This window comes from Ctenopharyngodon idella, chromosome 20, assembly GCF_019924925.1.
Source record: "Ctenopharyngodon idella isolate HZGC_01 chromosome 20, HZGC01, whole genome shotgun sequence".
Classification (NCBI taxonomy): domain Eukaryota; kingdom Metazoa; phylum Chordata; class Actinopteri; order Cypriniformes; family Xenocyprididae; genus Ctenopharyngodon; species Ctenopharyngodon idella.
Genome location: NC_067239.1, coordinates 2,364,130 through 2,429,258, shown reverse-complemented (window position 1 = coordinate 2,429,258; position 65,129 = coordinate 2,364,130). Strand labels below are relative to the sequence as shown.

The following is a 65,129-nucleotide window of genomic DNA, read 5'->3' as shown; positions in this document are numbered from 1 at the left end:
GCTGAGGGAGAGTAGGCAGATGCATGAAGTGCTAATTGGTCGAATGAATAGAGAATGTCAGAAAGCAGGCCTGAAGTGAATTTATATACGAGATGGCAAAATTACTGAAAGGTCAGTCTATTACACTCCTCCACACACGCAGAGTTCAGAGCTCTTCATTCAAAGACACACAGCAGTCGGATAAAAGAGTGGAGAGGAGGAGCGCTACATTTCAATTACTCAAGAAAAGTCTGCAAGCCGGTTTCTCTGTCCCAAACCTGAACCTCTTGAACTCTCTCTGGAAATTGCATTTCAGATTGTGTTTGGCGTGAGACTAGAGAAACCAGCCTGGTGTTTTTAATGAGAAATAAATGTCAGGAATACAGTGGCCCCAAAAAGTATTTGAATACTTAAAATTGTGGAATTGTCTTTGAACTTTGTAACAAAATATCAAACAAATGGCATTTATTAAGAAAGATAAATCACAAGCACATTTTCAAACAAAAATAAATAAAATGTTTTCGGGTTAAAATTTGCTGTGTTGTTATTTTTATTTGATTAAAAATCATATTGGCACCAGTCGCTTAAATGTCATGGCAAAAACTGGCTCAGGAAAGTGAAAATATTGTTGATGTATTTTTATAACGCAACAATATTCATATATTTTTGAGTGTGACTTGAGTGTACAAACACTTTTTGCTGATCATAACTAAAAATCTTTTATCTTTTGGTGCAGGAATACATGATCATTGCGCTGAACTGACACTGACTCTTTCTGTTTAAAAATTAACATGCACAGAGGTATATGTGTCAAAATGGATACCTTTCCTTGTCAAGTTACAGAGCCACTGGAAAAATCTGCCTGCCAAGAGGCTGAGGTCTGGGTTTTACTGAGACGATCACCCAGAGCCTCTATATGAACAGCAGCATCTCCTTTCACTCGCTCGTGACATCATCATTTCCACCATCAGGGCTGAGCCAATAGGAATGCGAGGTGCTGTGACCTCTGACATTTAACTTCTCTCCCTGTTTTCCATCATGCTGTGTAATCTGACACAGAAATGCCAGCACATAAGATAGCAGACTAATAGTTAAGTGAGTGTGTGAACTCCAGAGGTCTTGACTTTTTACATCACATATACAATCACTGGTTTAAATAGCCCAGAAAAATGCATCACTCACAGTTCATTTTCACATAGATGACTGCTATATCTTAGTGGTACGTTTTTATTATTATTTAAAAATGTATAAATGATATCCTGGTCTGGTTAGCTTGAAGTTATAATAACCATTATGGTAACAGTTGTGTATTTGAATGTAGTTCAATTCAAATTAAAAAGGTGCAGTTGTATACTCATAAGCCAGTTCAGAGGCTGCATCCTTCGAAGGCCGATTGCGTCACAGCGGCACAATGAAGGCTGTCCTGATTCAAAGGAGTCCTTCTTTTCCCGGACAATGAAGGATACAACAGATGGATCCTTCGCGGCCTAGTCTACCCCAGAATTAATTTCTCCCTAGTGAGGAGAGGATTTTTTTGAGGGCAATGACAGATTACGCTTTTAAAATGCTGGGTTAAAAACAGACCAAGTTGGGTTTAAAATGGACAAACCCAGCATTTGGGTTAAATGTTTGACCAACGTGCTGAGCAGTTTTATTTGACCCAACTATTGTTTAAAAATGACCATATGGCTGGATTAAAATGAACCCAAAATAGGTTGGAAATTAAACATATTAATAAATATTAATTTTGGGTTCATTTTAAGCAAGAAATACAGTAATCTTTAAACAATAGTTGGGTTAAATAAAACTGCCCAGCACGTTGGTCAAACATTTAACCCAACCGCTGGGTCAAAACAACCTAATCACTGGGTTTTTCCATTTTTAACCCAACTTGGGTTATTTTTAACCCAGCATTTTTTATAGTGTAAGTTTTTGGTTTCAACTTGCTAATGATACAACTGTAAAAAATAAAATAAAAAACTTTACAGGGGTTGAAATGTTGACTTATATCTTAATAAGAAGCGATTTTATACACTCTAAAAAATGCTGGGTTAAAAACTATGGACAAACCCAGCGATTGGTTTGTTTTAACCCAGCGGTTGGGTTAAATGTTTGACCCAACCTGCTGGGTAGTTTTATTTAACCCAACTATTGTTTAAAAATTACTGTATTTCTTGCTTAAAATGAACCAAAATATGTTGGAAATTGACATTTATTAATAGGTTTAATGAATAAAACATTTATTAAATTATTAATTATTAATTTTTTGATTATTATTGTTGCCTCTAGTAATTATTATGTGTCTGATTTTTAATTTCCAACCTATTTTGGGTTCATTTTAAGCCAGATGTATAGTCATTTTTAAACAATAGTTGGATTAAATAAAACTAACCAGCATGTTGGTCAAACATTTAACCCAACCGCTGGGTTAAAACAACCCAATCATTGGGTTTGTCCATTTTCAACCCAACTTGTGTTGTTTTTAACCCACCATTTTTTAGAGTATATAGTTTATACTCTTTATTATATACAGAAATGGACCACGGGTAACATATTTAGACAGGTTGTGAACCCTGTTTTGTTTTCAAACAGTTGAATATAACTTTCAAAAAAGTCCAGCACAAACGTTACTGCCGCTCATCAACGACAGCTGTCACAGTTGCTAGGCGACAAGAACAATCCTCCGTAGGCTAGATTGTCCCATTTAACAACGCTCAGCCCGACCTTCGCTGCCTTTGAAGTCTGCATCCTTTGAAGGATGCAGCCTCTGAATTGGGACACAGCAATACTGTCACTTGACTGAGAAGATAATGCAACACAAAGAGTTTAAATATGCCATGAGAACCTTCTGGCTTGGATTTAGGTTATAAGGTGTTACAGCTCTGATTAAGGTCAGTTGACCCAATTCTCATCCTTTTTTTTTTTAAAGCCCTGATGCGCAATATGTCCGGTTTCTAAGGTGTCACATGACAAGGCATGGCAGGAAACAATTATGCAGACAATAGCCTGCACCATATTAATTACTCACTACTCCTAATGTGTGCGCACTAACTAGGATGGGTTAATGCAGAGGAAAAATTCACTTTCATAATCTCTACTTGGTTAACATGCAGAGGTGTAAAAAGTGCTGAAAATTTACACTTAAGTGAAAGTATAGATACTATGTAAAAAAGAAAAGAAGAAACATCATTTTGACTGTATTCTATCTAGAGACAGAGAAGATTTGATGCACTAAATTTGTAAAACAACCAGTTTAATCGCAATTTTCTCAATGTTGTGATTATATAATCCAATGTTACCTGAAATTCTTAAGCATTAAGATCATGCAGTTCATTTTATAGTTGTTAGACTTCTGAATAAATGCATTACAATATTGCGTTACTCCCTAAAAAAACTAATTGCACTTAGTTACTTTTTATGGAAAGTAATGCACTACAGCAGCGAAGACATTGGTTAATAAAGTGACATTAAATACATAAAATATATTTGTGTAATTTAACCAACCTGATCTCAAGGCAATTCATATGTATTTTACGAGGTGGCTAATTTGTACAACCTCTCTTGTACAAATTTGTACGTTTTTTGCTAATTCATATGTATTTTACGAGTTGCCAAATTCGTATGAATTCGTACGAATGACTTACCCCTAATCCCACCCCTCTGTGCGAATTCATACAAATTAGCCACCTCATAAAATACGTACAAATTGGTCATGAGATAGTGTTGAATTGATCATATTTAATCATTGCAGGTTTCAAAAAACAACGTCTCCGTGTAAACTACAAAAACGTTACTTTGTGAAAAAGGTGACGTTATGCGCATCCGCATTATATATGTTCAGTCTATAAGCGTGTAGTGTTTCTTTCCGATCGCCATCTACTGGCCTGGCAGCATAATACAGCACTTTTAGTTTAGATCACGCAGATCCGTGTGAACGGGATCGTTTTGGCAACGTTGCTGTCTGTACGTGAAAAACGCAAACAAAAATTTTTTTCCGTTTTTAGTACATCGTTGTCATGTAAACACACCCTGAAACGGTAAAACATGAAACCAAGAAGTGAACAAAAACACAACTAAACAAGACAAAACCCTGACAACTAGTTACTTGAAAAAAGTAATCTGATTACTTTTTGTAATGTGTTACCCACAACACTGGATCATGTTTGTCCATCTTCAGTGATGCATTGCTTTAGGACGGTGTTATTATAAAAAATGTGAACAGAAATGCTTCAGAAATGTAATTAAGAATAAAAATAAAAAAATCAATTTATAAAATACAATCATGAAAAATAAAATATTATCTACAAAATTGAACTATTTCTACTTGATCTAGAGCCCTTGTTTTTTATTTGTGTATTAATGTTGAACAAAAACAATTAGCTTGCATGATCAACAATATTAACAATTCACACTCTTGTTAATTGAAAATGCATAGCTGATAATAAATGAATTTGAATTTCAGAAGATATATGTGAAAAGGTGACATTTTACTTTTAAAAGACTTACATGATTTGTAGAGGAGAGATTCAAAATTTCATAATCCATTATTATATTAAATTATAATTCCTTATAGCCTACATTGCAGTAAGACCATATCCAACATCAGAGGCAAATGTTTAATAGTACTATGTGCATCTTAAAACCATCGTGAAGAGACAGATGTGTGTCTCTCGCGCACACACACACGAAACACACACTCACACTCACATGCAGTCGTGCTCTTGTGACTCGGGTGAGTGCGCGTGAAATTACAGTCGCTATCTCAGTCGCGCGCTCTGAGGTAACAGTTGCAGCGCTTCAGTCCGGGAGAATCTGACTTGAGTGAGTCTATCACACACATCCACTGGAAAGAGCAACAGTCACGAGCTTTACACGGAGAGACAACACTTCTGAAGGCTACAGGTAAAGCACTTTACACAATGCCGTTCACAATGCGCGCATGAGCTTAAACTCAGAAACTGAGGAACACTCAAGGATCATCAGAATTCAGTGGTCCAGGATCACGGCATGATATGCGAGATATTTTCATGTTTTGAGAAAGATGCATTGATCAAATAGGTCTATTGACTTCAATTAGCCTATATTGAACGCAAGTCTCTGGGGTTAGACACCGACGCAAGAATTTAAAGAACGAAACGAAAACTTACTTGATGCTTGTAACTCATGTCAGTGCTATTCTGTGACCAATATTGTCTTTTAATGAAAAATAAGTGTCAAATGTAGGCTACTATCCTTATTTCTATTACCATTACGCATTCAGATTTAGCCTCTTATTAGTATTACCAGCAACTGCTATTATATACATTCTGATTTTGAAGGTATACACTCTTTCCAAAACTGTGTTTTCCCAGCGATGGCATAAAAAACATTTTATGTTCCCCGAATAACCTCAGGGAGTAGTTCTTAAAAGAACCATTTTTTTTCACTGTGTGAAGAACTTGTTAATCTAAGAATCTTTTTCACTTTAAAGAACAAGGTTCCATGGAACTATATCAATAAAGAACCTTTATTTTTAAGAATGTAGCTATTTCATCATGGCGTTCTAAATTCGAACGCTCGGTATTCTTCATTCCATTCCATTTACAGCGTTACGTAAATTACTTCAGAAACGTGACCTGGCACTGATTACTCGTTACATGAGTAACTCGTTTCTGATTACTCGATCCATGAAAGAAGTATCATGATCTTTTAAAATTACACTTTTTGTAGGCTAGTCTTATCTCATTATTTGTTGGATAAATTGGTCTAACTACAACGGATTCCGGTCTGAATGCTTATTGGCCAATACCTGTCCAGGGGTGCGTTTCCCAAAAGCATCGTTAGCCAACTAACATCGCAAGTTCTGTCGTTACTAACATCGAACAACAACGAAACCATCGTTCTAACGAATATTCGCAAACTGCATCGCAAACTTGTGTGGTTGCAACGACAGCAGTAGTTAAAGCATAGTTTCTTGTTTTTATGACATGTAGACTTAATAAATCCTTATCTTGAGCAAAATAAGCAAGCAGACATTAAGTACTATATATATCTTTTATTTCGAATATATGCAAATGTCATTTACATATTTTAGTTTGCCAGCAGATTTTAAGCACTGTTCGGGAAACAGTCGTGACTAGCTAGTTGATTTGTTCAACGATGCATCGTACTATGGTAGTGAAGCAGCGAGTTATGTCGTTGGATCGTTATTTTGTTGCATAGAAACGTTACGCGAGGGACTATATTCTAGCGAAGAAATGGTATTTTGGAAACTTGAAATGGCAATTTCAGTCATAAACGGTCAATACAAATACAATCAAATTTTTTGTTATTAATATTTTTATTAATTTTAAAAGGAACTTGGGCCTTGCTATATTGTGTGGAAGCTTGATTTTCCACTGCGGAATAAAAAATTAAATGGTAATTGCGACTTTTTATAATTGTGAGAAATAAAGTCAGAATTGTGAGATAAATGTCGCAGTTACCCTTTTTATTCTGACATGGAAACAAGCTTCCATAAATTGTGAATAACAAAGTGCCTTAAGCCGTAACTATAGTCTCAGTATGGCAAGATCTCTCGTACCTTAATAGTTAATTATTTGTACTTGCAAGAATAAGCTTGTACTACTTTGATAAAAATACAAACATGACTAAGTGAATAGTTCATACTTTGGTGTTCCACAGAAGAAATAAAGCAATATGGGTTTGGAATAGCATGAGGGCGAGTAAATGATGTCAGAATTTGCATTTTTGGGTGAAAATAAATGTGTAAAACTCACATTATGCAGTTTTGATGGACAGATAATGTCTTATTAATGTTTGATCACATCTACTGGCAAATGTCAAGCCATTTTTAACACTTTATTGATCTATTTTTCCAATTTTAGCATGAAATGGTGTGTTTTTGTTTCTTGATATGACGTGTTTTGCAATCAAGCTCTGGCTTTTGCTGTTGTGTTGCGCTCAACAGTCAATCATTTTAAAGCTAGTGTGTTATTTTACATGTTTAATTCATGTGTTTTGTGATTACAAGAGTTTTGCCATTGATCCAAGCCGACTGCAACTCCGGTCAGTTCAGTACCGGTCATTTGCCTAGATTTGAGTAAGATTTTCCATGTCACCAGGAAGGGGGGTGAGGTCTGCCGTTGCACCCAGTCATGTTAAATTATTCAGATGCCATCTCTATTTTTCACAGAAACAGAGCGATGTGCAGCGAGACACCTTTAATATGCAGAAAAGTCAGAAATAGTAGTGTTTGTAACCACCATCACTCAGGAGTTTATTGAGCATTGGGGGGTTTCTTTAAAACAGTGCAATGACACACAATAACACCTGCACTGTTTTTCAGGGTTGCCCGTCCGAAAATATTTTGACGATCATATGAAGTCTTTGTGCGGCCGCCTACAAAGCCAGTCTTCTACAGCGCTTTGTCTCACTATAAATGGCACCAAGCACAATCACAGCCCTTTGATCCCTCACTCAAGTCCCTTTTGTCTTTGCCGCTCACTTTCACCAATGAAAAAGCCTGTATGCTAACAAGGGTCTGGGGAGAGAGCTGTGTTTGTGCTGGTCACCATCAACATAATAGCGAGCATGAATAATCAGTCCGTTTTCAACCAACATTAAAGGCAGAGAACATAAACAGCTTCATTTCTTTATCTGTCTGCCATCCAGCATCTGCGTGGTGCTAATTAATCTGAATGGTGCTTTTAGTTAAAAAAAAAAGTATATTATTTTTCATGGTCACTCTTTGAACTGCTGTGATTTTTGATAGCAGTGTGTAAGATTGTCACTCGAGGGTCTGTTTTATCAGGCATATAGGTGCCGTTCTTTGGTCCAAACTGTTTATTTCTTCATCGTTTCATTTTCACTGTCCTTTAATCATTTTTCTTTTATAGTACTGCTACTTTCTTTCATCTGTTCACCCTCACTTTTTCTTTGATTCAGTTGAGCCAGCCAGTTCCCAAATGGAATCAAGGGTAAACTACAATGATAATGACAGTATAATATCCTCTCTAGTCTCTACCGAGACCTTTTCGTATCTCAGATGAAACAAAACTATCTTTAAAGTGTCTGATCTGTAGTATTGGACTCTCTCATTTCATCTGTCACCTGTGTGGCTTTAGAGCTTGATTACATCAAAGCAGAAGAAGCATCATCGTGGTCTCTTCACAGCCTTATCTCAGATCAGCTAAGCCTGGATACTGGTTTTATCCATGCAAATGATGAGGTGATAGTATGTGTGTCATCTGATTAAAAAAGCAGGTTTGTTTAGAGACGGTGCATGTGCAATATAGTGAACGAGCAGCATTGTATGCATGCGCACATTTGATGCAGTTTAATAATAATAAAATATTACAGTGTAATAAGTAAAAGTAGAATAAATTGCGCAAACTCTATAAGACTAAACGAACTAAACCCCATTCTTTAGCAAACAAATGCCATGTGCTGATGGTGCAAATGCACGTTTTCATGGTAAAGGTCCATGTTAGTCACCCAGCCTTAGTCATTCACACAGGACGGTGTACATATGTGCCATGCGGAGGGCTGAGGACCACCAGCTGCTCCACGTCGCATCAGACCATCAGATCATAGATTATGCAAGCCAACTACTCATGTTTAAATATGACCAGTCTGTGCTGTGTATTTTTTAAGCAGTATCTCACGAGCAAGAGTACTGTCATAATGTTGCTCAATAAACAAGAAGTTAAAACTCAGTATCTCACATTTTAGATGCATATTTAGATGCTTTACCGAAAAAATTATTCCAAACGAAGCCATAACAGAGTCGTTGCATGTCTTTGAGCAACACACAGTTATGTTTCACTCCTGAATAAATCGAGTGAATGATTCAATGACTCGTTCATAAAGACAGCCAGATGTTTTGTTCCTGATTGAATCAGTGCTTTTGAATGAGTCCTTTGAGTGAATAATCAATTACTTAGCCTACTCATAAATACAGTCACTTGTCGCCCACATTCCCACCACAGTCTGTTTGGAACTAGTGTTGCTATTCGTTTGATACACGCTCCGAACCACTGATTCAAAACAAAAGATTTGTAAAGCTTCGAAGCTTCATGAAGCAGTGTTTTGAAATCGCCCATCACTGGATATTGTTGAATAAAGTCAAATCAGTTTAAAGAGGAGTATTAAACTTAACCCCCTGGTGCTGGTGGGTCGTTTTTGACCAATTTTTTTTTTTTTTTTACATTTTTTGTTTGTTTTTTTTGTTTCTAGTAAAAAAAATTTACTTCATCGGAATGGTACAAATTGGTAAAGTTTTGGCACTTGCTGTGTGAACACACACAAACACACAAAAAAATAAATCATGGACATGATTAAAAAAGGTTAAATGGTCCTGAAATAAACAGTCACACTTGTAGTGTTTGTGGTCAATAATGAGCACATTGGAAATTAATGGGAGACAAATTTAATTTATAGGAAACCTTTGGTACTGCGCACAAATGAATTCTGCATCAAATATCAACCTCAAATTTGGGACATAGCTTGTTTACATCTTCATTAACATGACTTTACTCAAGTCCAAGATATTATTTAATATGTCTGAACCAACTTGACTACTTTAGGGTACATTAAACAAAAGTCATTTTTATACCTGCCAATATAAACTTTACAGAGAAAGTTTTGAAAAGTGATGTTTGTGGTGTTCACCTCAAGAATAAAAAATGTATTGGTTCTTTAAAGGCACAGTATGTAATTTTCGCCACTAGAGGTCGCTCATTCAAAACAAAGGCGTCATTAACTCTGCCGGACTCATGTTCATGGATGAGCTAATGTATTAACGTTTTATTAACGTTAGCCGTGGGAGCAGAACGAGGTCACTGGAGCGAATGCTAATTAGAGAGTACTGTGCGACACACGCCGATCTCGAGTGGAGCTTTTATTATACTTAACAGCAGTCAGCCACTTCTGCTCTTTTCGATGCATATGTGGGGTAAAGCTGTGCTGTTTTACATGGTTAAAACAATCATACTAAATACATTAGATCGTGTTGAAAGTTTTTATTTTGTTACTCTGTGCCTTTACTATGAGAGACTTGTTGCACTCTGCAGTATTCTAGATCGATATTAGAACATCATATTAATAAAAACTGGCTGACTTGTGTTGCTAGTTTTGCTAAATGACATGCAGTTAATTTTAAAATATTGTATGATGAAGAAAGATCTCTCTGATTATGCAATGTTAGCCACTTGACAAAATAGTGTTGACTCTGAGGTACAAATATTGTACTCGTGATAAATCAAGAAAGTAAGCGATTCAAACAATAAAACTAACTGTTGAGCTATATAGTTTTCTGTCGATGAGTGTATCCAAACAGTTGCTCACCTGTCCTGGTTAAAATTGCTAATTAAACATTGTTGGAAACATTTGGGATAATGTAAGTACACAAGTCAACAAAATATAACATTGTTCTAGTGGTTTTTGGATATTTTAATCTAAAAATTTTACATATTGTACCTTAAACACAACACTTAAACAAAGCTGATTTTAATATGGGACAAAAATGTAATAATTTCTCACAACTGGATGCACAGCACCATTCAAATTCAATCTCCTACATGAGTTTTGTATTTAAAATGAATCTGAGAACAGCTTTGATATTATTTCTACCCACTGAATGTATCTTTGCTCTAGATTTTAGCTGATGAGTGTGAAAGTAATTTCCTTCGAAAATGGTGGAAGAGCTGATTTGAATAACAAACTATGTACAGACTTGCTCTGCATAAAATCATGGTAGGTGCGCATGGATTGGCTGGATGGTTTTGGCAGGATCTTTTCATAGATGAGAAAATAAGCCAGCTGTGGTTATTGCAGGTGGCTCATCTGAATCAGTCTCTCCCTCATTCACAGGCAAATGAGTGGACCGAGCGACGCTGTGACTGTGAGATTGTAAATGTACTTCCTCCTGACTTGTTGTAGGTTTCAGTGTGTCGCCGGGCAGTATGACGGAGGTGATGAACAGCTGTGACTCTGCGGTGGGAGACTACAGTGCATCTGAGGAACAGAACATCTCTTTTCAGGTGGGCTTGAACTCCTCTGGATCAACTGGCTGCTGTGTGAACATGATGGGTATTGTAGTTCTAGAGCAGTGGCTCTCAAACTGGGGTACGTGAGGTGACAGAAGGGGTACGCAAACAAAATGCTAAGTTTTGCTGTTCATTTAATTCTTCCCCATCTTAAAATAACATTAAAACCAAGCATGCATTTCTAACAGGCAAAATGCCGTAAAAGGTCAAATACATGACATCCAATCAAATTACCTCATCTTTTGCAGTCAAAACTGACTGCATCCACATAACCAGCGTGCATATGATAGGTTGCATGCAGAGTATGCTGCCTTAGCAAATCATGCTACATTACTGCCGTTAGTGATAGATGCAATAGATTTTGTGAACAAGATGGGATATTTGCATTTAGTGCAATTAGACACTCCATTTATGTTCTCATTCATACAGCTCTTTAAATCTCTGATTCCTTGTTGTTGGCTTTGGTTAGTGATGTTTTTGTTTTTTAGCTTTAACTGGGGACTCTTCACCCAAAAATGAAAATTCTGTCATTTATTACTCACGCTCATGTCGTTCCACACCCGTAAGACCTTCGTTAATCTTCGGAACGCAAATTGAGATATTTTTGTTTAAATCCGATGGCTACGTGAGGCCTACATAGGGAGCAATGACATTTCCTCTCTCAAGATCCATAAAGGTACTAAAAACATATTTAAATCAGTTCATGTGAGTACAGTGGTTCAATATTAATATTATAAAGCGACGAGAATATTTTTGGTGCGCCAAAAAAAAACAAAATAACGACTTATATAGTGCTGAAATCACGTGACTTTGGCGCTCCGAACTGCGGATTCGACACGCTGATTCATTACGCTCCGAATCTTCCTGAAGCAGTGTTTTGAAATCGGCCATCACTATATAAGTCGTTATTTTGTTTTTTTGGCGCACCAAAAATATTCTCGTCGCTTTATAATATTAATATTGAACCACTGTACTCACATGAACTGAATTAATATATGAATTGTTATTAATTAAATGTGTCATAATGTATTAATTCCTTAATAACATATTTTATTAACTAATAGTGTAAGTTAATGTGTTATTTACCACAGTGGTTTGAAGCCATGTACTTCAACTTCCAGTTGTCTGCTTTAATTAATCATTAGCTAATGATTTGCAAATGTATCATTATGTTATGACTTTACTTGTTGAGGCTATTAACTGACTATTAACTGATTGTTAAATAATATGTCATTATGGTTTTGACATCTACACTAAGCCATGGATTTCAATTTCCAACCATTTACCACCGTGATTCCACTGTACCAGATGAACTGCTGCATCCAGAACCTTGTCGTTCATGGCACAGGAATATGTCAGGTTAAAGGAACACTCCACTTTTTTTGAAAATAGGCTCATTTTCCAACTCCCCTAGAGTTAAACAGTTGAGTTTTACCGTTTTCGAATCCATTCAGCCGATCTCCGGGTCTGGCGGTACCACTTTTAGCATAGCTTAGCATAGTTCATTGAATCTGATTAGACCGTTAGCATCTCGCTCAAAAATGACCAAAGAGTTTCGATATTTTTCCTATTTAAAACTTGACTCTTCTGTAGTTACATCGTGTACTAAGACAGATGGAAAATGAAAAGTTGTGGTTTTCTAGGCCGATATGACTAGGAACTATACTCTCATTCCGGCGTAATAATCAAGGAAATTTGCTGTCGTACCATGGCTGCAGCAGGCGCAATGAGAGTATAGTTCCTAGCCATATCGGCCTAGAAAATTGCAACTTTTCATTTTCCATCGGTCTTAGTACACGATGTAACTACAGAAGAGTCAAGTTTTAAATAGGAAAAATCTTGAAACTCTTTGGTCATTTTTTAAGGACATGCTAACGGTCTAATCAGATTCAATGAACTATGCTAAGCTATGCTAAAAGTGGTACCGCCAGACCCGGAGATCGGCTGAATGGATTCGAAAACGGTAAAACTCAACTGTTTAACTCTAGGGGAGTATGAAAATGAGCCTATTTTCAAAAAAAGTGGAGTTTTCCTTTAAGCTTGAGGTGTAGGATTCAAAGGCAGAACACTGAGAACATACGGCCGGGCACTGCTATTTCGTAACACTGTGTCAAGACCGGACAAAGAGAATAGAACCCATTATAATCAGTGATAGTGATGCTACACTGGATGCGGCACGACACAACACAACACAACAAAACGTCACTTCTGTTATGAAGGACAAATGGACTTGCAATGGTCTGTCATGTCCAGTGTAAACAGCTGTTGCGGCATGACTCGATAATGGTCGCATCCAGTTTAAACACAGTGCAACATCAATCTGTAGTTCAGATTCTGGTGTGCTGATATTAGTGTGCAGCCCAACTTACCCATCCTTCAAACACATTCTCTGTCATTACACTCACTGCATGCGCAACTGTCAAAATCCATTAATGACACATTACTTAACAATTAGTTAATAGTCATGAGCCTCAACAAGTAAAGTCATAACATAATGATACATTTGCAAATCATTAGCTAATGATTAACTAAAGCAGACAACTGAAAGTTGAAGTACATGGCTTCAAACCATTGTGGTAATTAACACATTAACTTACACTTTTAGTTAATAAAATATGTTATTAAGGAATTAATACATTATGACACATTTAATTAATAACAATTCATATATTACTTAATCTATTAATCATCTAGACTCTTTATTAGTTGCTGATGCAGTAATCATTAATTAATGGTTTAGTTCTTCATGAGTCATACATGAAAACATGATTATCTGCGCATTAGTTAAGCATGAATTATTGTATTGTAAAGTGTTACCAAATGTCCATTGGATGCTTACTTCAGAATCCTGCTAGAAATAGTAGATCATCTGGCAACTTTCAAACTATTTTACTACTACATTTTTCATCTATATAGATAGATTTCGGATGCAGCAATACTTTTGAAAGTGATTCTAAGGGGCCATTCAGACAGAATGCGTTTTGTGTTTAAAAAACAAGAAATGCAGGGAAGTGAAATGAAAAAAAATGCAAGGTCAGTCTAGAGATGTGTTTTTTAAAAGTCAAACTTCTTCTTACTTATTTTTTTAGAATGCTGTGTCATGCACGAGACACTGCAAAAGTCACATGGTTCATGTGCAACAGTTAAACATGGTCATCTAGCACATGCTTACATATAAAACTATTTAAAAGTGGAATGCAAAAACACGTTCCGGTGAACGGCATCATTCCTCTGTCCATTATTGTCATAGCTGTGGTGTGGACATTGCTATTCTTATAGAATTAGAACAATTACACTTCAAAGTTTCGCAGTGATGCCATAGAAATACATAGGGTTCCCCAAAGAATCTTTCAGTGAACAGTTATTTTTTTCCTAGTGTAAAGAACATTTTAATAATCTATTCTAGAGAACCTTTTTCCACTATAAATAACCTTTTGTGCAATGAAAGTAGGGCTGCATGATTAATCAAAATTAAACCTCACTTGATTTCGCAAAGCCTGCAATTTTTTTTTATGCGCAGCTTCTCAGTGAAGCACGGCTCTGTGATCAGTAGTAGTGGTTAAACGGATCGTTGTTGATCTGTGGTCCGTACGGACCAAGCCCCACGGTTCGGCACGCATGTGATTCACAGATCAGTTGCAAGTTTAACTGCAATACAGTGAAAGGTTATCATTTGCACGTGTTTCGTCTTGCTAGTTCACACATTAAATAGATATAAAACCATTCCAGCACTAGAAGAGGCAAAAGAGGATTTAATTCGGTATGGCACGCCACGCTGATATCGGTGCGCACAGACGCACATACATACAAGGCTCGCGCGCACACACAGAGAGAGAGAAAGGCGCGTTTCAGATAGCTCGCAAACTCCAAATTGATTTCTCTTTCGCGTCCTCAATGCACTTGGATGGACACATACACGCATTATGTCAGTCAAAATACCCCTCTCGGCAAGTATTCTCGTAAACACATTTGGTTATGTCTTAATTGAACGAGGTGAGAATTCGGATGTGTATCTATCGGATGTGTGCGTGCATGGGGTCATACTCTTAAAGTGACAGCAACCTATAAATACCTGCTGTTGTCTGTCATGTAAATCAAACAACAAAACACAGCTTTAACAAAGATTAATCTATATTAAATTTATACAGTGAACAGTGTCATTTTACATTTAATTATTACATTTCTGTACACGAAAATCAGACCTTATACTTTATTTGTAACTTTATGTTGTATTTATCTATGCTTGTAATTGGTGTACAGTATTTGTTCTTTTTACAATCTGTTCACTTGTCTTTAATAATGTATTAGTTAGGCTAGTAGTTTCGGCTGCGGTATCAGAGTAGTTAAAGTAGGCTGAGTAATAAATGCAAAGTTACCCCCCCCCACCCCCCGATTTTTTTTTTTGTGCTGATCCGAAAAATGATCCGATCCGTGACTTAATAACCGTGATAGGATCCGAACCGTGAGGCTCTGTGATCAGTAGTAAATGCTGCTCCATCTGTAAGCCAGAGGGCGCTCTCGCTTTTGTTGGTCAAGAGGCTCATAAATGCTTCTCATGTTTGGAAAGATGTTTGACACGTGTTGCTTTTTCAAATGCACGTTATAAGCGACTCAAACTCGCAGTGCTTTCAGATGGAGCAGCATTTACTACTGATCACAGAGCCGTGCTTCACTGACAAGCTGCGCATAAAATAATTCGCAGCCTTTGCCATTTCATAATCGCACTAAGCCAAATCGTTTCAATTGCGATTTATTGTGCAGCCCTAAAGGAAAGGTTCCATGGATGTTAAAGTCTCTTCATGTAAGGCTCTTCAATAAAGAACCTTTATTTTTAAGAGAGTTATAGTTATCGTCCTTGTTGTGGACTGGCCATTAAGCAGCATTTTACAAAAATAATTGAGCGTTAAATGCCACAATTGACCAATCAAAATCCAGAATTCCAGAGAGCCAGGTAAATAATAGGTATTACTTTAAGTCATGGTCAGGCAGACATACACACTGAGTGCTGTTACCTGATAGATGGCTGTGATGGGTCTCCATGGATCAATTTCGAGCTCCATCATTTCAGCCTGATTGGAGTCCCTTATATTTTGCTCACATCGCTACGAAAAGCCAATCGGATGCATGCTCGTTCATACAGCTTGATGCTGGATGAATTCAGATTCCTCTCAGGCACTCGAGAGAGGCTCAAAAGGTCACAGTCTTTTCAGGAAACGATCATCATTACCCGTTCTTTACCACAGGATGAGCAGTGCCATTATATGCTAGCTGAATGAACCCTGTCTGAATCTGTCATTCACTCTGTCATGTGAGCTCTTTTTGTGCTGTGGAAACCAACATGCCAATGCACAGTTGGTACAGATGCTTTTAGACTTGATACCCGACATGTTGCAAACACACAGACACACTCAAGATGCTCTTGTTCACACTTCACTGCATATACACAACATGAGTCACATCCTGCTCTCATGAACTCTAAACAAGGCTGCGCAATGGCAATAGAACTCATGCAAGGCATGAGGTGAATGCCAAATACCTCGTTAATACAAAACCCATCAAGGATTTTTTGATGAAATTGCTGGGGGGAAGATTTGTAAACACACTCATATTATAAAAACAGATTTCATTCTCCTCTGTAATTGCTGATAATAGGAATGCACTGAAAATCTCAAGTAGGCTTTAATGCTGAATGCTTCCAAGATTAAAACAAGACTGACCAGAGTTTCTAATGGTAGGGTACAACGGGGCTAAAGGTGCACCGGGGTAAAAGGCGCCTTCGATTTTATTCTCCTCTAAACCACTAGGTGGCACAAAAACTCGCCGCAGCACTTTCCTAAACATTCGCTTTTCAAGATGCATGTGTAAATTTTAGGGCTGCCCCCGACTAAAGATTTTTCTGTTCAACTAGTAGTCGTTCATTTAAGCCATTAGTCGACTAATCATGCATTTATATTAATAAGCCATAAATCATAATAACCAGCTTTTAATTGCCTATATATATAAAACATAGCCTAATCAGCGCTCAAGCGCAAGCATAAAGCTTTCCACAGCGCACCGGCAAAAGTAATGATTATGAGTGTGTCGTGAAAAAAACAGAAGGCGATTTATTGTTTTCTGTGTTTTCGGCTCCACAACAATGCTGACTCGTCATCTCCGCAGTAGTGGACGCGCCTATATGCATGTTTCATACGGATTACATAATCTGAGAACAGTATATTTTCCATTTGAAATGGTTCGTTTAAAAGTACACATTTGAAGCTTTCTATAGATACATGTTTGTGAAGCAAGTATACGCTGAGTTTCAGTTCATTTTGTGCTCAATTTCACTGAGACCGAGACGGCTGAAGTGCATCCTGATTATTTTCATTATTTTACAAATGCACAACGTTTTGCTGTTATTGTGAGTTTACAGAAATAAAAGTGGACCCTTTACAGTTTGCATTACTCTTATCTGTATGACTAAAATGGCGGAGTATTTTAAAATGCAAAAGTGATCGACACAAACACTTGGATATGCGCCAAATAATAGCGCACATTTATCTAGGACTAGGCTAACATTTGAGCGAGCGGACTTGTAAAGTTGCTACTACTTACATGTTTCAAGTGATAAGCCATATTTGAGGTTGATAAATGATGAATGATATGCGAATGTTTGGATTTGCTGCTGTTAACAATATGTCCCTCACGGACTGCGTGACTTCGTCACTTAAAGTAGAGATTTTTTTTTTCTGCGACTAACCAACTAATAAAATCTTGCTCGTCCAAGCCTCTTCTAGTCGACTAACGGTTAGTCGGCTGTTAGAGGGCAGCCCTAGTAAATTTGGCTGATCCCTGACGCGATCACCGGCAGCAGTGCAAAGTTAATTCTGTGCTGATTTGATCTAATATTTAATGTTTTTAAAACAGAGTGTCTATTTGCACTAAGTGTAAATAGCCTGTCTTGTTGGCAAAGGCTATTTACACTAACTCCACCCACTAATGTCTGGTTGGGCCACACAAGATTAAAAAAGGTGCACGCCACTCAATGTCTACAGTGGCATAGGCTGTAGGGAGTATGGAGTGATGAAGTAGCTTTTGACGCGATCGACCAGAGGTCGAATCTGCCTTTTGCTGAACTGTTTCCCATCACAAATCATATCAGAAAGGCATTTATTTTCAATAAAAATGAAGAAAATACTTGAAAAGTGGAAATAAAGTGCCTAAGGAGTGTTTAATAATAAAGTGTTTATCGGGTAGGTTTATGGTGTAGGTGTAGGGATGGCTTTATTGTCCAAATATATCTCTATTTTCAATATATCGCTATTTTCACTTAGTTTAAATAGCTTCTATTGCTAAAATATGCTAGTTTCACTTAGTGTAAATACCCACTGCCTTTTTAAAATGTTGTATATGTAAGTAGCAAATGAGAATCGCTAAAATTATTTAATATATTTTGAGATAAACATCTTGTTAATGATTTTCAGTTTTGTTCAAGGTAATTAAAGAAACAGTCTTTCAACACTGGAAGAAAGAAAAAAAGTATGGTATTTGGGGTAAAAAGCGCCCCTTCTTTTGGGGCAAAAGGCACAATAATGAACATGATGATGAATAGATGGCTGACTTTTCCATTTGTTGACATGACGTTGTTAAGATTCAGATGGTTATGAACATATATAAAGTTGCGCGTCCACCTTAGAGATAATCACGTCATAATGAAATCATTATATTTAAAAATATGATATTAATCATATCATATAATAAAATATCATTTTTATTGTTACTACTGTAAAGCTATATACTTTTAAATTATTATGAGATCTCATTCAGTGCTTTCAGAATAAATTTGTTTCTGTATTTTTAAAATGAACATATTTTAATGACAGTATATTTATTGAACAAAAATGTATTCATATTTATCAAAATAAACAGAAAATAGTACAAACTTTGCTAAAGTGATTGTTTAGAACAAGTATTAACTTAGACATTATTAAAAAAACATTATTTTAGCTAAAGTATTGTGTATCAATACTGTGTGTCTTATGCTGGATTTACTCCGTGTGTCTGTGGGCTTTACTTGAGAGTAAGCAAATCATTTTCCTAAGCATATATGTAACACAGATAATACTTAGATAATATATCATGAATTATTTAATTTAACACTTTTTTCGATGGTCCACTTTAGACATTCTATATAACTTTGCAACTACATGTCAACTAACTCTCATTAGAGTACGAGTAGACTGTTAGGTTAGGGTTCAGATGAGTAGAATAAGTTGACACGTAGTTGCAATGTTATCGTCTCACTGTAAACCCTAACGCTCAAAATACTTAATTGGTTTGAGTAGGATAAAATTAAACAAATTAGTTCAGTCAAATTAACTGTTATGAGTATTTAGAACTTTCTTTTGAGTTCACAGTACTGACATTTTTCAAGTAAACTGAACTGTTTCATTTTTTGAGTTGTATAAATTCATTTCTCTTAATTTAGACGAACTTAAGTTTTACTGAAACTGGGCTGGGATTTCTATTTCCCAGCATGCTTTGCCCATGACACTAGAAAGGGAGAGTTAATGCTAAAATTAAGTGTTATATAATGCACAACATTAATGGTAAGGGAGATTTAGTAGTGATTAATGTTTTGTTATGCTACTTTAGAGGAGTTTTAATGTGGGTTTTTGGAGAGTTACCATCACGGTGACAAGTGGAGCATGCTGCTTGTTTGAGAGCAGGTAAATTACATGTTTTAAGTTGCTGTACTCATTCAGTAGGAGATATACCATGCTATTGTTAACATGTTGGTAGATTAGCAAGTTGGCATTTTCTGAATTAGTTTGTCGTAGCTAGCAAAAATATTTACGTTAAGATAACCTGATAATTTTAAGTTAAATGTATGAATTAGTGTACTCAAATATTTGTATGAGTACAAATATGAGTACAAAGTTTCTTAACTTAGTTTCTTAACTTAAAAAATTCTGATTCAACTTTTTTGAGTTCTGACAACTTATTAGGGTTTACAGTGTACTATACTTTAATACTCTACTACTAATACTAATACTCTAATGACTTGTAGTTGACATATAGTTGCAAAGTAGTTAGAATGTCTAAAATGAGCCATCAAATTAAAGTGTTACCTTTTAACAGTTTTTTTTTTCTTTTAAGCACAAATCCAAGTTTTATGCTAAAATTAGAACTCCAATCTGATGGTTTAGTGAGGTCTCTAGATCTTGAAAAGAAGAAGTAAAGGTCAAATCATGCTGTTTCATGAAAACTGTCAGACAATTTTGGAGACTTTCAGACTTTGATATATTTTAGCACACTGCTCACCGAACTGTCATGTAATGTGGCCTCTTGTGATCCCCTGTTATAGATCTTCCCAGACTCCCATGAAAGGTTCCCTAAGCTTTCCAAACGCTTGCCGTCGATCGTGGTGGAGCCCACTGAGAGCGGGGAGGTAGAGAGCGGGGAACTGCGCTGGCCTCCTGATGATCTGAGCCCTACAGACGACCCCAGAGACAAACAGGCCCAGGCTGCATGTAAGCTCATGTTAAGCAAAAGAACATCCTTTATTTTGCAACTTTATTCTAAAAACTTTGACTTATTGTCTTAAAAGGCCTATTATGAGATTAGTCTCAAAACATTACAGCTTTATTTATGTAATGTTGATCTTAGATTTTTATTTTAACATGCCTCTAAATACTGTATGCAATACTTATTTATACTCTACCGTCCAATTGTTTGGGATTGGTAAGATTTTTAATGTTTTTGAAAGAAATCTTTTTATGCTCATCAAGGCTGCATTTATTTGATCAAAATAAATGCAAAAATAGTTAAAATATTGTGAAATATTAACCCTCTAGTGCTGTTTGCACGTATTGTTTTGACCAAAAAAGTTTACATTTTATTTTTTTGTTTTTTAGAATTTTTTACTTCATCAAAAATGGTACGAAACTTGGTAAAGGTTTTGACACTTGCTGTGTGAACAAAAAAATCATGGATTGTTCGTGGTCAAAAATAAACGCATTGGAAATGAATGGGAGATGAATTTCATCTAGTGGAAACATTTGGTACTGCGGCCAAATAAATTCTTACTAAAAACTAATTTTTGGAGATATCAACCTCCATTTTGGAACACAGATTGTTTAGATTTATGGCTGATTTTCTCACAGTTTTAGAGTAAAACGTGTTTTGGAAAATATATATTTCATATAAAAATTGAAAATGGTATTTTATTGTAAAACTTTTTTCATTCTAATATGCTGATTTGATGAAACATTTCTGATTATTATCAATATTGAAAACAGTTGTGCTGCTTAATATTTTTGCGGAAGATGCGATGCATTTTTTTCAGAATTATTTGATGACTAGAAAGTTCAGAAGAACAGCATTTGTTTAAAATACTTTTTTTTTTTTGTAAAAAAAATAAATAATAATAATAATAAAAATATTGAGAAAATCACCTTTAAAGTTGTCCAAATGAAGTCCTTAGCAAAGCATATCCACTCACAAAAATAAATTTTTGATATATTTACAGTAGGAAATTTACAAAATATCTTCATGGAACATGATCTTTGCTTAATATCATAATGATTTTTGGCATGAAAGAAAAATCGATAATTTTGACCCATACAATGTATTATTGGCTATTGCTACAAATATACCCGTGTGACATAAGACTGGTTTTGTGGTCCAGGGTCACATATGATTACAAATACAACAACAAATGCAACAACAAGCAGTATAATGGGCTATTTTTGTACAACTAAAATCACAGGAAGTGGCTGACACTGGAAATCTTGCACATTCAAGTTAAAAATGTGTCAGCAATAATCTGCCAAGTGTCGTCTTCAAAAAGAGACCAAACTTATATCTGTCTCCAAAGCATTCAAGATTTATGACAGTTTAAGTTGAAAATTTCATTTTCAGGTCTATGCTCAAAGAGTGAATAAATGGATTATAACTAATGCATAAATATAATTTAGTACCATGAAATCCCCTAAAAAAACAAAATATGAAATGAATAAAATTATCGAACTGAAATATAGTACAATCATTTCATTGAAATAAAAAAACTGTCATTTTTAACCAACATGCGAACAGCACCAGAGGGTTAAATTAAATTATTAAAATAACTTTAAATGTAATTTATTAATGTGAAGGCAAAGCTTTTCTCTAAAATACTTTTTTGGTAACATTATAAATGTATTTACTGTCACTTTTGATCAGTTTTTTGTCTTTGCTGAATAAAAGTATTCATTTCTTTAATAAAAATCTTACTGACCCCAAACATTTGAAGAGCAGTCTAAGTTAAAAAACAATTTCAATTGTAGTTTGACACATTTTGAAATGCAACAATGTGAGAATTCGAGTGTTTCGTCCTGTTGCAGCATCAGATGCGAATGCATTTGCAGGGATGTTTGAATATATGTATGTATTTCAGGTGACAAGCTCACAGAAGACAGCCAAGAGGTCGAAACGGGGACGGAAATCTAAGAGGCAATGGTTGGCACTAATCCAGCCAATCACTGTGAATGTCTTCATTACGGACAGGAGTGAATGGGAGACTCCACCAGTTAGGTCTGCCTATCATCCACACTAGAGCCGCCCACCTGTTGACCTCCACTCCCCTAGGTGGAGCCGAGGCCTGAGAGACTGTCTTCACTGAACTAGCTCATGTGCCAAACTCTAGTGGTAGTCAGCTGCTGTGAGTTTTAAATTATCTCCAATAACACCACGATACCCATTAGAAGTCACCTACTCTGTATGCCTGCTAAATTATAGATTGGCATTCACTTATGTATTGATTTGCTTTGGACCAAAGTCTTTCATTCCTTCATATCAAAAGGATCTTAATTTGTTGTAGAATATCAGCATACTTTAAGTGAAAATGGATTTCAGATAACTAGAGTGCATAATGAAACATTAAACCCTACTCAGTGTACAGTAGACCTCAGTGTGTTTACACATTCACACTCTACTACTAGGGTTTCCTTTTAAACATGCTTTCCAGATATCAACATTTGCACATATTCTTTGCCATTCTCTGCTGCTTATTTAAGAGTGTTCGTCAGAGCTGCTGTAAATGTAGCTTTCTTTGCCTTAGACATTTATTTGTACTTAAACTATATGTACATCATGATTTAAACAACGTTACTGTTTGTATGTATATGTTTGGACCCTCGTTTTTTCCCCATCATATGTATCTGTTACCTTCCCAAGGCGAAACTCTTTGGTGCTTCAGAGTCTGTTAAATATATTACAAATCTACTGCTCTTCTTTTGATGTTTTAGTATTAGTCTTAAAATATTAATAATCTGTCTGGGAATGGGAATGAATGCAGCACAGTATCACTTAGCATTAAAGGCAGTTGTTTCTACATCTGCGCTCTGTTGATTCTTGTGGGTAGATGCCAAGCACTAGCCAAAGGCGCTTTAAGTTGAATACCGTGTTGACACGAGAAATAGTTTTTCTAACTTGACAGCATCCACAGCTCTGAGCAGTCTTTCAGCCTTCCTAAAATATCAACCCTCCTAAAAATGTTTTGATTAACTGTCGGACCGCTTTTGAATCGGCTATAATGTGATGTTTCTTTAAGTTTGCAGAAAACAGCGACTGTGGTAAACAATCTTTTAACTTTTTTAACTTTCAAACAAGGCCACATTTAAAGTTCAACTTTCCTATTGGGGTTATTTGAGTACACTAAAAGAGCAGATAGGATCGGAGAGGAGCATGAGCTGAGAATGAGACTCGAAGGTTTTTCAACACGGAAGTAAGCTATTTCCTGCGAATGTGTGAGACTTCCGATTCATTAGCTGTTATAGGAAAATACCTGAGAATAAAGTGCAGCAAAATGGTGAAAGTGTTTGCGCTACGAACCAATGTGTTTGTGATTAAATGAAAATAATATGTGACCCTCGACCACAAAACTAGTCATATTTTTTTAATTTGATATACATCATCTGAAAGCTGAATAAATAAGCTTTCCATTGATGTATGGTTTGTAGGACAATATTTGGCCGAGATACGACTATTTGAAAATCTGGAATCTGAGGGTGCAAAAAAATCAAAATATTGAGAATATCGCCTTTAAAGTTGTCCAAATGAAGTCCTTAGCCACTCACAAAAATACATTTTTGATATATTTACAGTAGGAAATTCACAAAATATCTTCATGGAACATGATCTTTGCTTAATATCATAATGATTTTTTGCATAAAAGAAAAATCGATAATTTTGACCCATACAATGTATTGTTGGCTATTGCTTCAAATATACCTATGTGACTCATGACTGGTTTTGTGGTCCAGGATCACATATGATTACAAATACAACAAAAAAATACAACAACAAGCAGCATAATGGGCTGTTTTTGTACAACTAAAATCACTGCAAGTGGCTGACACTGGAAATCTTGCACATTCAAGTTAAAAATGTGTCTGCTCTTACCTTAAAAATAAACTTATTGACTGCAAGGCCCCTCATTGTTCACAATAATATTCAAAGACACATTTTCAATTGGAGCCTTGATCACTTTGATTCCCTGGTTGATTTCACTTTTCCCTACATTACTAGTGCATTGAATGAGTGAATGAAATTGGGACAGCGGATTTGGATACGGAGTGCACCGGAAGTGACATCTTTTGGTGAGACGCGGGAGTTTAATTATTGGTTGAACATTGGTTGTACTATTGAGGTGCATTTCAGGACTGAATGAGTACACTGTACTATCCATATGGTTACAAATGGCTGTGCCTCAAGTAGTGCACTATAAAAGGGTAGTGAATGTCAGTTGGGTCCAAAATAAAATTGTAGCCCATTGACATTGGGCAAATTCCAATAGGAAGTGAGCATCACTATGCCCTACTCACTCTAAAGGGCAGAGCGCTTGAAGTGGGGACTTTGGAGGGAGTAGTGTCATAATGAAGCCATTTGGAAAGCACTTGGCGAAGTGAACAATGAAAGACCATGTAATTTCCTCATTAGCATTATCATGACAATGCTAGGCTGCAACAACAGGAATATCTTATTATTGCTATTAATATGATATATACAAATAAATGTACATTTATAGAGAAGTATGTACGTGTTCCCGATCTGCTCTTAACTTTATAAGAACTTTATAACATTTAACTTTTCTGTTTATACATTAACTTATTAACTCCAACTCTCCCACCATATCTAGATTTAAAATCATTGGTAATTACTTGTCACCCACATGACCATAAACGTTAAAATTCCTTGAAGTGACCATGACGTGTTCCCTTCACTAAAGGACTTGTGGAAGGGCACTTCGTGAAGGGATTCAATTGTTCACTTTCGTTTGGAATGACCCTACAAATGGCGTCCCCTTCCCGAAGTGCCCTTCAAGGATGCAAAAACGGCATTTTGAATTCAACCATTGTATAGAGTAGAAAAACTAGTTAGCATTTTAGCACCTCTGGTTCCGTTGTCCCGAAGTCGATGGGTTTTTTGAATGGGTTTTTGGTTAAATGGTTGGTGAACACAAGCTCAATATACTTTCATGTTTTATTCTACAACATAAAATTCATCAGTACTACCCCACTCATGATTTTTAAACGGTTACTTGTCTTGGAAAAGGAGGCTGCTAACAAGTGGCTAAACGGGACTACAGAGGCTGTAGGGGACATTAAGCGACATCACGCCGAACAGGTAAGGTCAGTCCGCGTTAACCGCCTCGTTATGATTATAATCGCGTTCTTATAAACTATTCTAACTCAAACTTTAAGCAGGGCTGCCAACTCTCACGCATTCGGCGTGAGACTGATGCAATTGACCGTTCACAAAGACCCGCCTCCTTTAGTTACTGTTGCTATGTCCGACAAGCCATGCCGCTCTCAGGCCACGCATGTTCTCGCGCAGTGAAAAATACATCACGGAGCAAAGAGGACACTGACAACATATCGGCAGACAAGACAGAGCAGGGTACATTTAATATGAAACAAAGTCTCAAATTTTGTAATTTTTAAAGAAATTTAAACAATAAATACCGTTTTGTGGCTCTTTAATGTGTCGTGACAGATTGCTGTAGCGCCTCAGATCAAGCGGCTCATAAACCGATCATCTCTTCTTACTATTTAATTTATATAATCAAATAAACATGAATGAACCACATTTCACCACAGAAAGACGTCAATACACATCATTTTTCAAGTTTAAGTCCACCAACGTTAATCTGCTAACTCCCCTGACTGCTTTGTCGGACAAAATGGCGTTATGATTGGTTAGATCTCCTGTCAATCAAACTCCCGGTGAAGGGTCAGTTGACACTGTCCTCACGCTACATATCCATTTTCTCATGCAGTGAAAAATCGCAAAGCAAGAAGACACCTACACCGACAGACAAGACAGAGCAGGTTTCTTTGATATGAAGCAAAGTCTCAGCTTTCAAATTCTGTCCATTTTATTATTAAATTCAAATAATAAATGCCGTTTTGGTGCTCTTAAATGTGACGTGACAGATCGCTGTAGCGCTCTTTTAGCGATCTCTTCCTCTTTACTACTAGTTAATAGAAAATAAACATGAATGAACATTAGAAGGTACGTTGAAAGATAAAGTACAACTTACCGAAATGTATCATGTCTCATGTCTCATGTAATCGATCAATCAGTGTTTCAACCGCGGAAAGAGATAAAACAGCTTGAGAACAATATGTCACGTGACATTACATTTACTTCAGGAAAGCTATAGCATGCTAGTTAGCAGAAGAGTATATTGCTAAATATATGCGCTATATTACATATTTATTATATTTTTAATCATATCATTAAAAATATGAATGTTATTATTATAAAAAAACGCATTATATTTGCGTTGTTAATTTTAATCTTTAATAGTAATACCAGCTGACAGGGCTCCCTGTATGTTTACAGCATTAGTTGAGAGATTTTTTCCTTGAGAAAAAATAACATGTAGCTACTGTACCTGATATATATCCAAATGAATCAAAAATGAATAAAAACAGTAGCCTACCAATCATTGCACATGTAAACATTGTAACATGTTGTCTCTAAACTCTCTAAAAATGTTTTGACAATGACAATACACTTATTGTGATGCAAGGTTTTTTTACAACAGTTTTTAAAACAACATATTTATCGTTGTGTTTATCACAGAGTTTTCACTGTAGCCCTTTAAAATGGCTCTACATTGATCTGCTTAATATTAATTGTACTCTATTCAAAGATCGGCTCATTCATTTCACAGAATGCACAATTCTGCCCTTTCCCAGTCTCGGTGTCGCTATCTCCTCTCTAAACAAAACAGAGGACCATGCATGTTCAGGTAGAGAGAGCTGTCACGTCTGGTTTGTGCTCTCCAGTGGAGACTGACTCTCCCCGGACAGAGCACTAAAAGCACATCGTCAGGTGGCTCCTGGGAAATGAGCCGAGTTCAGCCACCTCCAGCGAGAGCGGCGACCTGACAGGCCGGAGATGATTTCCACTCATTTTCTGCCACTGAATGCTGCTGGCAGAGTGACCTTGTTTGGAGCCGCGGGTTTCCGAAAATAAACATGTCCCTCTCAAATGATCTCGAAGATACACTAAAGCTCGCTGGAGTGAGAGGTATTACAGTTCCCCGTGACGGGAGCTGCCGGTATGAGTCGGCGGCTCTGATTTATAAGTGTTCCTACGCATGCTCATGCACCCACACGCACAGAAATACACAACTACAGTGCAGCCAACACACTTCAGCATTCTTTAAGGCTTTTGCCCGTGCCTCTGTGAATAATGAAGGTTGGAACCGTAGGTGGACCAAACATGTCGTGTTATTTTGAAGACTAAAGCTTTCTGGCGGAGAGTTCTTGAATCCGAGGCAATTTTTTAAAATGATGTGTAGCTACCTCTAGAGTCGGCATTAGTTCTTAAATTAGCCTAGTATTTCATGGTCTCGGTCTTTCAGATTGATACAGCCCCTTTGACTCGGTGATAAAAAGGAATTTCAAGCCCACGCCACTGCGGTCCGTGGCTCAGCTTCATAATATGTCAATCGACGCCGACAGCGGGATGTGAAGCATGTATCGGCGGCAGCGGGACGCATGGCATCTACCTATTATAAAGTGAGTGCTCTGCACACCTGCCCTAATACTCACTCCCACACCGCCCACCTCCATTTCCATCCTTCTTTTATTTATCATTTCATCCCTCCCTCTCTTCCTCACTGTCTCTCGTCTGCTGGAGAGCTCTTCTGATGTGCTTGTCCTTTAGGACTTTGAGTGGTGGTGTTACCATAGCAACCACCTTGTCAAGCAGGCATCAGTGTCATGTCTTTCTCCAGCGGCAACGCACCGCTGAGCGCTCCTCCCCACTGACCCACTCACATCATTTGACTTTATCATAATACATTTTTAGTGCTATATTAGTGGCGCTATTAATCAGAGGGGAGGCGGAAAACAGTATGTTTCTTTGATGGCTTTTTTTTTTATTGGATCGGTGTGGGAAGCCTTTTGTGGCACTCACTGTAATGTGTTTGTTTACTTGGACGTGCCTTCTGATGCAGACTGTTATGCAGAAACGTGTGTGTGCGTGCACACTCGCATACATATTTCTTAGGTATTATTCAGGTCACTATCTTTCCACCCTTTTAAAAGACCTGCATTGCTGCTGACCATCTTATGATGTGTTTTGGATGCTGAACCAAGCCTTCATCATGCTTCAGACCATGCTGGGGTGCGTTTCCCGTACAACAACATAACTCGTTGGCTGCATCCGAAATCGCATACTTCCCTACTAAATAGTCCGAATTCACAGTACTCATAAAAGATTAGGAAAAAAGTAGCCAGGTGACCTACTACTTCTGGTGAGATTCTGAAGTGTGTGTAAAAGGCTAAATTCAGTCTGTTCATCATATAAAGCGATCGAGTCTCTTTAGAAAATTTGGACTAAACCGCCTGACTCATATGGATTAGTTTTACGATCTCTTAATGAAGTGTCAGTTGCGTAGCTGTCAGTGGAGGGACAGAAACCTCTCAGATTTCATCAAAAATATCTTAATTTGTGTTCTGAAGATGAACGAAGACATTTCAAGGTAGGAAGGCATCAAGGCACGTCCGAATCCAATGTTAGCTTCACTTCCTGTTTCCTGAGATACCTTCATCTGATCGATTTCTGAAGGCAGCATAGATGTATCCATCACTGCTTTTGATATCCCACAATCCTGTGCGTCCGTTCTGTGACTGTTGAGCTGTTTTGCTGGTCAGTTTGTGTGTAAATGTATGTTTTTGAGCAACATTTTTCACTTTTGATGTCACTTCTCAGCGAGAAATTACTGCTGTAGTAATTAAATATTTGTTTAGTTATCACCAAAGCTCACACTATTTTGCGGTGGATCATTAAACTGTTACGCTGCCTCAGAAGTCTGTCTGAAATCAGTTTCGTGAGGTGCCTTCATGCACAAACGCTGCCTCACAAGTCATTGCCTGATAGGGCAGTGAGGCAACAAGTCAGCTTCCTAGGTTTTCGGATGCAGCCAGTGGCCCTCCAGGACCGAGTTTGTACACCCCTGGTCTAAGGAGTGCAATTATTTTCAGGGAAACGCACGGCTGGAGTAGTTCTAGCAGGTCTTGACCGCATTACAGTTCCATATCACTTCGCCAAATGATTTCAGTTATTGCAAAGGTCCTTACAGCCGAAAACAGCAAAAGAAACAAAACCCACAACGACACTGACCGAGCAAATAAATATAGTAAACAATAGGATAAAAACGACATATTCTTTCCATGTTTTTGCCACAAAATTACCTTTTATTATGTCCTGAAAGCAATCTCTCCAGCTCTCTCTCTCACTCAAACGCACACACACTCGCACAGAAACATTTTGTCAGTGCTGCTCCGATGAATTAATCAGATTTAATCAATAGTTTAGCAACTTATAAGCTACATGACAGTTCTCACCAGTGAGGTAATAACTCTGCAGTTCTTGAGGTAGAGACACTGCTGCCGTGAGAGATGCACAGACTCATGTAGGCCAATTCATATATGCTTGTTCTCTCTCTCAATCATAACTGCGTTAATAACTGTATTATTCTGCTATCAGTGGCACAAGCCTTCGTTACTAGTTCTGAAATTATGTTTTGGAATTAGCAACGGAGGCGAGATGCGTAAGAAATTAGTCCCACACACAAGAGTGTTTTAAGAACAAAAACCTGACAAATGTCTTGAAATACAACATCTGAACAGTGTCTTGAGGTGTGGTAACCGTAGTATAAGCGGAATAATTGACTCCGGGCCGTTAAATTATTAGAAAATAATGCACACCTGAGGTGTAGCGTCACCCCCTTGGGTGTGCATTATTTTCTAATAATTCAACGGCCCGTCGTTAATTCTTACTTAACTTAGGTCCATTAAATAATATTAACAGATACAACTGTTGTTTTTAACAATGTATTAATTAACTTTGTTACACTATAAGTATAATATATTTCAGTACTGAGTAATAATAATTAACTACATGCACTTACTATAGGGTTAGGATTAAGGTTAGTTGCATGTAATTATGCACAATTTATATAGTAACTACATGTAACAAGGTTACCGTTAATTTTAATAAATGTATTTTTCTTTGTTAGCTGATGTTAACTAATGTAATTAACTCATGTTAGCCATAAAACCTTATTAAAAATGCAGTGATGTGTTACTATATTAATGTATAAAATATATTAGTGTAATGTATATACTTGAAAACCCCTGAGCTAGACTAGCACCAAACCAGCATAAACCAGCTTTCACCATCATGAAAATTCAGGCTCTTTTGGTTCATTTAAGGTTCAATGTTCTCCAGAAGTACAATCATGTGTGGAGACGAGCCAGACGTTTTCCAGCAGTTAAGCTCAATACAGATGCTCACACCACTGATCTGCCACGGAGCATTTTGCAAAACACAGAGGCCAATGTTTGTGGTCTGAAGAACGATTTTACTATTAGAGATTTGGACAGCGTAATAAAATCCTTCATTTTCAATCTGGCACCCACTGACGGCACAAGAGGGGCAATTTTGAAGAGTAATTTAAATGGGAAAGATACAAGCCAAGCCGTGGATCCATGATTTGCAGAGAGAAAGAGACAGAGAGAGGTGAGATTGGATGAGAGAAGGTTCAAAAACATCAAAAGGGAACTGATGATGTTCTTTGTTCTGTCTGCTGAGCTGCAGAAATAAATAGCCTGAGGTGAAATGTCAGCATGTGAAATTATTTCACAATTTTCCCTTCTTGTGTGGTGCGGTCTTCTATTGTAAATCCAGCCAGCTCCTATTGTGCAGTGCTCCTTGATTTCTCTGCTGAGGTCAGATGGTGGATGAACAATAAGAAAATGAGAGAAGATGTCAGAGCAATTCAGGTGCCAATGAATCTGAAACACGTTCCATATTCACACCCACGCCAACAAAGTGAATAGAGCTGTAAGAAGCATCTTGGCATCAGGTATGTGTGAGTCTGGTTCGGTGTGGAGGGTTCTCAGGCGGTTCCTCTTCTCCATGGGACTGCAGCGCTCCGTAGTGTGCAGCCCAGCTGGGATCAGAGCGCTCACACTGAGCCAAAGTTCAGCCTGCTACCTGCCAGCCACCCAGATGCCACACTAAAATAACAGCTGATATTTACAGTGGAAATGTCAAACCCAGTTGTTTCTTCTAGCTGAGCTGAGCACTGGCTGGTTTCCTTACACACATGCACACAATTAGAATTATGTAATGTCATTTTAGGGGTGGATTTCAGCAGTGGCGTGTGACGCAGTCACTCCTGCTTGCCACTTTGGCAGGTTGTGAATTTTATATATAATACATACATTTTTCAATTGTAGTCTTTTAAAAAGGCTTCTGAAATATTAAACCAAGTTAAATAGTGTTCTTAAACATATAGATTTTTCAATACATGTTGATACTGAAATATCTGAAATGCTTCCAATACTCATTTTCCACAGAACAGATACACAATACCAGCTGCTCTTTCTCTCTCTGTCATCTCTCCGACAGTCGACACACAATCCCTCCTCCCCTCACTCACTCGTTTCATTTGCTCTGGATGAATATTGTTGGTGTTAAAGGGCTTGAATTTCGTATTTGTATTGCGCATAATTTTACCCATTCCTGCAGATTTTGTGCTCACACCCAAAGTGCGCCACATAAAGCCGCCTCTCAGTACTAAATTGAGTTCTTTTTCGCTGCTTAAACAGTCAAAGACACACAAAATAATGTTAAAATGCCGGTCTTAAACACAGTCAGTTATATTTTAAATGAATGTAAACAGTTGAGAAAGAAATGCATGTGTAACAGTATAATGGATCTGTGCGTCAGGTCTTAAAGTGACAGCAGCCTAATATACCTGCTGCCAAATTATGAGATAATATTGAAAATATCTATATGGCAATTTTGGCCAAAATTGTAGCCAGTGAAAATGCTGAGTGGCTGGTAACTAACTAGACTCAGTGGCTGGTTAACAAAAAAGTTGATGTCAAGCCCTGATGAAAGCACACACACAATGTAATACAGTATAGATAAAAGCAAAGAAGTCACAACAATAAGTAAACGCACAGGTAAGTTATTTAATGTATTGTTTAAATAAATTTTAACTTTTTAAATAAGTAATTTATTGTCAAGTGACAAATGTGGCTAAAACAGAGGAAAAAATATTCGGGACCATTTATTTTCTTTTACAGAAACATATTTTCTTTTACAAAAATCGCTTTTTAAGGACTACAACAAACGGCTGGTAGGGACTACAACAAGCTTCTTCCTGGGTTGGTGACATCACTAACCCTAAAATTTACATAAACCCCACCCCTGAAAACACGCAACAAAAGGCCATGTTGGGCTGCTTTAGAGAAGAGGAAGAGTTGTTGTAGTAGAGTGTTGTTGTCATGCCGTCATTTTACACCGGACTGCTTCACAAACGAGGATCAATTCAATGCTGGATTTGCACAAAAGATTAACATGACGGCACATGCTAGTCGATGAGTTGAATCAACTCCACAGCGACTACATAAATTTATCCACTAACCATTCAGAAACGTCCAGTTTCATTCTAAAAGTTGTAACTTCTTCCTGAGTCTCTCCATCAGTGTCGACTCCGGTTTGAACAATGTAAGGCTGAACACCGTTACTGACAATCCTCATTTTGGCTGCGTGAGATTCTCCAGCTTTGTTGTTGTTGAGCAACTGAAGCGCGAGCTGTTAAAGCTCCGCCCTCTTCTGGAAAGGGGGCCGGGAGCAGCAGCTCATTTGCATTTAAAGGGACACACACAAAAACAGTGTGTTTTTGCTCATACCCAAATGGGGCAAATTTGACAAGCTATAATAAATGATCTGTGGGGTATTTTGAGCTGAAACTTCACAGACACATTCTGGGGACACCAGAGACTTATATTACATCTTGTGAAAAGGGGCATTATAGGTCCCCTTTAAACACTAAACATAAAAATAATCTATGTCATATTGTTCAATGTCTTTTACTACATTTGGAAGAATAAATCCACGATACTACTATAATACATGTCTAAATAACCATGGTAATATCATTTCTTACAGAGCAGCATGTGAATTAAATCACTGCATCGTCATGTGTATGGTACTTAATGGGATCAATTATCGTTACATCAAACTCGCGATATGCTTGGCTGGAGTGAAATCTGGATGAATGCTCAAAGGAGATTTCAGAAACAAGAAGACACACACACACACAAACACACACACTTGCTCTCATCACTTTCTAATCCTTCACACCTGAGTGGTCAACTGCGTCTCGACAGGATATGAAACCTCTTTCCATGAATAAACATTGATGTCCAGTGCTGAGCTATGTCTCCTTTGAGTATTACAAATCCAATTACCACTGAACAGCAGCACTCCTTTAGTCACAATCATTTTGCTCTCACTTCCTGTCTGTCTCGCTCTTTCTTTCATTTATTCTCTCTTCAGCAGCTCTCTCTTGGTCATAGCCTGGGCTTCCTGCCTCTTACAATAAAACTGCCTGCCATTTTCAGGAGATAAAAATAAAGAGCTGGTTCAGAGTGGGTTTAAGTAAAGGCCAGAACATGCTTAGTCACTTGTACTGACATGTCTCGGTTTGTCTGTGTATATATGCATTTATGAAGGTCTAAGTGCCATTATTTCCTTACCTGCATACTGAAAGTTCACTTAAGCCAAGTCTGTTCACTCTGCATATTAGGAACTTGATTGGGCTGCTACTTTCTATGTTGGCAATAACCTAACGTTCTCAGAACATTATTCCAATAACGTAAATAGAATGTTCGCTCAAAAGTTATGTGGTATTTAATTATGTTAAGCACAAAAACATTATTCATACATCGTTTCTGTAATGTTTTTTTCTGAAATGTTATAGTTGGATGATCATCTAACATTTTTTAAATGTTACTACTTGTTTTTGAATGTTTAAAAGTAATTTCAGATTCAGATAATTCAGATACTATAACTTAATGGGAATGTTAGCAAAAAAAGGTAAGACAAAAAAAGTTTATCAATTTTAAAATAAATTTGTCACATTAATCATGTGACACTTCCGTTGTAAAAAGAAGTCTGTGCTTTATTGTATTGATTGTGCATTTGTAGTGTACTTCAAATCTTAAAAGTATATTTTTAATAAACTGTACTTGCAGATAATTAATACTAAATAAAAGTCTCTTTAAGTGAACTTAAACTACATTTTCATGACAATGTTCCTTAACATTCTTAAGTGCACTTTTAAAAAGTGCACTTTGTAATGTCAAATCAAATGTTTTACTTTAAAGTATTTTAAATCATTATGGTTAATAATCTTGCATCATGCGTTAAACTTTACAGGGGACTTATTATGCCCATTTTTACAAGATGTAATATAAGTCCCTGATGTACCCAGAATGTGTCTGTGAAGTTTCAGCCTAAAATACCTCACAGATCATTTATAAATCATTGTTGTAAATACCCATTTCTGACTGCAGTCAAGAACAGGCTGTTTTCGCACATGTGCCTTTAAATGCAAATGAGCTGCTGTGCCCCGCCCCCTCTCACAGTTCCTGCCTCAATCGATTCTCTGCCAAATATTAACAAGACATCTGCTTGGTTTTGATTATCTTCTATATCGCGATCACTCTCATAGTTCTTCTTTCATCATTAAAGTTTATTATTTATACGCGTTTTAAAGCTATATCAGTTTAAACTTCTCGTTTTCTGAGCGCACTTATCTGAAGCACACACACACAGCTGGCTGTAAGACGGCTGTAAGTCTCGTGAGTAACTTCTCTTTCACATTTTTTGTTTTGTTTAAACTGTCAAATACACACAAGGTTCTGTCAAAAAACAGGCAGTTCACATAAACACAGTCAGTTATGTCTGTTAACGTAAATAGAAGGCAACGTTACAGAAATCGTATATATTATATCTGTGGTGCATTCCCTTCACAAATAAAACTAATCCACAATAAACATCTCAATTACTTACCAGACATTGTTGTCGATACAGCTGCTCGAGCGCGGACAAAATGGCGGACAGCGTACAGCTCGCTGAGGGCGGAAACTATGGTATTGCAGGACTGTCAGTCAGCGGTCGTGGGCGGGGCCTGTGGCTAATGTGACGTCACATTAGCGCCATGGCTGAAAACAGGTCGTTGGGAGACACTGCTTATGATTTATGGGGATTAAAAAAAGGAGTGGATTTTTATCACTATAGGGTGGATGTGTACACACACTGCCAATACACATTTATGTCCAAACACCATGCAAAAGTGAATTTTGCATAATAGGTCTTCTTTAAAGTACACCTAAAGCACTTGATTATTTGATAATTATACTTCATAACTTCAATATTAGTGTGTTATTCAATATTACATTAAGGTTTACCATATTTTACCATATTTACTTATTTTAGGGGGGCAAGCCCATGTGGGGCTGCTTTAGAGAAGAGGAAGAGTTGTTGTAGTAGAGTGTTGTTGACATGCCGTCATTTTACACTGGACTTATTCACAAACGAGGGTCAATTCAACGAAAAAAGATTAACATGACGGCACATGCTAGTCGATGAGTTGAATCAACTCCACAACAACTACATAAATTTATCCACTAACCGTTCAGAAACGTCCAGTTTCATTCTAGAAGTTGTAACTTCTTCCTGAGTCTCTCCATCAGTGTTGACTCCGGTTTGAACAATGTAAGGCTGAACACTGTTACTGACAATCCTCATTTTGGCTGCGTGAGATTCTCCAGCTTTGTTGTTGTTGAGCAACCGAAGCGCGAGTTGTTAAAGCTCCGCCCTCTTCTGGAAAGGGGGCCGGGAGCAGCAGCTTATTTATATTTAAAGGGACACACACAAAAACGACGTGTTTTTGCTTACATCCAAATAGGGGCAAATTTGACAAGCTATAATAAATGATCTGTGGGGTATTTTGAGCTGAAACTTCACAGACACATTCTGGGGACACCAGAGACTTATATTACATCTTGTACAAGGGGCATAATAGGTCCCCTTTAATTATAAATAACGTGCAATTGATTGTCCAAAAATTTTACATTCAGTTTGCACTTAATAATCTCTGAAAGTATATTATTTCTCTTTTAAAATGTTTTTTTAAGGGTTTGTACAGATGTTCAGACGTTCTTGCTTTCATTGAAGCTTAAAATGCTCTTTGGATCATTCTCAAATCATGCCATTGTCAATTTCTTTAAATCATTAGTTCAGTGAGAGGAGCCTCATGTGGATGAATGGCTAGTCATGGTTAAATATTCAGTCCCTTCTCTCAGGATGTCTATCTCCTCACACAATTTCATCCTGGGTGTCTGACCCATGAAATGGACTGAATAGATAGACTGGCCTCAATTAGTGGCTGTCTGCAGGCATCATCTACGATGGCCATATTCAGCGACCAGTCAGCCTGAGAGAGCAGACAGACACATTTATCCAAAAATGGCACATCTACTGCTGGAGGGAGTGTTTGAAAAAACGGATTGGGAATAATCATTATTTTTGCAATTCCATTCAGTGCCACTAGTTTAATTGATTGCATGCACAAATATTTCCACCTATTTTGCCTAAGGATTTTGAGTACGAGTTGTGGATTAAAAAAAGAAAAGTATAGACCAATTATCTGTAAATACACAACAACAAGTTGGACAATGTATATAGTTTTAACTTAAAATAACTTTGCTTTTATTACAAAACTGTATTATAATATTGAATTACAATATAATATTTGAATTATAATATAATAATTGATTATATTCAATTATAGTAACATTTTCTACACTCTAAAAAATGCTGGGTTAAAAACAACCCAAGTTGGGTTGAAAATGGACAAACCCAGCAATTGGGTTGTTTTAACCCAGTGATTGGGTTAAAATCACTGGGTTAAAACAACCCAATCGCTGAGTTTGTCTGTTTTCAACCCAACTTGGGTTGTTTTTAACCTAGCGTTTTTTAGAGTGAACATTTTTAAAGATTTCTACAGATCCCTTAAAGACTTTTTAGCCAATGAATACTTCAATTTCATGTGATGAAATAGAAAACCTTTTACTACAGATGTGTCCCAGTATGCCCACAACTTCAGTCACCAATACACCGCTGCCGTTAGTAACTCACAAATTAAACACTTCACCTTTAATTTCCACGGTGTTCTCAGATTTAATTCATTAGTATTTATCCTCCGTGATGTAACATGGTGCAGAGGAGGATACCCAAAACCCACGGATGTCCTTCTCGCCGCCAGTGAAACGATTTGTGACAGTTTAAATCTTGTAGGTGACAACTTAAATCTTGTGGAGGTGTGCAGTGATTCAACATGAGTTTCCAGAGGAGCCCACCTGTTAACTGGGGAGGAAAATAAACTCATCGCAAACTCTGGGTCACGCTTCTGAGCTGCCGTCTATGGTCGATGAATATGCATTCACAATCATCCTCATCCATTACAATCTCATCAAGGAAGAGAGAGATGGAGAGAGCCGAGTCCCCCACCTGAGTCACATTCAAATCAGCTCTATCCCCTCTTATCATTATAACCCCAGGCACATATGTACAGACAGATAGAGAGAGACCAGGAGAAAGAGGAGCCGGGTTAGTGGAGAGGAGCGAGAGAGATAGATGTAGTGACAGAGACGGGGAGAGGGACAGGATGAGGAAGAATGAGATTTGGTGAGCAGAGGGTGCTGTTGAGCCTTTGTCAGAGGCAGATTAAAATTCATACAGTCTAATCAGCCGCTAAATTTAACCTTGTCAGCTAGACTTCTATTCTGTTCCCCCCCACACACACACACGCACACACACTACCACCTTGCCCTGCTATCGTTCAAAGCAAAGACTGGATTCAGCAACGCTCCACCTATGAACGAGACCTCACACAAACAATATTACACATTCATATCTCTTGACCACAGCTGATTAAATTCATATCACATGTGCAATGCTGATTATGTTAATGCTGCTATTTTATTCCCCCACATTACAAAGTGATCCACAAAAGCTTTGTTTTTATATCAGAGGAATGATATACAAATGAGGAAAGTGCTAAAAGCATTATGAATGTAATGAAAATATATGAATATATGTAATTAAATAATGTGTGGTGGATATTCAGTGTTGAGGGTAATGCATTACAAGTAACTTGAATTATGTAATCAGATTACTTCTTTCAAGTGACTAGAATCGTATTACTTTTAAATTTACAACAAAATATCTGAGTTACTTTTTCAAATAAGTAATGCAAGTTACTTTGTTTTCACATTTATTGACTGACAGCTCTATTGACCCCATGTTGAGAGAAATCAGGAGTAAGTGCAGAGGTGTTGTGTGCGCTGTGTAAACAGACTAGTTCTAGACTAAATGTTAACATGCATTTACTCATTTACTTCTTCTACATCCAATTCTTCTGTATTCCAGAAAGGCAGCACAGCTGAAAGGTTTGTTTGAGCTGCGCCCTCTACTGTACAGGGGTGAACTGCATTTCCTTCAGCCTGAGGCTTTTCATTTCACTTTTGGGGCTCTATTTTAACAATCTAAGTGCATAGTCTGAAGCGCACGGTGCAGGTGCGGTTAGGGCGTGGGCGGGACAAGCCGGATTTCACCAAAGCATGTTTATCTTTATGCACACAATAATAATCTTTTACATTGTAATCCTTTTATTTTTAATATTTGGCATGTTTGTGTGCTGCTGCGCGTCCCTGTGTGTGTAAAAAGCAGAGTGTACGTGCGTTGTGCACCCGTGGCGCATAATTCTAACGTGCTTTTAAATAACAACAACAACAAATAAAAAGATTGCGCCATTGACCTTAGACCAGGTTTCAGTTGGTCAATGATGCAGTCTATTTCAGTTGCCTCAAAATAGCAACACGCCAACAATGCATTTGCTATATAAACAATGTGGCGCAGGATGTGAAAATGATAACTGCGTCGGGCTGAAACTAGCAAAAAACACTTGCGTCGTGCCTGGTGTGAAAGGGCCTTTATATTTGCCAAAAATAGAATTTTTTTTTTTTTTTTTTTTTGCTATTAAAAAACAAACTAACAAGCCCAGCCCAAGTGAGAAAAAGTAACGCAAAAGTAATATGACACATTACTTTACGTAAAAAGTAAAGTAAAGTTTTAGGTAGTAACCCAATATTGAAACGGATTACTTTTAAAAGTAACCCAATACTGATGATATTAAACTCAACTTCAACACAAATTGTTTCTTCGAAAGATGTTTTTGAGGAAGATGTACATTACGGATGCACAAGACAACAAAATTTACAAAGCAAATAAAAGTTTTAAACAATTATTCTAAACCACAACACAAAATTATACTACCACACAACACAAATGCTCCCGTCCACAAGAGGGCAGTGTCAACCTGGAAAAACAAGAATTTTAAAAACTCTTATGCCATTACTACCGGTCAAGAGCAATTCTGCTGATAGATAGATAGATAGATAGATAGATAGATAGATAGACGGACAGACAGACAAGGCAAAGCAAGTTGACCTCTCATCTTCTGCCTCTTTGTCCCTTCTCAGAAATTACCTCTTATTGCATTGCCATATATACAAAATATAGTTTTTCTGTCAGAAAGATGACTCTTTCTTCTTTTACCTAAAGCATTTCATGTCATTAGCAATTACAACATGTCAGAGGCCAAGAGTCCCTGAATAATGTTCCTCTAAATGATAATAGATCTTGATGTTCATTCAAATAATCAAGATAGCGAGTAGTTCATTTCCATAGGGGTTGCTTCCTGTTAACTTTAATTTCCTTTAGATGGAATTACTGAGAAGTCACAGTGACCTCAATTTCGTATCGGACTTTCCTTTTACTTCCATCACAATGATTACATAGGGAAGCCTGGTGTGATTGCTGTGAATTTCTCTAATTTTCTCGTTTTTTCAAATGATCATTTGTTGTTTCAGTTAAGAAGCACCAGTCCATTAACTCTTGACATTATATTATTATTACAAGATTAGAGTTTAGGATCATATGATAGAGTTTATGATCACAAGCAAGTATAGCACATATTAAAAAAACACACTAACTAAAGTAGTTTAAAAAGGATCCTGAGAAAAAACTTTTCTTGCCTAATATTGTTGTGGCATTTGGGCTGAGGGAATGACTGGAGGTGACTGAGGAGCGATAATGAGCACATTTACATTACATTCAGATGAGCCTCGGGGAGCCTGATTAGGAATTGCCCTCTGGTTAGCAAGGTGATTATTATTCTTATTGAGTTCCAACGACAGACTCCTGGGTTCTCTTGGAAGAGTGGAGCGATCTGCAGAGAGACAGAGTCCATGGGGCAATAACGGCTAATGAGACAGAGAGTGACGTGAATGCATCTAAAAGTCCTGAAAGACTCACCGACTAGAAAGGAGATCTATAATACTGTACCTGGATATCCATTAGCATTCCCATCCATTCATTCGGGAATTCCCATCCATCCATTTCATGCTTTTAAGATGAGAAATCGCTGAAATCGCTGGTGTTTCTGACATCACAAACTACCTAATATCACATCAGCTTGTGGGCGGGCTTTAGCATATCATTAACTATGACCGCTCTGAAGCAGGAGAGTCTCTGTATATTTTTCTATTGATATAAAAAATCGGGTAGATGTTACCCGATGTTATGATGAACTAAATGCCTTTCTCCACTGACGTTCTGAGTTGTTTAAAGTGTTTCTAAGGATATTGATATTTAGAAGACAGAGTGAGATGGTGAACGGGAACATGGTTTGTGTAACATTAGCAACACGTTATTAGCTGTTTGATAATGTAGTCAAGCAAAAGGCTAATCATATTAATTACCGTCATGTGTCCAATGTTGTAAAAAGCGATACCATTGCGCAGCGTTTACCTCAGTAAGTTGACCGAGTGGATCTCTGAGCTCCTGCGAGTGAGTGGAGGTGGGGCTAATTAGCATATTCATAGATCTGCGTATAATAAATGAAGCAAGGGTGTAGAGGTACATTCAAGCTATTTTTAGGCATGAAGGTTTTTTTTCACAGGAATTTTTTTTTTTTAAATATGTCATTTTGGTGATCAAAGATTTGTTCACTTTCAAAGAGTTTAAAGGGATAAAATTATCGACTATGGGGACTTTAAGCGATATCAACATGGTGGCCAACATGATGAGGGGGAATCATAATAGAATAGCTTTTTCTCAGTGACGCGCAAAATTAAGCTTTCTGAAATTTGGATTAATTGGACCAATTACTTCACAAAATGACAACATTAGATGATCAATATAATTGTTATAGAATTTTTGTGGGGAATTTCGATCTACTTGGCTATATCATGTGTTTTCACTGTTACCTGTCTTGGTAAGTGCCTGCATTTGTGTAATTTATTGTTAGTCTCTTCACACATATATCTCGTTTGGTAAGAAAGCATCTTTTTTGGAAGCCAACATGTGACCATTTCTATCATATAAGACAAAAATGCTTTGGTAAATCATAATCATGGCACAAAAAGTCATAATTATGACATAAAAAATAATGATTGTGAGATAAAACATCTTAAATATGGCAAAAAAAAAAAAGTAAAATCATGACCAAAGTCAAAATTGAAATAAAATTTCAGAATTTGTCATAAAATGCATGTTATATTTTAGTTTATCACTTTCAGCAATACACTTTATTTCAAAGACAATATAAGTATTTATGAAATTACATATAAAGATGTACTCAAGTCCTATAAGTGGTTCAAAAAATCACTCTAAAATTCAGCTAATTGCATTTATAGTTCATTTTGATTAAATTGCAACAGTCAATTAAGGGTCTGAAAACATTACATTCAGTTAAGTAGCCTATATTCTTTTAAAGTAGCCTATTATTTCTGTAATAAGTAAGCTACTCTAGGTGTATGTCTTTTACACAAGGGTGGACAAAACAGTAACTATGTTGAATATGACTAGATCAGCATCATCCTACGAACAGTGTGTGAATTACTCTACATTAATTTTATTCACCAAACACCCACTGATTGTTGTGGCAGCCAGGTGCCCTTAAATATCATTGTTTGATTCTGTAAGACAATAACTGTTGTTGGCGTGTTTGCTGGTGAACGTGAACGAGCAGATGATGAGAACAAATGCAGATTAGCCCCCGCTAGCTAACATGTGCAGCAGCCTTCAAGCGCGCCAAAACGATTTGTCATCGGTTGTGGACGAGGTCTGAGAATGACTGTAAGCTGGCCGATCCACATGAAGGTGAAATACACGTGTCATGTTTGCTCACGAAGGACTCCCCATGTGCCGTTTCAATGATGTCTGAAGGGAACAATTTAACATAGGCCTACATATGATATAACAGTGTAGTGTCTTTCAGACATACGACAGAGGCAGAGCATTTGAAATCCGTGCAATAGTGTAAACTATATAGCATTTAAGTGACAATTATTTGTTGTTTTACTAAAGCACTTCAACACAGTTCATAAAACCTCATTTCTGTGGCTTTATTTGATCATAATTACATGTTCATCTGATAATGTTTTAAAGTGAACTAGTGACCTCATGTGGTAGGCCAAAATAAAATAAATGCACGTTTTGTGTGACCACTAGATGTCGCTGTCTAACTGACAAAAAACTAGCTCATTCAGTAACAACTGTACATTATTTCTCAGTTGCTTACAAATGATGAAACAATTATATTCACATCAATTAGCAGTGCCATGTCACAAAATCTCAAATGTGGACCAAAAACGTATAAAGCTTTACTAAGAAGTAGCCTATAAAGGCTTACAATCATAACAGAGAGGCTGCTGACTGCAGACCGGGAGGCTCGTGAAGTCCAGCTCCCCCCTATTTGGACATAATGGGTGGAGCTAGAAGTTCCAACCACACCCTAACCCTACCCGTATGCATTGACGTCAGTTTCCCGCCGGAACACGCCCCCTCAGCCGGACGTTTTTATTCGACGTATTCAAACTTGTATTTGGCTCTTCTAAAGGACAGATCAAAAGAAAATGGTCACTAAAAAGAATAAAAACATCTAAATAAAATTGGAACATTATTTGTCTTTTTTCCCTTTTTTTTAATTTATTTTATTTTTTTACATTTTGTCATTTATTTTGAGCTAAATATAAGGCATTCTAAGCTCAGTATGACCTCAATACCAGTATGAATACCTCACCATGTAGGCAGAGAGAGTTATCAAAGTCCCTTTCAAGGAAAGTCTCGGCGGCCATATTTGAAACGCCTCCGGGCAGCTATTTCAGGCATCCAAGAAGACCAAGTCCTATGGGGGGATCCTGAAATCTCAAAAACTGCTTGGCGAACTCACAATTAAATAACATATTTCAAATCAGCAACAAAATCTGACATGAACTGTCCCATAAATGTTGTTTCTTATGTTCAAATAGCGTTAAAGAAAAAAGCTTATTTTCCCGGCTAGATTAGCCAATGTGCATGTGCAGTCCTAAGCGCGAGTCTCAGGTTTCTATGGGACACTAAATATAGTTTTGGTTTTAATAAGATTTTCCCAATAAATAGGCAAGAATAAACCGGGTGTCCTCCATGATTCCTGCTCATTCCGACAACAAAGCACTTGAACAAGCTCTTAATCGCGACTTCTGGAGTGGGAATTATGAAATTTCCCATAGCACTTGAGGCAGCATAAATCATAACCATAAATCACAAAAACATTTTGCATATACCAGTAAATTAGAATAAAATTGTATGTTTGGAATTAATTCAGCTCACCTTTTTAAGAGCCCTGCCTGAGGAAAGAATAAATGTTATGTGAAACACTAGCTGTCCTGACCCACTACACAAGCATACTTTATATATTTATAGTTAGACTGTAAAAGATGGGTCAGAAATCACAGTCTTCAATCATAATCATGGCTATTGTCATGTTCTGCAGTGGATGAGTCAGTATAACTACTGTATACAGAAATACTGTGGCAATAATTGCTATTTTAACTGCACAGAATACAGTTAATTTGAATAATTGCACGTTTTGAGGTGAACTACTGACCTCATACGTTTAAACAATTACAACGTTCAAATTACAAGAATACTTTAAATCCACTAGATGTCACTGTCCACCTGATCAAGTAGATTGCATTCATTAATAATTGGCCATTGTTTCTCATCTCCTTTATTTACATTTCTAAATGAAGTCCAAAGCTGCCCTGAAATAATGCCTGCCATATCCAGGATGAATGACAGTTTTGATGGATAATTAATTCAATATCAAATGTACAGTATATGTTATTATTGTTATTATTATATTTACCAAAATAACTGTTATTAGCTCTTATTGGCTTATTCTGTTTTGGAAGTAAAATTAATTTCTTAATCCCCCATAATCCCCCATTATGCAACAGAATAGGCATGTGTTTCCCACATTTGAATGCCCATCACTTGCCGAACTCCTGGAGGCAGCAGTGAGAGCATTTCTGGAGAAACCACGAGGTTTCCGGGAAGCAGCAGTGGCTGTGGCAATACTAATGACGCAGAAAAGGGGCAAACTATAGGATAAATGTTTTTGGCAGTTTTAAAAAAACAATCTTAAAATTAAAAAAAAATTGAATACTGCCTTTCAGAGGCTACATAAGATATTTACGTCTCCCAGATCACAAAATATTAACAGTTTACACCGATCGCCTGTTCAAAATCTACATACAGCTCTTGAAAGGGTTCAAATATTGCATAAACATGCTGGAAAAAACAAAAAAAATTGGATTTTTCCACAAAAAAAAAGTGCTCAGGACAAACAATGGACTCATGAACAATTGTCAATCACAAAACATAAACAGTCGTGGCTTAATCAGGTAACAACACTCACTATTAAGACTGTACACTGAAGCATATGCAAACTTGAGGAAAAAGGGTCATTTTTTAATATTGAGATGCTATTTTTTCTTGTGGACTATAGGGCAGCATCATTGTGAAATAACTTATTCAAGACAGTACTGGCCTATTTGGAAGCAGCTTGTAAGAAGATATTCATAGAACAATAAAGAAACCACGTGTCTTGTGGGAAAACGTGGGTGAAGTTAGTGCTTGATAACAGACTCAACACAGCTCTGAAAATAAAGTGTTCTGACATGCTCATTATACAGCAGGCCTTGCTACAATAACAAACTGTCTATCATTCATTGCAACATACAAATGGGTAAATATTTATGAATAAATCCCACGGTCAGAGTAGAGGTTCAGTTTAAGCCAAAGAAAATGAGTAGCCGAATAAGAGTTGCAATTTATCAAAAAGAAACATCAATTATTGCAACTAGAGATTGCATTGTATCTCTATAACCCAAACTAAAATACAAGTAAATTAACTATAGATTCAGTCAAACAGCTAAACTTACATAAACAAAAATAGTTTCATCTCATTCGGTTCTCCTTCATGGCTATTTAAAGTTTGCTATTGTGTTTCTCATTGGTAATGCTGTCAAAAAATGATGTCTAAATGAGATTGCAGCACAAACTCTCAATATGTTTATGGCATAATTGTAATGTTACACAATAGAACAACTCAAAGGCCATTTCCAAAGACTGACCTACATCCGGTGTCTAAATGCTGCATCAGAAACAACCAAATTTGGGTCATTTTGCCACAACACTGCTGGTCAAAAGCAAACACTTGTTATCAGGGGCTTGTTTTGCAGTTTTTTTTTTTATTATTCACTTTGGTACTATTTTCACATGTAAGGTGTACATTTTCAAAACTCCATAATGTTTGTAATAGTATCTATCCAGTGTGTTATCAAAAGTTGTGATGAAGTATGTCATGAGGTTTTTACTAAAACAGAGTTTGCTGCCAATACAGTAAATGTTCTCGCTGTGTCATATGACTGAATCTACTGAAGCTGACCTTTATAAGGGTGAGTTACAGTAATGTGGCAGTCTCTACCATGGTAATCTGTTTACATGGTTTACATACTGTCATGTAAAATGCTGTATTTGATGCCATCTGTCTCTCTTCTTCTGATGCATCCTGATCAATCTGATGTTACACAGACTGTTTCTTCTCCCTCTACTCTACTCTATCCTGCACTGTTTACAAACTGCAAATCTCTCTGTCACACACACACACACACACACACACACACACACACACACACACACACGTCTGGTTCACTATCCTTGTAGGGACTCTCCATAGATGTAATGGTCTAAGATAAAAAATCTAAGATAAATTGCTTATAATGTAAAAAGAATTCATTACTTTTGATTATTCATATCGGAAATTGCAAACAAAGTAGAAACTATATCTAGAATCTGTATCTATTTAAATCTATGTATGTACCATATGATTCATTGATTAACCATTAGGATCCGTTGGATTAAATAATAGACAAATGTATTAAACTGATCAAGAAGCAAATGCAAATGCACAATTGAAAACATGCAGAAATGTTTGAAAAAAGTGTACTTTTGATGATCTCTTGTGATATTAGTTTTAAGACTTTTGAAAAATTACCAATTGCTTGTGAAAACTGAGCCAAAGCAATTAAAAAAACCTGTAATATAAAATGAAGAGAGAGAGAAAAAACAAGAATGTGTAAATGACATTGATAGAGACTCCTACACTCATACATGACAGAAGAATAATTAGGTTATTATTATTATTTGCATTAATTATACAAACCCGATTCCAAAAAAGTTGGGACACTGTACAAATTGTGAATAAAAAAGGAATGCAATAATTTACAAATCTCATAAACTTATATTTTATTCACAATAGAATATAGATAACATATCAAATGTTGAAAGTGAGACATTTTGAAATGTCATGCCAAATATTGGCTCATTTTGGATTTCATGAGAGCTACACATTCCAAAAAAGTTGGGACAGGTAGCAATAAGAGGCCGGAAAAGTTAAATGTACATATAAGGAACAGCTGGAGGACCAATTTGCAACTTATTAGGTCAATTGGCAACATGATTGGGTATAAAAAGAGCCTCTCAGAGTGGCAGTGTCTCTCAGAAGTCAAGATGGGCAGAGGATCATCAATTCCCCCAATGCTGCAGCAAAAAATAGTTGAGCAATATCAGAAAGAAGTTTCTCAGAGAAAAATTGCAAAGAGTTTGAAGTTAGAAGGCGTTTTCTCTGGGCCAAGGCTCATTTAAAATGGACTGTGGCAAAGTGGAAAACTGTTCTGTGGTCAGACGAATCAAAATTTGAAGTTCTTTTTGGAAAACTGGGACGCCATGTCATCCGGACTAAAGAGGACAAGGACAACCCAAGTTGTTATCAGCGCTCAGTTCAGAAGCCTGCATCTCTGATGGTATGGGGTTGCATGAGTGCGTGTGGCATGGGCAGCTTACACATCTGGAAAGGCACCATCAATGCTGAAAGGTATATCCAAGTTCTAGAACAACATATGCTCCCATCCAGACGTCATCACTTTCAGGGAAGACCTTGCATTTTCCAACATGACAATGCCAGACCACATACTGCATCAATTACAACATCATGGCTGCGTAGAAGAAGGATCCGGGTACTGAAATGGCCAGCCTGCAGTCCAGATCTTACACCCATAGAAAACATTTGGTGCATCATAAAGAGGAAGATGCGACAAAGAAGACCTAAGACAGTTGAGCAACTAGAAGCCTGTATTAGACAAGAATGGGACAACATTCCTATTCCTAAACTTGAGCAACTTGTCTCCTCAGTCCCCAGACGTTTGCAGACTGTTATAAAAAGAAGAGGGGATGCCACACAGTGGTAAACATGGCCTTGTCCCAACTTTGAGATGTGTTGATGCCAAATCAACTCATTTTTCCGTTAAAATGATACATTTTCTCAGTTTAAACATTTGATATGTCATCTATGTTGTATTCTGAATAAAATATTGAAATTTGAAACTTCCACATCATTGCATTCCTTTTTTATTCACAATTTGTACAGTGTCCCAACTTTTTGGAATCGGGTTTGTATAATTAAAGTCAAAGAAACTAGCTTCAATTCTAATATATATATAATGTACTAGAGATGCACCAATACTACATTTTTCCACTGATACCCATAGCTGATTATTCAGAGTGATATCTGCCAATACCGATAACGATACTGATAGTTTGGGGGTTCTGCCTTTTATACCTTTTTTTAATTAATTTCATTATGATTAATAATTAATCATATTTTTAATTATTATATTTTGAAAGAAATGCAAATAAAAACTTTATTCTCTCCAATCCATCAACTTGTTTCAGAGTAACTGGTATCAGTTATAATCAAACACATTACTCAAATTAATATTAACATTAACTAAATTCTGAAGATTAAATGAATAGTTCTTAACTTTCTGAATGTCATTAATTCATATAATTACTATTAATATTGAACATCAAACTGGTTTCTTACATTTTCTTTAGACAAAGCACAAATTCAGTGCATTTTCCTGCCCTCTTTTGATTGACAGGATATATCAGCCCTGACTATCGGCTGCTTTTAAACTATCGGCTGATAGCGTGAGAATTTGCTTTTATCGGCCGATACCAATTATTGACTGATATATATATATACATATAATTAATACATGCAATGTTTAGCAAACTGGAAAATAATGAGTCAAAAATGAAGTCTTTCTCTGGGAGAGTGGGAGATTTTCCACTAGGTCACATGATGCAGCATTATGTCCTCAGTTCATCAGCTGCCGCCGCCTATAAAACGAGCTGTGAGGGGCTCACACGCACACACACTCACACAGCTGAAAGCTTACAGAAAGTCCGGACACATTTGAGCTGCTTTTAGCCGCATTCAGTACTGGATAATGCCTTTTGGGAGAGCGAGGAGAGGTAAGACAGATCTATAGCATGCATGAGTCACGACACACCATCCTGCTCTGAAAATGTTCTTTTGATTTTAAATGCAAGTTGACATGAATTAAAGCTTTTCTTAATGTCAGGGTAGTTTAATGCCTAATGTACCTTGTATTTAAGAATTCATGCAATCTCATCGCTATAGACTATGCGTCAGCAAAAAACATTCCTACAAGCTTTCCATATAAGACAACAGACAGTAAACTTGGCGTTTTGCCCCGTATATGTCTGTGGTGCTGCTGAACTGCGGCGAACGAAACATCATAAGTGACGGAGGCTTGTGTTTATTTAGACGTCGCAAAATGACAAACCAGACCGAATAATTGATTCGAATTTCGAATCAAAATGTGGTTTTCACAGTTTTTGTAAGAATTTATTCTCGCACCGTTTTATTCCATTAGACGACAGAGAAAACTATCTGATTTTAGCGTTAATTATTTCTCATATTAAATTAGCTTATAGTTCTGTCGCTCTCTCAAGTGCTCCATATCATCACCATCACCATAGCAACCAAAAAGAGCATGACGGCATGTTAATATCCGACCGGGCGCGCGGGAAAATTCGCTTTATTCATCATTAGTTGCTGTACAGACCCTCTGATAACTTTTTTCCCCATTCAGCTCTACATTTGGAGAGGCTCTTCAGGTGTACCGCTGTGTCCACTGCTCTGGGGCATGGCGTGATGAGAACGAAAGTAAAATCACGTCAGGGTGTGGCTAGGGTGACCAGTCCCGAAACTGGGAGCTTTGTCCCGCGTCCCGCAAGACGTAAGCAGTGTTCTGCATTTTAATTATGTATTATTATTTTAATTATATTCTTTTTCCCCCCTTAAGTTACAATACCACAATAAGAAATAAGATAATAAAACTGCGAATCAGTGTGGACCTCATCAACTCCAGCTCGTTTTTTATGGTCTTCTGTGTTTGGGGATGTGAATTGGCGTAAAGCTTGGCGAACAGTGGATAAATTCTATGTTAACAATAAAGTTGTTACGGTAGCTGGTGTATAAAGCACACGAACGAGGAGATAAGGATAAAGTGAGTCTTTACTTGAAAATCCAATGGGAGAATACAGGAACAGACAGGAATACACACCACGTAGACACTAACGACACCCGACAACACACTGAACAGAAACAGGAACTTAAATACACTGATTGATGAACTGAAATGACGAACAGCTGTGATGAAAGTGATTAGTGTCCAAGGTTACAGATAGTGGCGGGAAACTAGAACAAAGGAACACGTGACCGATGAAAACAAACAAACTGAAAGTCCATGTGACTGTGACATTACGCCCCCTCCCGGAAAGGCGCGTCCTCGCGCCGTAGAGAGAGGGGAAGATGAAGGTAGGATGCTGAAGACGATGTAGGAGGTGGCTCAGGAGGCGGATGGCTAACTGGGAGGAGGCGGAATACAGGAGTCCAGGGTGGTGCAGGTGGAGGTGAAGTCCAGGGGATGGCCTTGAACAGGGGCTGCAGGATGTTGTGCCAAGCACCAGCCAGGGTAGTGCCCCACGGCGGCGTTGATGGAGGGAGGAGCCATGGAAGGTTGTTGATGACCGCCATGGGGAGGACCGCAGTCAACGACGGCGAGGATGGAGCCCACCGCGTAGCCGACGAGCTGAGGTAGTGAAGAGATGATGACGACGATCCAAGCGGCCGCGACGGAGCCGCAGTGACGACCACCTGAGATCGAGGAGTGGATCCGGAGGTCTGAGGACGCGTTGGAGCGACCGAGGGCGGAGACGGAGCCTGAGGTAGGGCGGAGCAAGCTGTAGTGGAAAGGGTGGAGGACCAGAGAGCAGCGGACGGTCCGTAAGTCCGCAGCGGAGGTGAAGCGATGTCTGACCCAGGTGGAGCCAACGTGCCGAGGGAGTCCGGCGTGGCCGAAAGGCCGATGGTCCACTCCGAGGTCGAGAGCGGAAGGAGCGCAGGCGCAGGAGTCAGGGCGATGGATGGAGGCAGCTCGAGACCATCCGAAGCTGGAGGCGGAGCTTCAGGCTCCTCGTGCCCAGGAGTAGACGGATCCCGGCAGGCCCGAGATGGTAGCACGCTACTGAGAGGAGGTGGTATCGAGGGACTGAAGGGAGACGGAGATGACTGGATGGCACTGATGGCTGTGGACTGGGAAACAGGCTGGAGTTCCATGCAAAAATCCAAGAGTAGTGGAGAGTCACAGGAAGGTTGGTGATAAGGTGGGAGAGGCACGCTGGACGGGACCAGCTGGACAGGAGACAGTACAGGGGCAAGAAAAATGTTCTCTCCACACCTTAAGTCCAGCAGTGTTATAGCACAAAACTCACTCTCAGTAGCGGGGGGGTGGGCGGGGCTCACTTCTGGACCCTCAAGGTCCACCAACACTCCCTCGGCGATAGATGGTTCGGCCGGCTCACACACCTGGTCAGGTACACGCTGCTCGGGCTCCGTGGCGATGTGACCCCCGATTGCTCTTGTGTGCGTGGGCGGCTCAATCGCGGCGGTCTCCATCGTTCTACCTGCGGTGGGCTCAGGACGTAAATCCTCGCCGTCTGGGTGGTTCTGGCTGGGCACTGGCTGGGGAGTGGGGCTGGCGGCAACTTCAACGGTGAATGGTGATCCGCAGGATGCCAGCACCCACTCCACATAGGACGCGAAGCTCCCTCGAGGACCCTCCCCGGACAGCTGTGCAAGTGTGGTGTTGTTTAGTCCGACGTACAGGAACGTGCACAGGCAGTAGTCCGGGAAGGTGGTCTGATGGGCGAGATCCAAAAACAGTTGTAAATGTCTCTCAAGGGGGAGCTTTCTCTCTGCTCAAGGCACATAAGTCTCACAGGTGGGTCCATGGTGCAAGCAGGGGTGAGAAACGGAAACAAAACACTGAACACGAAAACAAAAAAAAAAAAGAAAATCCTACAGTCAAACACGTCGCTTACTGTTTAGGTCGGGTGTTCCGTTACAGTAGCACGAACGAGGAGATAAAGATAAAGTGAGTCTTTACTTGAAAAGACAATGGGAGAATACAGGAACAGACAGGAATACACACCATGTAGACACTAACGACACCCGACAACACACTGAACAGAAACAGGAACTTAAATACACTGATTGATGAACTGAAATGACAAACAGCTGTGATGAAAGTGATTAGTGTCCAAGGTTACAGATAGTGGCGGGAAACTAGAACAAAGGAACACGTGACCGATGAAAACAAACAAACTGAAAGTCCATGTGACTGTGACAAAAGTAAAAGAAGTCTCTTTTAAAATAATGCATAGAATATACCCAGTAAAACATGTGCTGGAACGTTTTAAATTAGATATTGATTACTCTTGCAATTTCTGTAAAGGTGAAAAGGAAACTATTTTTCATTTATTTTTCCATTGCATACATACAAAAATATTTTAGGATTGATCTGGAGCATTTAATTAAGAAAAAATTGAACATTGAATTGCAGTTGAGTTGATATAATGATACACTTTAATGATCATGGGATTGAGAAAGAGAAGGCATATTTCATACAATTGTTAATATTAATTTGCTTTAAAAATAATTTCAAGCTTTATTGTTCTGTTTTGTGTAACTGTAAAAGTAAAAAGGGATTTCGAGCTTATAACATTGTAAGCAGATATGATGTATAAAGTAGCACCCTTTTCCTTTTGTTTGTTATAATTTTGTTCTTGTCCTCTGGCATTGTTATTTCATTCTACTTTAGTTGCTGTGTATTTTTACTTTGAAAGAATATATCTCATTGTATTGTTGGTTTATGGCATTAATAAAATAAATAAATAAATAAATAAAAAAGACCTCATCAAATGTCATTAAAGGGTTAGTTCACCCAAAAATGAAAATTCTGTCATTAATTACTCACTCTTATGTCGTTCCACACCCGTAAGACCTTTGTTCATCTTCGGAACACAAATTAAGATATTTTTGATAAAATCTGATGGCCTGCATTGCCAGCAAGATAACACTTTCAATGCCCAGAAAGATACTACAGACATATTTAAAACAGTTCATGTGGTTCAACCTTAATGTTATAAAGCGACGAGAATACTTTAGTGCACCAAAAAAATAATAATGACTTTATGACAATATCTAGTGATAGGCAATTTCAAAACACTGCTTCATGAAGCTTCGAAGCTTTAAGAATCTTTTGTTTTGAATCAGTGGTTCGGAGCGCCAAAGTCACGTGATTTTAGTAAACGACTAAAAGACTGACGGCAGAAGGTCTGGACTCTATCACAGCTTTCATTGCCCAAGGACAGCCTAAGACGGGTGTCCAATCCTGCTCCTGGAGGGCCACTGTCCTGCAGAGTTTAGCTCCAACCCCAGTTAAACACACCTGAAAGAGCTAATCAAGGTTTTTAGGCATACAGGAAACTTCCAGGCAGGGGTGTTGAGGTAAGTTGGAGCTAAACTCTGCAGGACAGTCGCCCTCCAGGACCGAGTTTGGACACCCCTGGCCTAAGAGGACGTTTTGACGAAAATCCAGAGTTTAGTTGATCCTGGTAAGCGCTCATCATCACAGTTGTGAACACAGTGGCGTTCTTCTTCTGCAAGGGGGTTTGCCATGACAGCATTTGTTTCTAGGCGGACCGTTAAGAATGCGACACACACGTCTCCCGGACATCCTGTAAAATTCAACCAACTCGATGACGACTTAGAAAATCCTTAAGTGTTTCCAGATAAGTGTGCCATATGCATCAGACGTTCAACCAACAGTCCGTGGGCATGACGTCTGAGGCTGAGACTACTCGAACCTGGCAAATTGAGTGCATGCCGGTTAAAATGATCAAAGTATGTTTTTCTATTATAAAACATGTTATCATCCAACGTAATAGCAAATAGGCTTTCCAACTAATGTAAATCAATATTTACATAGTATAATAGTGGTAAATACATACACGCAAATCTATGTCCTGCAACAGCGCAATTACCACGTGGTCGACCTATGTGTATCCAACCAGTGCGAGAGTATAATTGCCCAAAAAAGAAGTGTAAATGCCCAAATCTCCAAAAAAAATAGAACATTTGTTCAGTGCTATCTATTCTTCAATAATGTTCTCAAAAGAAAACGTTATTTATACATTGTTGTTCTTAGAACAACATTCTTGAAACATTTAGAATGAAAACTAACTTCAAATGAATAATGTTGTGTTTGCTCGTTCAAAAGAACATCGAACATCCTTGGAACTTGGGAAAGTTTTGTATCCTGTCCCAAAGTTATTGCAGGGCTCAATGCTAAGGACTTTTTTCTTCTGGCCCGGTTGGGCCTATAAAATAAGCCTAGTTATTGTTTATTGTTTTTGATACATGTAACCTTAATAAATAAGGTTATGACACTAAAATTTAAGTGAGTTAATCTAGTAACTTTTGAATATTGTTAGACAAGTAAACAGCAAGTAATAAAATGGGAACAAATAATCTAATTACAAGTAATAGCACAAATAAATACAACAGAATAAACAAATGAAATAAACAGTGCTTTTTAGGTTTTTTAGGTAGGCTTAAATAGGAGATTTTCAGGTACAGAAATTGTAATCTAATGTGTAATGGAGTTTACTTATGACTGTATTACACTGGTTTAGGGTAGCTGTGTTCGCCCTGGTGTGTCGGTTAGAACACAGGAGGCATGAATATGAATCAACAGTCTTTAATTAGTTCAGCAATGATCCGCACAGTGAACAGCACAGCCAGACCACAGGGCATTGCTTGGCATTATCTTCACAATAATGATATGTGAGATTACTGTACAGGAGTAGGCATAGGTGTGGTCTGAAACAGTTAACAATAAACACAATTAGTAACATCAACAACTTCAATCAATATAATAACCGGCATTTATACTATTAGCTTTCCATTGTAGGCATGAAATTCTCTGCAGTAATACCACTTTTCACCGTTAGATGGCGCATGGCGCTCATAAATGGAATTATTTGCTGCGTCATCACACAATCCGATAATTAAACTTCTAACTAAGAATAACTACAGAGCGAAAGTATAAACATTCAAATCTACACACTGGAAATATCAATCAGTAATGCTATTAATATACTGAATCCAAATGTAGTAAATATACAAGTGAAATAAAGGGCTAAGGCAAGATGCTGGGTTTAGCGTCACTGATATCTGAAGAAGTGGCATGTCCTTCTTGCGCAGTAAGGGGGTGGCATATCGATTCACTCCGTCAACTAGAACTCTTGTGGTTTGAGTTTGAAGAAGATGCATAGCTTCTTGGTCTTGCTTCGACCGTGTGACCTCTCTCTCTGACTTGATAGGAATGACATCTGACTGCCAGAGCCTTTCCACGTTTCGGAACAGCTCAGACTGTGAGGGACTAAAGGTGGCGTGTAAACACTGTTGAGTGTTAAGCATTACCTCCAACAATCGAGCCGGGCCTTGCAGAGCCCATCCCAATCGTGTCTTAACAGCTGCCGGGCCCCCTGGTGGGCCAAGGCGGACTGGCTCTATAGGGGTAATTAGATGGGGATGGTCTGCTCCGATCAACAGCAATGGACAAGCCTTATGAATGGGCTGGAGAGGGAGTCCCTTCAAATGGCTGTATTTCTGTTGCAAAGTTGTTACGGGATAAGAGTACTCTGCCAGACTTAGGGGTTCAGCTGTGAATGCCTTCTGGATGCGATACCTCTTGTGCGGTTGGGAGGGTGTTGAGATTCTGAAAGACACTGCTGTACCTTTAAGTGCAGTAAGGTCATGTCTGATTGTTCTCAAAGCCAATTCCTCTGTCTTACCAGTGAGTCCTAGCTGTTGGGCTGCTGATGACAGGAGGATTGTGCGTTCAGAGCCATCGTCAAGCACTGCATACGTGTCCAAACTCTGACCATTATGATGCAAGACGACTCTAACTACCTTCAAAAGGACTCGTTTAGAACTTGGAGGTCTGTCCAGATAGATCGGTTTAGTGGTAGCACTCACCAGACATGTGCCCTCATTCACTGTCTTAGTATTGACATCATGAAGGATCTGTAAGTGCTTGCCGTTGCAGATGTGGCAGGGCTTCCTTAGGGTACACTGTGCAGACCTATGACAGCGTGCACACTTCCAGCATCTGTTGTTTGTCTTTATCCAATCTATGATTTGGTCTTTAGTAAGGGCTTGGAATGAGGAGCACTGGCTCAGATAATGATCTCTGACATCGCAATAAGGACAGAAAGCATTGCTCTTCTCAAATTTCTTTGCCGGTTGTCGAACCATCTGAGCTGAAGTCAGCTGATCTGCACTGTGAAGGATTGTGGCCGGTCTGTGTTTAAATCTGGGGTCTCTGCTTGAGTCCATTTTGTATCTGACTCGCTGAGTTTTGTTGCCACCAAAGCTCTCATGATCTTGGCACCACGACTCAAACTTCAGCCATTTCGCTAAATCAATTAGTGTGTACACAGCACCAGGTTCATTGCTTACGCTCCTTCTAAAGGCTGCGCGTAGGTCAGGAGGTAATTTAGTAAGGAGTCGTGCTACATGGGAACCGCAGCGTAGTTCAACTTCTCCCTTTGTGCCCAGAGTCTTAAGTAGACCTACCAGCGCTTGGACTTGGAGCGCAAAGGATTCAAAGCTCCTTGTATCACCAGGCTGGATATCTGGGGAGTCCATAACAGCTGCTATCTTGTTCAGTGCCAGTTGATGAGGACGCCCGTATCTGTCAGTTAATGCTTCCATAGTGTCTGTATATGGGGTAGGTAAGTTCAGGAATGAGTCTGCTAACAGGCGTGCTTCCACTAACTTCAGATGATCAATTAGCACCTGATATTTGAACAGCTCAGTTGCATCTTCTGGCAACAAATTACTCAAGGCTAACCTCAGACGGGTAAATTCACTTGGATCTCGATGGATGAAGTCAGGTATGGTTGGCTGAGGGCCCCTGTAGGTTGTCTCCTGTCTGTTTACGCTTGTCTGCCACTCTCTGGGGTTGGCTGGTGATCTGGGTGGTTGGTAACAGGAGGAAACGGCCGGTCTCAAAGGAGTAGATGAAGGAACAGGAGTAGCAAAGCTGTCAGGGTAGTAACTTTGGGCTGGTAACGCAGAACGGTGAGCTTCAATATCTATGGCATCAACATGTTCCCTACATTGTGGGGTAGGAAGTGCACGTGGAGCTGGTACTGGATGCACTCGAGGGGCTGGTTGAGGAACAGGTCCCTCTGGCTCTCTGTAGATGGTTCTAGGTGATGGTATTGGAGGTGATGGAGCTAAAGGCTGTTGCTCAGGAAGTGGACGAACTTGACTTGGATGATTTCCCATCAGCATCTCTTGCATACTTCTCTGGATTTCTACTAGTTGTCTGATTTCCTCCTTCATTGATTGCTGTGATTGCCGAAGCTGTCTATTTTCTCTTTCAAGGTCGTGCAATCTTTCCCTGGATTCCCGAGGTAAGGAATGTGGAGAATACTCATCTCTCTCACTCCACTGGTCTTTGATGAGATACCAGGGCTCTGTTTGTGGGCTCCTTGCTTCCAACGAATCAGGTGTTCTCCTACCAGATCCCTCATCTGAACCATAATGGCTAAAATCCTGCTGGTGAGCCATCCTTCTGTGACTATGCCGGTAGTCTTCTCGCCCCTGTGGCTGCTGTGCTGTAAGAGAAGCCCCAGGTTGACTTGGATACTGCACTTCGAAATCTTCTAAGTAGGCTGGATGGCGGACTGAACGTTTAGGACGTGCGCCTTGAGACTGGTATTCATACATTCTTGTCCAGTGTAAACACAATACTCCGGCTCGAAGGACCAAATTTTGTAATGGAGTTTACTTATGACTGTATTACACTGGTTTAGGGTAGCTGTGTTCGCCCTGGTGTGTCGGTTAGAACACAGGAGGCATGAATATGAATCAACAGTCTTTAATTAGTTCAGCAATGATCCGCACAGTGAACAGCACAGCCAGACCACAGGGCATTGCTTGGCATTATCTTCACAATAATGATATGTGAGATTACTGTACAGGAGTAGGCATAGGTGTGGTCTGAAACAGTTAACAATAAACACAATTAGTAACATCAACAACTTCAATCAATATAATAACCGGCATTTATACTATTAGCTTTCCATTGTAGGCATGAAATTCTCTGCAGTAATACCACTTTTCACCGTTAGATGGCGCATGGCGCTCATAAATGGAATTATTTGCTGCGTCATCACACAATCCGATAATTAAACTTCTAACTAAGAATAACTACAGAGCGAAAGTATAAACATTCAAATCTACACACTGGAAATATCAATCAGTAATGCTATTAATATACTGAATCCAAATGTAGTAAATATACAAGTGAAATAAAGGGCTAAGGCAAGATGCTGGGTTTAGCATCACTGATCTTCACGAATGAACTCACAATATCTTATGAATTATTCCTCATACAACACATTCAGTAAAGGACAAACGTGAATGAACTTACATGTTGTCATTAACGCACAACTTGAACACATATCATCCTCAACCAAGCAAAGTTAAATTCAGTCCGTATTCTGGCGAGACCTAGGTGGGGTACTTCATGCGATCAGCTCAACCGGAACTGAAAGTTATGGACGCAAGCAGTAACCCGTGCTCTGATTGGCCGTTCCTTCCCAACATAATGTATAACTATATAATTAACTAAAAATTAAACTATTAAAGTTAATCAGTCAAGAGTAGTTACAGATGCATATGTTTTGAAATGCCAGTAGGTGGCAGCAAGTCCCTGTTAATGAGCGAGTCATTGCGATTCAACCGATTCATTCAAACGGCTGATTCATTCAGGAAGTGTTGCTCTGAGATGCAAAACAATTCTGTGGACTTTAGAACTATTTTCGTTGGCGAAATAGAGCGAAACAGGCGATTTGGTGTCTAAAATGTAAGTCGATTAATATAAACTGCTTGTTTATTATACTGTACATTGTATAAAATCAATATCACATTTGTAATCATGCTAATACTTGGAGAAAAATGGCGCTCTTCGTATAATATTGGTTAACTATATTAAATTATATAAATATAGAAGACATACAGGGGCATTGTTGCCCCCTTATCTTGAATTCTAGGGGCATTCTAAATGCATTTTAATAGACTAAATCATGCAGTGAAATCGTGCACTCTAAATAGGCATGCACACTAGTCTAATGTACTAGACCACGTCACGTAGTGTATGCGTGCACTCGATGGGTGTGTTTTTGTTTGGTTTTTGTAAGGTGGGGGACATACTTGATTATGTCAGATTGGTAAATCAATAATTACGATATCATAGAAGATATGTAACGCACACCCCTACAACAGTGTCCCGAGCATCGTTCACACTGGCCCCGGGCCATCGGGCAGTCCTTATTGTCGAGCCCTTAATTTATGTAAAGGTTATGCAAGTGCTAGAATTAAACATTTTCAAAACAATGTTCGTGAAAACACCAGATATTGTCATTAGTATTTGATGAATTTCTCATAATGTTGGCAGAAAATGTTCTTTGAACATTATTCTTCAATTGTCATTTAAATATTAAGTATCATTAACTTTATGGCTAAACAATAAAAAATTGCTTAAGGTTGGATGCTAAACAGGTCATGTGTGTCCACAGTACAGTGTTAAACTGAAGAAGTGTTGGAGTTTAATAGATAATTAAGTGATGATTGAGCATCAGTGATGACTGAGGGAAAGCGGAACAAATATCTGAAGTCACCATTATGGTTATCAGTGTTTCCTGTAGCTGGGTTCTTGACTCTTGTATGTTTTGTTAGATTTTCTCTGGCTGCTTTAATAGTGTTTTCGGAAAATACATTTACTGCGTCAGAGGAAGCTGAGACAGAATAACATCAGTTGATGTTGACTGTTAATTAATGTCATTGTGAAGTAATCTCTTTCACTGATCTGAAGTCTAATCACTGATCAGAACTATTGTGAAAATCAGACTTTCTGAAAAATGAAAACATGTTGTAATCAAGAAGTAAATAACTATGGTGTTAGTTAGACTCTCACGGACATCAGCAATCAGCATAAGAAACACAACAATGGTGACATGCTTCATGCCAGCATACAAAACTCATTCATGGCTTCCAGCGTGCATTGCAACATGAATAAATTATGCAACTGAATTCTTTTACTATTTAGATTTGAATATATTTTTTGATTGTCACCACTGTTGAGGTATGTATGGTGAGTGTTGATGTATGCTAAATGCATCTCAACTTTTGTGCAAGAGGTTGTAATGTTTTTGGAAGATCCCTTCAGTACTACAAGTGATGTTTCTATTATTATAATGTCTGAATTTCTTACCTTTTTATTCATTAAAGGGTTAGTTCACCCAAAAATGAAAATAATGTCATTAATTACTCACCCTCATGCCGTTCCACACCCGTAAGACCTTCGTTAATCTTCGGAACAGATATTTTTGTTGAAATCTGATGGCTCAGTGAGGCCTCCATAGCCAGCAATGACATTTCCTCTCTCAAGAGCCATTAATGTACTAAAAACATATTTAAATAATTTCACGTGAGTACAGTGGTTTAATATTAATATTATAAAGCGATGAGAATATTTTTGGTGCGCCAAAAAAACAAAATAACGACTTATTTAGTGATGGCCGATTTTCAAAAGCTTCAGGAAGCTTCGGAGCGTAATGAATCAGCGTATCGAATCATGATTTGGATCGCGTGTCAAACCGCCAAACTGCTGAAATCACGTGACTCTGGCGCTCTGAACCGCTGATTCGACACGCTGATTCATAACGCTCCGAAGCTTCCTGAAGCAGTGTTTTGAAATCGGCCATCACTATATAAGTCATTATTTATTTATTTTTTTTTGCCACACCAAAAATATTCTCGTCACTTTATAATATTAATATTGAACCACTGTACTCACATGAACTGATTTAAATTTTTAGTACATTAATGGATCTTGAGAGAGGAAATGTCATTGCTCCCTATGTAGGCCTCACGGAGCCATCGGATTTAAACAAAAATATCTCAATTTGCGTTCCGAAGATTAACAAAGGTCTTACGGGTGTAAAACGGCATGAGGGTGAGTAATAAATGACAGAATTTTCATTTTTGGTTGAACTAACCCTTTAATGCTTCAAAATCATCATTTTTTAAACCAGTCATGAAACTACAGAAAAAGCTTTTTCATCTTTCCCTTTCTTTTCGTTAGTGCACGAATGTTCACTGAAAACACTTGTAATTGATGAATTGAGAAGTAAGTTAACAAAAGTCAAGGGTCAAGAGCCCAACTAAAGCAAACACTGATCACCATCATGGTGATATTGATCTTGGCATGTTACAAATCAACGTTCTTATAATGTTGTTGTTAGTAAAAATTGAGCTGAAAGAATGTTTCAGGAACATCATATTAACCTAAAAAAAAACAACCTTCCACTAACATAAAGAAGACATTTTAACGCTTCTATACATTTGGAAAACAGGTAGAAAATAGGTAACCAGCATTGTGGGACTTCCGCTGCAATATTCAGACACAAGGATTTATTTCTTTGAAGAATTTATAAGGTTAATGTCTTAATTTGTACATTCACTGTTGTTTACTTTCTGCTTTCAGAAGACGACCTTGAAATTAGTGAAGAAATCAGAAGTGATGAAAGCATAGCTGATGAAGATAGCAAAGCACAAAGCCAGAAAAAACCCCACAAAATCAAAATACCGAAAAATATTAAAATGAAAAACCCTATGAAACACCGAAAGAAACATGATGCTGCCACCTCCGAAACAGTATTAGGTAATTTTGCACAATGTGTTGTTCATGTTTTTGTTGGTTTGTTATCTTGTTGTCTACATTGCTGCATGTTCCATTTATGAAATTCTAAGTTAGTGAAGCTCAGTTTGGAGTTTCATTTACAGATCATTAGCACTATATAAACAATCTTTTCTGTTGTTAACTATTGTACTGGGCACACAGAAGCCATAGGAGCAAAGAGGTTAATATTTTTGAAAAGCTCTACAGTATACTTGGATCTGAACAAAAAAAAAAAAAAATTAACAGAAATACCTAGCAGTACAGCAGTAAGTCTATTAAAGACTCCATTTTAATTGGAGCTTGTAAATTAGAGAATGTAAGTCTAGTTTCTTATCTTTTATTTTCTGATTTACTCTTTAGTTTTGGACCTTGATGCCAATGACAGCATGGCGGATTCCTGTGGTTGTCCTGAAGAGGAAAGTCAGAAAAGTACAATCAAAAACAAAATATCAGAAAGAATGAAAATTCCTGACTTCATGAAAAGGCAGAAGAATCCAAAATCCCCTGAAACTCCATCAGGTAATAGACAATCTTTTCATGTAATCGAAATGTACAAGGGTTTTCAAAATGGGTTCTAAAAACCAAACAATATAAAAAAAAAAATCTGTATTACCATTTATACATTTTAGCTTCATTTTGCATTAAATATTTTTTAATGGATCTTTATGAAAATATACAGCTGCCAAATATATTTTAGTAGGGGTCATATTAGAGGGTCTTTGAGATCAAAGAGAAAACCCCAGCTATACCACGCACAGGGGAATTAACAGGGAATTAATTTTTTGTCTTCTCACATACTGCAGTGGACCTGGATTTCAATGGGAACCTTGAACAGAACCGTCTGGTTAAAGCACAGCAGCTGCTTGTGGAAGCTGAGGAACGTCTCTTCGGTTCAAATGAAGTGGCCAGGACAGAAGAAGAGAAGGACAAGCTGCAGACAGACTATGAGCACTTTCTTGTGCGACTGAGGATAGTCATCAATGACTCTTTCAGTGAGGACAACCAGGAGACACTCAGGAGTGCTTTGACTTCAGTACTTCAAGAGGAGGCACAGGACAGACGCTGGGCGAAAGTGGCTGTGGATGAGCGTCCAATATGGAGGCCGACAAAGTGCAGAGAGATGCATGACATACTACTCCAGACAGTCGTGGAGGAAAGAATGAAGACTGGAGATGAACAGGAGAATAAAGTAGACCAGCTTTCTACCTCCTTGAAGAGAGAGGTGTGTCGAATGGGCAAACAAGTCCAAAAAGACCTGCTCAGAGTGGTCCGAAATCTGAGAGAATGTTACCCTCCAGAGTTTGACATCTGCAGAACATATGCTCGACTCTACCATCAAACCTTCTCCACCAGACTCCAAGAGCTCGCCAGAGCCAGTGTCGATTTTGAGGATTGCCTCTATATATTGAGTTGGATTGTGGATTACTACCCAAAGTAAGGGCCAATTACTGTAGCATTTTCAAAATCATGGCCTATTACTTCATAAATTATTTAACATTTTCAAACACAGTTTCAGAAATGTTAATATTCTTTAATATTGTTTTTCTTAGAGATGTATTGAAACACAAAGAACTAGAGGAGCACATCAACAATTCATCACTTGGACCTTTGTTACCTGAAGAAGATCTTAAGAGATTAGAGGAACAGTACTTCTCATACAAAGAGGTGATTCAGTACATGGCTGACCTTATTAGAAAATGGTTAAAGGAATAGTTCACCCAAAATGAAAATTATCCCATGATTTACTCACCCTCTAGCCATCCTAGGTGTATATGACTATCTTCTTTCAGATGAGCACAATCGGAGATCTATTTAAAAATATCCTGGCTCTTCCCAGCTTTATAATGGCAGTGAATGGGGGGCCTGATTTTGAAGCCAAAAAAAGTGCATCCATCCATCTGAAGCGAAGCGATGGGTTTTTGTAAAAAAAAAAAAAAAAAATCCATATTTAAAAATTTATTAACTATACGTAACCTCTGACCTGGCGAATGCAGAAGCGCAGAGGATAGAGCAAAACAAAACACTGGTCACGAATTAGAAGTCTAAAATGAGAATTTTTAAAGAGAAATGTCGGAGGATTTTGATATAAGAGTAGAGGAGCTTGAGTTTGTTGCCCAGCCCTATTTGTTTGAACTGAGAGAGGCGTCTAAGCGTATGATACTCCTACATCCTACGTCATACATCGCATTACGGGTTCATCTTTTGGCACAAGTCGATTTGCTCATTATGCGTACGGTCGTCTGCCTTAAGTTTAGTTATTTTAGATTATAAAGTTTTAAATAGGGATATTTTTCTTACAAAAACCCATCGCTTTGCTTCAGAATGCCTTTATTAACCCCCTGGAGTCGTATGAATTACTTTTACGATGGATGGATGCGCTTTTTTTTTGGCTTCAAAATCGGGCCCCCCTATTCACTGCCATTATAAAGCTTGGAAGAGCTAGGATATGTTTAAATATATCTCCAATTGTGTTTGTCTGAAAAAAGAAAGTAAATCATGGGGTAATTTTCTTTTTTGGGTGAACTATCCCTTTAAATCAATTTCAGCACAACACAAGATTCTTATACTATGTCTATTGATACAAGCCACAACGGCTCGAAGCTGCCAACAAAATTCATACGTCTCGTTGTCAGAAGTAGCACAAATGCATGTAGTGCATCAGAAATATGTGGAGCATCCAATTTAGACAGCATCATTGATTATATTATGCTCTATTTGCTTTTGACCCGATGAGCTGCTCATATCTGGTGTAGATATGGTAGTTAATGTTCTTATTACTCTCATATCAGTTACTCCTTTAGTTTGTAGCCTAATTAATTCCTGTTGCTTATTTTCTCTCACTAGAACGAGATCAGAAAGTGGTTATCCAATGCTTTTGAGAAAGAAGTGAAAAAATGGAGTGATGGCATCGAACCAGAGATCATGGATGGATACTACTTCAGTAACCTTGCTGTAGATGTTTTACCAGTAAGTTATGGGCCCTACTTGCTGTCTAACCATCATCTTAATTTAGTTATGCATGTTGGAATCGTCAAACAGAATCAGACCTATTTCCTCAAAAAAACTTTTTCGTTTCATAGCTTGTTGATGCGTCTGTGAGAGAGGTGAACTCGCTTTTAGGCGATGAAAGTAAAGCCTGGAGTCTCCTATGCCACCTGGACAGCTCTCTTCTGAGGTAGATAATTAGTCACTATCTCTGTCACATTTTCATTGCATTAAAATAAGA

At 38.0% G+C, this 65,129-nt stretch overlaps 2 protein-coding genes across 3 annotated transcripts in view; both read left to right on the top strand.

Moving 5' to 3' along the window:
* Positions 1 to 4,680: 4,680 nt before the first annotated feature.
* si:dkeyp-72h1.1 (uncharacterized protein LOC799956 homolog) lies at positions 4,681 to 23,358 on the top strand. Its single transcript, XM_051876450.1, has 4 exons — positions 4,681 to 4,881; positions 10,900 to 11,000; positions 20,353 to 20,518; positions 22,423 to 23,358. The coding sequence occupies exons 2-4, from the start codon at positions 10,923 to 10,925 to the stop codon at positions 22,473 to 22,475; spliced, it is 297 nt and encodes a 98-aa protein (XP_051732410.1). The 5' UTR covers positions 4,681 to 4,881; positions 10,900 to 10,922; the 3' UTR covers positions 22,476 to 23,358.
* A 25,669-nt stretch (positions 23,359 to 49,027) lies between these two features.
* The window catches only part of LOC127502255 (tumor necrosis factor alpha-induced protein 2-like), a 24,173-nt gene continuing 8,071 nt past the window's right edge, over positions 49,028 to 65,129 (top strand). For both annotated transcript variants that reach the window (XR_007926806.1, XM_051875037.1), the window contains exons 1-8: positions 49,028 to 49,184; positions 49,829 to 49,975; positions 61,709 to 61,885; positions 62,264 to 62,422; positions 62,707 to 63,337; positions 63,454 to 63,568; positions 64,748 to 64,870; positions 64,984 to 65,078. Coding sequence is in view for 1 of the 2 variants with exons in the window: in XM_051875037.1 (XP_051730997.1) it covers positions 49,160 to 49,184; positions 49,829 to 49,975; positions 61,709 to 61,885; positions 62,264 to 62,422; positions 62,707 to 63,337; positions 63,454 to 63,568; positions 64,748 to 64,870; positions 64,984 to 65,078 (1,472 nt within the window). In the remaining variant the exon portion in view is untranslated. The remainder of the gene's footprint in view (positions 49,185 to 49,828; positions 49,976 to 61,708; positions 61,886 to 62,263; positions 62,423 to 62,706; positions 63,338 to 63,453; positions 63,569 to 64,747; positions 64,871 to 64,983; positions 65,079 to 65,129) is intronic.

What these genes read in the sequence shown, in the direction of transcription:
- si:dkeyp-72h1.1 (XM_051876450.1), top strand. Translation starts at nt 10,923, where the DNA reads ATGACGGAGGTGATGAACAGCTGTGACTCTGCGGTGGGAGACTACAGT. An exon ending in AACAGAACATCTCTTTTCAG is followed by an intron (nt 11,001 to 20,352) that starts GTGGGCTTGAAC and finishes CCCCTGTTATAG; the next exon opens with ATCTTCCCAGACTCCCATGA. An exon ending in CAAACAGGCCCAGGCTGCAT is followed by an intron (nt 20,519 to 22,422) that starts GTAAGCTCATGT and finishes TATGTATTTCAG; the next exon opens with GTGACAAGCTCACAGAAGAC.